Here is a 72089-nt window from a genome sequence, read left to right on the forward strand (position 1 = left end):
ACAATAACAAAAAAAAAAAGCACCAAACGAGATACATATATATAATATACATATGATATATATATATTTATACTCTGTGTGTGTGTGTGTGTGTATTTTAATTCACACAGGCTTTCCTTTCTTTAAAATGCTGCAAGAAGCTTTTTTTTCCACAGATTTCTTTTTCTTCCTTTTTTTTGATATTTCAAAGCTGGCAGTTCAGTAAATGGCTGGAACTGCCACATCTCTGTTCTTGCTAAAGAAATCAATGCTAATCCTATTACTGGCAGTTATCACCTATCCCAGAAACCACGGCTAAAAGAGAAAAAAAACCACTGAGATGTCAAAGTAGGAAAAGGGGGTGGGGGAGGGGGGAGGCGCCCTTCATTCACTTTCAAACAGTGATTGTTTTCTTATTTTTGATCATTTTTTCCTGTTAAGAGAGAAACTAAACCACCCAAAAAAAAATCTATGCTCACATAACATTAAGGGTCTGATTTAAACCCACACACAAAAAATGCAATTCAGAGCTGAGGCTGCAATTGGGTACTTAACTTACTCCATTGTGCCTAGGTATTGCAGCTGGTGTGGTATCTGTATTACACATGGAGAGCACAGCCAGCATGGCTCAGGCCTCTGCAGCACCCCCTCTGTCAGCTCTGGGCCTGATTCTCTTCTCACTTATGGAGGTGTAAATCAAGAGTAACTCCATCTGCATAGGCGAGAGCAGGATCAGCCCCTTTGTGTCTTGAACATGCTGGGGCCACACTGAAGCAGTGAATGGCCAGGGCTGCCCGTGGCCACTGGACACAGATTCAAAGATGGGGGAGATGGGGTTCCTCAGAGCCCAAGGTGACAGACTTGGGTTCACAGGGTGCACGCTTTGGCACCAAAAAGAGCTGCATAGACATTCGGGCTCAGGCTGGAGCTCAGGCACTGAAGCTTAGGGAGAGGGGTGGGCTTCAGAGCCCGAGTCCACACCCAAGCCGCAGTATTTACACAACCCTTTTCAGCACCGTAGCGCAAACCCTGCCAGCCTGAGGCTCTCAACCCCAGCTTTGAGACTCGCTGCCACGGGCTGTGTAGGCATACCCTGAGTCTGCTGGCAGCAGGAACTCACCAAGCCTGCTCTCCTTGACACCTTCCATCATGCTTTCCCATCAGAAAAACTAAAGGAGCTTTAAAATATTTCAGGGCCTCATGGTCTCCACATGGGGTATTTTCCATCTGTTCCCCCTTCGTTCTTCCATCAGAGAGCCTGGTGGGGATTGCCTTCCCATGGAGAAGGATGGAGGACCAGTGCCCTAAAACTACGGCTCCCACAATCCACTGTCTGCACACAGACCCTCTTTATCCCTGAAATGCTCCCTGAACTCCTTCACCTCTGCCTTCCTGAGGTCCTTGACAGCACAGATCCTGCTAAAGTGATCCTGCCAAGTGTTTGATCCAAAGAGCTCTTCTTTGGTTCAGACCAAAAATCTGGCTCAGCAGTTATGCTGGCAGTGGGTGTCTCTTCACTCCTCTGGTTCTGAGCAGTCCTCAGATCCTTTATTTCCCAGCACTGAGTGATTCACCAGACCCAATCTGGGCTCCTGCCTCAGGTTCTTTCTCAGTTTCAGGAATCTGAGAGTCTCCATGGGATGTTTTAGATCTTCACAGAATCTAGCTAGCTCTCAGCCATCTGTCTAGCTATATCTGATCTACCCATCCACTATTTTATCTACTCTAGCTACCCATCATCTATTCCTCCCTGTTCTCTCGCCAAAATATCAGATTCATGAAGAAACACAGTCTCTGAACCCATCTTGTTTATTAAGGCCCTGACTCTACCACCTTTATGATGCTCACATGGAGTAGTACCTTACTCCTCCAACAGGCCTAGTGAAATCAGTGGAACTATCTGTGGAAAGTTATGAGAAACTATCTATCCACATAGTTAATTCTAAGGCCTTTATCACTATAATATTAGCAATTTACACTCCTAAATAGATTTTGTCCTTATAACACTCTAGCAAGCTAGTACAGTATTATCCCAATCCACATTGAGGGAGAGGGTAGATTTAAGTGTTACATGGGGAGTCTGCAGATGCAGTGGGGATTTAAACCCAAGTCACCTGAGTTTCAGGCCTGTGCACAATCCACTGGACCATTCTCGCTACCCTACTGAAGGAGGGAATTTTAGATCTTCAGTCTGACGCTCTTTCTGCTATGTTACATCAGCCACATAGGTGCTGCGCCAAGCAAGGCAGGGTGCCAAAATAAATAAATTGCATTAGAAAATAACACAGTCAGACATCAGAATGAGCCACAAACACAGGATCATTCTGAAATCAATAAACAATTCAAGACTTTTCAGAAGACATCCCAATGATCTACCAGGCAAACAAGCCAATATAAGGGGACTGTTGTCCCCTTACTAAAAATCAGTGGGGGTGGGTTTTGATTGGCCATCTCCCAGTACCAAAAGTAAGGGGAAGGGTCAATGGGAAATCAGGACCAAGACTGACAGTCCCCAGGAACAATGGGGAGAGGCCAATGCTCCAGGTCAGCCTGAATGACAGGGCGGGCAGGCTAACGAAGGAGTCAGGAGATCAGGAGGGTCCCGTCCTCTGTGGAAGCTGGAATTGCCTGGGTCAGACAGCGTGGGGCCAAGCTAAGGAGAGAGCAGGGGCCCAAGCTGAGCTGTGGAGCAGAGCTGTGTCAGCCAGAGAGAACCAGAGAAGCAGCCCAGGAAGCAGGTCAGTGCTGGGAGCAGAGCCACAGAAGCAGTCCAGAGAGCAGTGCTGTGCTGGGAGCAGAGCTGCAGCAACCAGTGCCAGAGGGGCCAGAAAAAGCAGCCCAGGGGGCTGAAGCCAGAGCAGCAGCAGCAGTGCTAAGGCAGAGTGGAGCTGGAGCTGGGGCTGGAGCAGTCTGGAGCTGGTTGTGGTGAGCAGCTGGGGAGAGCGATGGGGGACCCTGGGCAGAGGGCCCAGTGCAGGGAGATGCCCCCAGTCAAGAGGCCTGGCAGGCCAGACTTGGAGAGGGATCGTAACCCTGATGGGGCAGAGGCGACGCTGGGAAAAAGGGTCCTGCCACTTAGAGCCTGAGAGCGTGTGGCCACTGCCAGAGCAAGTGTCCAACCTGCAGCATCCCTGCAGCACAGGGAAGCAAGCAACAATTTGATATATTTTGTCCTCCAACACCAACTGTGTATGTGAGCTGTTTCCACAAAACAATCAATATTAATCGTCTTTACTGTCTAATATATCATTGAAATCACTCCAAATTTCTCTTCACTTAAAAAGTATGTCATTTGTTCTATGCATCATCTCTTCAAAAGAAGCATGGTCCCCTATACACAAGAAACAATCTTTCGTTATTGGTGACCAGGGATTTTTCCATTGATGAAGCGCAGAATATTGATGCTGCTATCCATTTTTTCTGAGGGGTTCTCACATTAGATAGCACTGAAATCATGCAGCAGAATAAAGTTTGGATGACCTTATTATTACTGCACCTGACCTGCTTTTATTGTTATCTGAATGACATTATTCCAGAATGTCTGCATGTGTGGACAAGACAAAAATCACACACAATATTACTGTGACAGGGTGCACCCACCCCACATTAGACTAGGAAGGGTTAACTCTGTATTGTGGGCTGAGGAAGCCACACCCACCAACCCCTACTGGACATGCTCCAAATGTAGCAGTGGTATAACAGGGAGCAGCTCAGCTCAGTCTGGGCTGACAGTCGAAGATGAAAGATGCTCGCTGCAGGTTCCAGCCCAGGAAGCACCAGAGGCTCCAACAGCAGGAGCCAGGAATGCTGAGACCCAGGCGGAGACCCAGAAACCACTGGACGTTCAGGAGAACCCAGGATCGCTGGGAGCCATCAACGCCGACGAGTCTGGAGACCCTGGAGGTGTCCGGACCATGACTACAAAGGACAAGGTAGAAAGTAGCCCGGGGGACACCAGCCTTAGGGCTGGGAACAGTCAGCGTGTTGTGGTCGGATCCCTGCTGAGTAGTGGCGGAGACCCTCACCACTGACAGAGCCCTGGGCTGGGACCTGGTGGAGCAGGGAGGATCCGGGTCTGCCTACCCCAGCTGCCACCCAGCCCTAGGTGGTGCCCTGTTGTCCTTGACTCTGGCCACTAGGCCTTGTATCTCTGGGACCTAGAACAGTATGGTGAACCTATTTGTGGACTGGAAATACCCCCTTGCATGCAAGGAGGATGGGGTGCACCCACCCCACACTAGATGGGGTGCCCTCAGGCTGTCACAATCACATTTTATTTATTTTCAGCAACTGTCACCACCTTATAGTCCAGATGGTTTAGTCTACCTGGCAACCAAAGTGCACAGGGAAGAATTCTGTGTTATGTATGTTTTAATTTAGTCAGTCCAGCAGCACACCATTGCTTTCCTGGAAATGGTGCATTAATGTCCTCTTCATTTTTTGGTTGGGACAAGCCATCTTCTTTCAATACTGGTCCTTTCCTATTAGACCAAAAACCTTCCTGCACCTCTCAGATTGCTCCTCCTCAGTGCTCTTGGGATTCATACAGTACTCAAGTCCCTTAACTAACATGACCAATCCAGTCACAGGGTCATTCCAATCCCAGCAGTGTCCATCTCCTCTCTGAGACCCCCGTTGTACAGAGGGGGAACTGAGGCACAGAGAGGGCTATAAACTTGTTCATGGTCACACAGGATGTCCGTGGCAAAGCACGGAATTGAACCTGGGCCTCCTACATCCCACACCAGTGCCCCAATCACTAGCCATCCTTCCTCCCTAGATGATTTATGATCTGTGCAACATCAGCCAGAAACCCCTAGAATGCCCTGGGGTCATCAGCAGAGGAAGGAGGAGACATTGCCCATGTCAAGCATGAAGGGACATTCCTGACACCCTGCTTTTCTTTGTCTTTTTTTCCCTCAGACACAGAAACTTCATCTCACAGGTAAACTAAGCAAGGAGCCTTCTATCTTGGAAGAGACACGTTGCTCTTTGTTTCAGGGGATATTCGCAGCCAGCAAAAGACCTTGGGCTAATTTTAGTGTCTGTCCCATTAGTGGCAAAGAAGCTGGACCAGGTCTATCAGATCCCCCATAGCTCTTAGCTCCCGACCACCATATTGGGCTTCAACACCCTCTACTCCCATAGATTCCAAGTCTTTCCAGTCTCGTGGAGATTCAACAATTCATGCTGTGTGAGCAGAGCTGTGCTTTTTTATAATAGAGCTTTAAGCCTCACGTGGACGGAAGTTAAGCAGGGAGCATGTGGAGAAAACCATATCTCCTCTGTGCAACGATTTCTGCTCCTGTGGCTAGGTCCCCGTGCTGATCCTGAGCCAAACGCACCCAGACAGGATCCCAAACACACAGACAGTGGAAGATTGCCCACTGGTGACAAAGCAAGTCACCTGAAAGGAATAGAAAACAAAACCTTTATCTTATTTCCTACAGCTCTGAAGTCACTACTTTGATTCTGTTTCTTCATTGAGAAAGTCCAGGCAGCAAAGGACAAGCACTTTACTTGAACTTGTCCTGTGTGGTGCCTGTACAGGTTGAACCATGGCTGGCTCAGCACTACATGCCAGAAACTCAGATACATAGGTTTTCTGCTCTAAAGGTGAAAGTTACCCCTTGCAGAGGGCCAGCAGAAAGGCATAGGCATCACTTGAGTCCTATTTTGAAGACTTACAAGGGATTTAAGTGATGCATGGTGCTAGCTCTCCACCTGGGGGTTCATTTCACTCTGCAGGCTGCTGTGAGCTGTAACAGTTGTTCAAGCGTCACATGTCCAATTGATCAAATACTCTGCCTGGGTGCAATTCAGTGGAGTGGTTGATAAGGCTGAATATAGAAACTTTCCTAAAGCTTTTCCTCACTGGAGTCAATGTTGGAGTAATGGCCAGGTCACCCAGAATGCATAAAGCCAACAGCTGTAAAATAGAGCTGTTTTCTGTAAGTGGTAATATAGTGTGGTACTTGAGTAATGGGTATCTCTGTTAAAGGAGGAATTGTTGATCCAGATATTCCTTTAACACTGCAGCCATACAGGGGCAATATCTTCAGAATTAAAAAAGACTTATCATAGATGGGAAACAGCCCAGTGCTACCATCTGCAACACATGGTAGTAAGAGCCCTGCTCATAGTAAATATAGTTGCACATTGTATATAATTTGTACGTCATATTGCAGAGCTGATGTGAATTCTGACAGTTAGGTTCCCTCAGATGTTTGGGCATTGTCCCAGACCAAAATAGTTAAACTAAAAATCTTCTCAAGTACTTGAAAGCAGAGGCTAGAGAGAGGCATTTTAAGATTTTCACTTATTTTAGGGATTCTGGATCTGGTGTCTATTGAGATTGTCATTTTTTAACCATTTATGAGAGGCACAACTGCCGCTGCTCACAGCTCTGGAGGACTGGAGGCTTTCTGACACTATGTTGCACTCGGAAGGGTGCCTGGACTAGATGCTCTTGTAAGATCAAGTGTAGACACTGGACCATTCAAGTAGGACTGTATGTCTGTAAAGCCCAGGGAAAGCTGGCAACGTCTTTGATGGTGGATGCCCAATAGCATCTGCAACTCTCCCTAACCATTTCTATTCCTGGTTCTTCTGAAAATGTCCATTGGAAATCTCACTCATTTGTTCCAAAGAACTAGGTAATTGTTTGATAGGGCAGAACTAAGAGCATGGTCTTCAGGGATTATCCAGCAGCAGAGCTGCTAGAAATTTTGAATATTGGTTAAATTTTTGATTAAAAGAAAACTCCAGATTCTTTTGGGACATATTTTTGGAGAATTTTTGAGGGGTTTTGACCAGACATAAAAGTGAGGAAAACCTTCAATAATTAAAAAAAAAGTTATGTAAAAAAATCCAGAAAACTCCTGTGAATTTTTTACTGAATTTTCAACCAGCTCAATTCAGGAGGTAGCAGCCATATACCTATGGCTATATTTGCAGTTTCTAGCTATTCATAGCTAGCTAGTGAACAGGGGACCACAAATGGGGCATTTGAGAGGGGGAGAAGAAAATCCCCCTGCAGAACCAACAAGGTGTGAGCACTAATCTTGGGGTGAATGAGTTTGTTTGGCTGTTTGTGTTTTTCCTTTCTCTTTCAAGTTATTTGAGTTATAGGGTCAATTGGGATTTTGTGTCAGGGGATTGTTTGAGCCTTTGTTTCTTGGCTCATCTTTGACCAGCCTCAATCAGCCTTGTGATCACCCTCCCCCGTGATTAACGAGAGGATAGGGCTGACCTAGGAGAGAAGGCCTTAAAAGCCAGAGGATAAGTGACCAAGAAGAACTAGCAAACAAGGGACCACAGAGGAGTTTGAGAGGGAGATGTAATATAATCGCTATGGTTAGGAAGGGCCACATCATCAGTGCCAACGCTGCTCCTCTCTCCTCCACCTGTGCCTGTATCTAGACAGACAATCTAACCATGGATGCCTCTACCCAGATCCTGGTGTGGATTTGCAGAGACTGTGGCCTGCATTTCCCACTCACAGAAAGCCAGGCTGGGGGGACCATCCAGTATGAAAGGTGCCTGCTGGTGGAATCTCCTGTAGTTCTCCCACCTGCTTCCTGAGAGGGAGTGCCAAGGTTGTGGAGCATCCGTGCCCATGAGGAAATCCTTGAGAGTATTCATATGGAGACATCCATGGCTGAGGAAGCTTTCTTGCTACAATGGACTGCTGTCACACCATCAGGGAAGGAGGATATGGCTCTGTCAGAGGGAGGACACTGGTTGCTGGTTCCTTCTGGCAGCAGGCAGTGTTCCACCCCCTACTCCCAACCCACCCACCCGATATGCTGTCCTGGCAACGAGCAATGAGGAATCATCCCCAAAAGGTGGAGGAGGAGAAGCCACTTACCTCCAAGGCTGGGAGGATCACACCCACTCCTCCCAGCAGGAAACGTGTGGTAGTGGTGGTTGGTAACGCTCTTCTGAGGGGGTCAGAGGCACCCATCTGTCACCCTGACATGGCATCCTGGAAGGTGTGCTGCCAGCCAGGGGCCTGTCTCTAAGACGTTACAGATGTATTGTCGAGGATCATCCGCCCTCTGACTACTACCCCATGCTACTCATCCATGTGGGCACTAATGACACTGCAAGGTATAACCCTCAGCAGATCAGAAGTGACTACAGGGCTCTGGGAGTAAGGGTGAGGGACTTGGGAGTGCAGGTGGCATTCTCTTCGATCCTTCCCATCAAGGGTAGGAGCCCAGGCAGAGACAGCTGCATCCTGGAGGTGAATGCCTGGCTGCAAAGATGGTGTCACCAGGAGGGCTTTGGCTTTCTTGACCACATGATGCTGTTCCAGGAAGAAGGACTGCTAAACAGAGATGGGGTCCACCTATTGAGGAAGAGGAAGAGCATATTTGGCTACAGACTGGCTAACCTAGTGAGGAGAGATTTAAGCGGGCAAGTGACCAAAGCCCACAGGTAAGTCAAACACACGGAGACCTGGGAGAAGGGTCAGAATTTGTGGAGAGCATGGGCTGTTATAGCAGGGATAAAGGAGAGACAAGACAGAAGTGGGGGGGGGGAAATCAAATCAGTATCTTAGATGGCTGTATACCAATGTGAGAATTATGGGGAATAAGCAGGAAGAACTCAAAATGCTAGTAAATAAACACAACTATGACATAGTTGGCATCACAGATTTGGTGGGATAATGTGCATGACTGGAATATTGGTATAGAAGGGTACAGCTTGCTCAGGAAGGACAGGAAGGGAAAAAAGGGAGGAGGTGTTGCCTTATATTTTAAAAATGTATACACTTGGACTGAGGTGGAGAGAAAAATAGGAGACAGAGTTGAAAGTCTCTGGGTAAGGATCAAAGGGGTAAAAAGCAAGGGTGATGTCATGGTAGGGGTCTACTACAGACCACCTAACCAGAAAGAAGAGGTGGATTAGGTTTTTTTAAATTAACTAACAAAATCATCCAAACCACAGGACTTGGTGGTGATGGGGGACTTCAGCTACTCAGACATCTGTTGGGAAATTAACACAGCATGGCACAGATTATCCAACAAATTCTTGGAATGCATTGGAGACAATTTTTTATTTCAGAAGGTGGAGAAAGCTACTAGGGGAGAGGCTGTTCTAGATTTGATTTTGACAAATAGGGAGGAACTGGTTGAGAATTTGAAAGTGGAAGGCAGCTTGGGTGAAAGTGATAGTGAAATGGTAGAGTTCATGATTCTAAGGAATGGTAGGAGGAAGAACAGCAAAATAAAGACAATGGATTTCAAGAAGGCAGACTTTAGCAAACTCAGGGAGTTAGTAAGTAAGATCCCATGGGAAGCAAGTTTAAGGGGGAAAACAATTGAAGACAGTTGGCAATTTTTCAAAGAGACATTATTAAGGGCACAAGAGCAAACTATCCCACTGCGTAGGAAAGATAGGAAGTATGGCAAGAGACCAGCCTGGCTTAACCAGGAGATCTTAAATTATCTAAAAATCAAAAAAAAGAGTCCTACAAAAACTGGAAACTAGGTCAAATTACAAAGGATGAATATAAACAAATAACACAAGTATGTAGGGACAAAATTAGAAAGGCCAAGGCACAAAATGAGATCAAACTAGCTAGAAACATAAAGAGTAACAAGAAAACATTCTACAAATACATTAGAAGCAAGAGGAAGACCAAGGACAGGGTAGGCCTGTTACTCAATGAGGGGGGGGAAACAATAACAGAAAATATGGAAATGGCAGAGGTGCTTAATAACTTCTTTGTTTCGATTTTCACTAAGAAAGTTGGTGGTGATTGTCATCTAACATAGTGAATGCCAGTGAAAATGAGGTAGGATCAGAGGCTAAAATGGGCTGGAGAAAGAACAAGTTAAAAATTACTTGGACAAGTTAGATGTCTTCAAGTCACCAGGGCCTGATGAAATGCATACTAGAATACTCAAGGAGCTGACTGAGGAGATATCTGAGCCATTAGCAATTATCTTTGAAAAGTCATGGAAGACGGGAGAGATTCCAAAAGACTGGAAAAGGGCAAATATAGTGTCAACCTATAAAAGGGGAAATAAGAACAACCTGGGGAATTACAGACCAATCAGCTTAACTTCTGTACCCAGAAAGGTAATGGAGCAAATAATTAAGCAATATATTTGCAAACATCTAGAAGATAATAAGGTGATAAGTAAGTAACCATGGATTTGTCAAGAATAAATCATGTCAAACCAACCTGATAGCTTTCTTTGACAGGGTAACAAACCTTGTGGATGGGGGAAAGCGGTAGACTTTAGTAAAGCTTTTGATACTGTCTCGCACGACTTTCTTATAAACAAACTAGGGAAATGCATCCTAGATATAGCTACTATAAGGTGGGTGCAAAACTGGTTAGAAAACCGTTCCCAGAGAGTAGTTATCAGTGGTTCACAGTCATATTGGAAGGGCATAACAAGTGGGGTCCTGTAGGGATCAGTTCTGAGTCCAGTTCTGTTCAATATCTTTATCAATGACTTAGATAATAGCATAGAGAATATACTTATAAAGTTTGCTGATGATACCAAGCTGGGAGAGGTTGCAAATGCTTTGGAGGATAGGATTATAATTCAGAATGATCTGGACAAACTGGAGAAATGGTCTGAAGTAAATAGGATGAAATTCAGTAAGGACAAATACAGTAAGGACAAAGTACTCCACTTAGGAAAGAACAATTAGTTGCACACATACAAAATGGGAAATGACTGCCAAGGAAGGAGTACTGTGGAAAGGGATCTGAGGATTATAGTGGACCACATGCTAAATATGTATCAACAGTGTAACGCTGTTGCAAAAAAAGCAAACATCATTCTGGGATGTATTAGCAGGAGCTTTGTAAGCAAGACACAAGTAGTAATTCTTCCGCTCTACTCTTCGCTGATTAGGCTTCAGCTGGAGTATTGTGTCCAGCTGTGGGCACCACATTTCAGGAAAGATGTGGACAAATTGGAGAAAGTCCAGAGAAGAGCAACAAAAATTATTAAAGAACTAGAAAACATGACCTATGAGGAAGATTGAAAAAATTGGGTTTGTTTAGTCTGGAAAAGAGATGACTGAGAGGAGACATGATAACGGTTTTCAAGTACATAAAAGGTTGTTACAAGGAGGAGAGAGAAAAATTGTTCTTCTGAACCTCTGAGGATAGGACAAGAAGCCATGGGATTAAATTGCAGCAAGGGATGTTTTAGGTTGGACATTAGGAAAAACTTCCTAACTGTCAGGGTTGTTAAGCACTGGAATAAATTGCCTAGGGAGGTTGTGGAATCTCCATCACTGGAGATTTTTAAGAGCAGGTTAGACAAACACCTGTCAGGGATGGTCTAGATAATACTTAAACCTGTCATGAGTGCAGGGGACTGGACTAGATGACTTCTCGAGGTCCCTTCCAGTCCCATGATTCTATGTCCTTCCTGAGAAATCTGTTTTCAGACCTAGGTATAGCAATGCTATTTTTACAGAGCCATTGTAAAGAAGCATTCACCTCTTGAGCACCTCCAAGTGGCTGGGTCTTGTACCACAGTCCTCTTTTTGCCCCTGCAGGATGACCTTGATGGCTCTTCTGTAGCTTGGCTCTTTAGCCAATTCACAAAGTCCAAATGAACTTATTTCAGTGTATTACAGCGTCCAGTAAACAAAGTCTATTTGCCCTTGTTGGTGTCTTCAGCCCTAGCTCAGGACCCTTTAAATTCTTGAGGTTTATGCCACTGTGGCCAGTAGAAGAACCAGGACCCACCCATTACTCCAGTTTCCAGTCCAGGGACCCTATACACAGCAGCCAGGTACTGCTTTGTTGAATTCGGTGCTGCTTCTTCCCTGGACCTCTTCCTACGAAGCCCTTTATCTTCAGCCTTATCTCAGGGCCAGCATCTTCAGGCCCTTGTCTCTGTAACCCCAGCTGTGTAAGTTCAGTCAGCCATGAGCTCTCTCTAATGGTTGGGCTCCTTTGGCCAGGGCAAAGCGCCTCTCTTCTCTCCTCTGAGCTCAGCCACAGATTGACCTGATAAGGCCAGACAACTCCTTTTATCCAGGCCATCAGGGCCCTGATTGGCTCTTGCTATACCCTCTAGCCATTGGAGGACTAAGAGTCTGTGGTTTCCAAAATGGCCACTCCAGAAAGTCCTCTCTAGGCAAGCTTGGAGGATTCAGCATTGCAGCTCTTTTCCTCTCAGCTGGCTGCTTCTTGGGACACCATGCAGTAGGACTGTGGGGCCCCCAGTAGGAAGCAACGAAGGCCAAGGAACCCCTTCACAGGCATTTTTAGGTCAGAACATCACTTTAAGAGCCAGACTCTTGCCCATAGCACTATACCTTGAGCACTGCTCCAGAGGCACAGAGGGCTGCTCTACCAGAATAACTGGGGCCCATGCTCAAGTGGTTTCCAGGCTAGGTAAAGCTGCTATAGCTAGTTCTGTGCCTCAAGTATAAGAGGCATTCCTGGGTGAGCTGTGGTGGGAGGGGGTGGGAGCAGGAGTGGCCCGAGTGTACTATAACCCACAATGCCTGGCCAGAGGAGTAAGCCCCAGGGGACTGTTTTAGTCACTGTAATTTAAAACAGCCCTTAGGCTGCTCTATGTTAAGCCAGAGGCCAGTTTGGTCCCCAGTCAGACACAGGAACAGCAGAGTGCAATGGAGTAATAGAGTGACCTTTCCCTACACACAGTATGGGTCCTGCACTTAACACAGCTTAGCCAAAAGTTGGGATCTGGCACTACATAGAATGATAGAATCATAGAAAATTAAGGTTGGAAGAGACCTCAGGAGGTCATCTAGTCCAACCCCTGCTCAAAGCAGGACCAACACGAAATCATCCCAGCCAGAGCTTTGTAAAGCTGGGCCTTAAAAACCTCTAAGGATGGAGATTCCACCACCTGCCGAGGTAACCCATTCCAGTGCTTCACCACTCTCCTAGTGAAATAGTCTTTCCTAATATCCAACCTAGACCTTCCCCACTGCAACTTGAGACCATTGCTTTTTGCTCTGTCATCTGCCACCACTGAGAACAGCCTATCTCCATCCTCTTTGGAATCCCCCTTCAGATAGTTGAAGGCTGCTATCAAATCCCCCTTCACTCTTCTCTTCTGCAGACAAAATAACCCAGTTCCCTCAGCCTCTCCTTGTAAGTCATGTGTCCGAGCCCCCTAATCATTTTCGTTGCCCTCCGCTGGACTCTCTCCAATTTGTCCACATCCCTTCTGTAGTGGGAGGACCAAAACTTGATGCAATTCTCCAGGTGTGGCCTCACCAGTGCCAAATAGAGGGGAACAATCACTTTCCTTGATCTGCTGGCAATGCTCCTACTAATACAGCCCAATATGCTGTTGGCCTTCTTGGCAACAAAGGCACACTGCTGACTCATATCCAGCTTCTTGTCCACCGTAATCCCCAGGTCCTTTTCTGCAGAACTGCTGCTTAGCCAGTCGGTCCCCAGCCTGTAGCAGTGCATGGGATTCTTCCTTCCTAAGTGCAGGACTCTGCACTTGTCCTTGTTGAACCTCAGATTTATTTTGGCCCAATCCTCCAATTTGTTTAGATCACTCTGGACCCTATCCCTACCCTCCAGCATATCTATCTCTCCCCCCAGCTTAGTGTCATCTGCGAACTTGCTGAGGATGCAATTCATCCAGATCATTAATAAAGATGTTGCACAAAACTGGCCCCAGAACTGACCCCTGGGGTACTCTGCTTGACACCGGCTGCCAACTAGACATCAAGCTGTTGATCACTACCCGTTGAGCCTGACAATGTAGCCAGCTTTCTATCCACCTTATAGTCCATTCATCCAGCCCATACTTCTTTAACTTGTTGGCAAGAATACTGTGGGAGAACGTATCAAAAGCTTTGCTAACGTCAAGATATATCACATCCACCACTTTCCTCATATCCACAGAGCAAGTTATCTCATCATAGAAGGCAATCAGGTTGGTCAGGCATGACTTGCCCTTGGTGAATCCATGTTGATTGTTCCTGATCACCTTCCTCTCCTCCAAGTGCTTCAAAATGGATTCCTTGAGGACCTTCTCCATGATTTTGCCAGGGACTGAAGGCTGACCAATTGGTAGTTCTGCGGGCTCTCTTTCTTCCCTTTTTTAAATATGAGCATTATATTTGCCTTTTTCCAGTCAGCTGGGACCTCCCCCGATCGCAACGAATTTTCAGAGATAATGGCCAATGGCTCTGCAATTACATCAGCCAACTCCCTCAGCACCTTTGGGGGCATTAGATCTGGACCCATGGACTCGTGCATGTCCAGCTTTTTTAAATAGTCCTTAACCTGTTCTTTCACGACTGAGGGCTGCACCATCTTCACCATACATCTCCACCATTCAGAGAACTGGTAAATAAGATACTATAGAATGAAATTCTAAGTGATAAAGGAGTTCAGGAAAGCTGGCAGTTTCTCAAGGAGACAATATTAAAGGCACAACTGCAAACTATCCCGATGCAAAGGAAAGATAGGAAGAATAGTAAGTGGCCAATATGGCTGTATTAGGAGTGATTTAATGACCAGAAAATCAAAATGGAATCCTACAAAAGGGAATCCATGGACCATTTTCTAAGGATGAATATAAAAGAATAACACAAGGATGTAGGGACAAAATCAGGAAGGCTACAGTAAAAAATGAGTTACACCTAGGAAGGGACATAAAAGGCAGTAAGAAGAGGTTCTATAAATACAGTAGGAACAATAGAAAGATGATGGGAAAATGTAGGTCCACTACTAATCAGGGAAAGAATTAATAAGGGATGACATCAAACTGCTGGGCTGTTTAATGCATACTTTGCTTCACTCAACACAATTAATATTAACAAGAAGGAGGAGAGAACACATGACAAAATAGAGAAAGAACAGGTTAAAGAATGTTTAGATAAGTTAGCTTTATTCAAATCAGTAGATCCTGATGAAATTCATACTAGGGTACTTAGGGACCTAGCTGAAGCAATCTTGGAACCATTAGCCACTATCTTTGAGAACTCATGGAGGACACATGAGGACCCAGACAACTCAAGAAGGGCAAACATAGTACCTATCTTTTAAAGGAAAACAAACAGGTGCCGGGAATTATGGACCAGTCAGCCTAACTTCAATACCTAGAAAGATACTGAAACAAATTATTAAACAATCAATTTGTAAGCACCTAGACGATAATAGGGTTATAAGGAATAGCCAATATGGATTTGTCAAGAACAAACCATACCGAACCAACCTACTTTCCTTCTTTGACAGGAATACTGGCCTAGTGGATGGGGGGAAGTTGTAGACATGATATATATTAATTTTAGTAAGGCTTTTGACACTGAACAACATGAAATACACATAGGCAAACGATGAGAGAAATGTGGTCTAGATTAAATTACTAAATTTCTAAAAAGTGGGTGCACAACAGTTTGAAAGATCATACGCAAAGAGTAGTTATCTATGGTTCACTGTCAACTTAGAGGGTGTATCTAGTGGGGTTCTGTAGTGGTCAGTCGTGACTCAAGTATTCAGTAGCTTCCTTAATGTCTTGGATACAGGAGTGGAGAGTATGCTTATAAAATTTGCAGATGACATCAAGTTGGGAGGGATTGCAAGCACTTTGGAGGACAGGATTAGAATTCAAAACAACCTTGACAAATTGGAGAATTGATCTGAAATGAACATAATGAAATTAGATAAAGACAAGTGCAAATTTCTACACTTAGGAAGGAAAAAATCAAATGCACAACTACAAAGTGGGGTATAAGTGGCTAGGCAGTAATACTGCTGAAAAGGATCTGGGTGTTTTAGTGGACCATAAATTGAATGTGAGCCAACAATGTGAAGCAGTTGCAAAGAAGACTAATATCATTCTGGGGTGTATGTAACATATGGGAGGTAATTGCTTTGCTCTACTCAGTCCTGGGGAGGCCTCGGCTAGAGTGTTGTGCTCAGTTTTGGGGGCCACCCTTTTAGAAAGATGTGAACAAATTGGAGAGAGTCCTAAGAAGAGCAACAAAAATTATAAAAGGTTTAGAAAACCTGATCTATGAAGAATGGTTAAAAAAACTGGGCATGTTTAGTCTTGAAATAAGAAGTCTGAGGGGGCATCTGATAACAGTCTTCAAATATGTTCAGGGCTTCTATAAAGAGGGCAGTGACTGAATGTTCTCCCTCCACTCAAGGTAGGACAGGAAGTAATGTGATTAATCTGCAGCAAGGGAGATTTAGGTTAGATATTAGGAAAAACATTCTAACTATAAGGCCAATCAGGTACTGGAACAGGCTTCCAAGAGAGGTTTTTAAGAAAAAGTTGGTGAAAAACCTGTCAGGGATGGTCTAGGTTTACTTGGTTCTACTCAAGGAACATGAGAATGTCCACGGTGAATGAAACAGGGTGAGAAGAAATAGCCTAAGTAGCTGGAGAAGATACAAAGAGAAACATCAGGCAAGGAAGAGGATGAAAAATAGATGCTGTAGCATTAGTAAGAAAAATGTACATGGGCAAAGGTAGAAGATCCAAGAGCTAAAGGCAGTCCAATGACAAAACTTTGGTACAGATGTTGTTTGATGTGTGTGTGACACTGAAGGTGAAGGAATGGAGCTATTTCAAAGAGGCAAAGCTAGCTTGTCTGTGTGCAAGTGAAAAGGGAAGGACCAGTGTTTGTTATTCAAGAAAAGAAGTAAGTAAAAATCATTCAAGCACCCTAAAACCTATTTCTGTGTGTGCCGGCAATAGTGAGTGAGGTGGGAGTGTGCCGAGCCATTCCTGAAGGTCTTTCATCATGTCTAGAGGGAGGGATCCCAACTAAGGCAAAATAAACATCTTTTTCTTTCCTGGCAAAACTGCAGAGACACTTTCCAACTCATTAAAACCTCACAAAGGAAAAGAGCGCCATTGCCAGTAGTTTCATGCGAGGAAATCCCAAGAGAGGCCTGTTCCTTATGAAGATGTCAGTGGCAGGATAGTCATGGCCCGAAGAGTTCGGGAAAGCCCCAGTGCACTCTCCTGGCAGGGGAGGGGGAAGGTGAACATTACCCTTGTAGTGTGCATCGCTGTGTAGATAGGTATAAAAACCAAGATGAAGGAGAGAATTTTTAAAGAGTAATATTTGATGTGTTATGTTAAGTAATGAGAGTGCAAAGTAATTAGTACTGACAAGGGAAAGCAAGACAAGACTGCAGCTTTATGTAGTTTTTTTTTTAAAGAGCATGAAAAACTTGGCTGTCTTGGTTTCTTACTTGCTCATTCTCTTTTTTTTAAAAAAACAATAACATATGGCTAGCTCCTCAGCTGGCGTAGATCAGCATAGCTCCTTTGACTTCAGTGACACTATGCCTGTTTACAGCAGCTGAGGATCTAGCCCATAGTGTGGAACTTAATCATCCATATGAGTAGGAAATCAGGGCGTGTGTCATTAGGGCCATAATTCAGTAAAGTGATATCAGTTTTCTACCAGTATCAATATTTGGTAATTACCCTTAGTACTTTAGGGCTTTCATCCACTTTTGTAGTTAAATCAATAAGAATATGGCCTATCTACAAATGCTGTATTAAAAGGCCATGAAAATATCTCCATTTTAGGGCTGCCATAATTATATGAGACAGAGAATGAGAAAATGTTGTTGGAAAAAGTTTGGCCTGGGAGAGAGAAAGAGAGAGAGAGAGAGAGTGTGCGTGAAAGAACTAAGGACATTTGGTTTGTGAAGAAAAGCTGGCATCGGGTTTTAGGATGGTCTGAAAACATGATGTTGCATGGAATATTATCTAGGAATAGCCATATATAAGAGACCAGCTTGTGCCTCGGCCATGCATAGCAACAAGAGGGTACCTAGAAGTTTCCCCCAAACTTGTGGCCCCATGCAAGAGCCATGCACAACCACAGTTGCTGCATTTAGGGGAATGCAGGGTCTGCTCTATCTGGCACCCCACCTGGTGGCAAGATGGACACCTGCTGCAGGAGAAGCTCAAGTAATAGCCTGGTTGAGCATACCCACCACACTGCCTACCAGGGAGCTCTGGCAGGCACCGCATCTCCTGACATGCAATCACCTTGGAGCTTTTATTGAGGTGGTTCCTCTCTGCAGCAACCTCAACACAGGTCAGTGTCTTCAGGGCAATATCTTGCCCTTTTCCAGGGTTGCGGAGGTGAACTCATTAAGGCTGAGTTCTGATTTTTTTACTTTCCCAAAAGTACAGGACATGATCTGTGGAGAAAGACTGCATTTTCTGAGGAGTTTTAAATTAATCTGTTACTTTGTTTAACATTAATTTAAAATGGAACCTTTTAAGAAGAATTTCTTTCCATCTGTGTCTTATACTTTTTTTGGATCTCTTTTGCTAGCAAACGGCTGATTTATTATTATTCATACTTTCTAAAGAGTTAAAACTCATAGAAAACTAGTGCAGGATATACTTGAGACAAAATTAACTTGTGAGTTATTAATGACTGTTGTTGCCTATCTTTCCCATTATAGTCACAATTTGCGATTATTTGCCCTAACCCATAATGCCCACCATTTCCCACAATTTACAATGGGACTGAAGCTAACCAATAGGATTAAAATTATAATTCCTTCAGTAAAGATGGCCACCACTTCACTGTAGCCTTCCCGTTTGTTAGTGAGGCTGCCTCTAGTATATATGATTTTTTTTCAATCTTTTTCATTGTTTCCAGTGGGACTGAAGTTACAGAGAGCCTTCAGTAAAAATAGCTACCATTTCACTAAAGCCTTTCAGAAGACCTCTCATAAAGATGCCACTGCTGTAGTAACCTGTGTGGAACTTGGTGGGAGGAGCACAGGCTGAAGGAGAGAAGAGTTTGCAGAGGGCGCTAGAAACCCAGTCTGTGTGCACATGGCTAGAATGCCAGCAGCAGTTGCAGCACCTCTGTAGATAGTTCTCTTAATAAAAAGCCAGTTTAGTTTTAGAAACAGGAAGTCCTCTCATGTTGTCACCCAGCAAATCCCGGCTCTTCTTCATTGCACATCTGGTCTGCAATGCTAACAGAGGAGCGACACCCTTCTTCTGTCAATAGAGACACATTCCCCAAGCCCTTTTCTCTATCCACCCCCTTCTCTTCCTTCCAGCCAGATTCCTGTCAAATTACTAATATGTCCTGATTAAATAAGCCTTGAATTTGAATAGTGTGCAATAAAAAGAGAGAGACTCATCTGTGTCCATACAGAGTGTCCCCTGGGTAACAATCAATGACACTTCAGCAACACAGTTAGCAACTGGTACTCTGACTCCTGGCACAATTTAAAAAACAGTTGCAATGATTTGCAGTGCTCAAGGACTGAGCAAATAATTGTGTTGATTAGAGCCAAGCACAGCATGGACAAGGTTAGTGCATACTTTCCCACAAAGCACTGCCAATAGAGCTTTAGCCTAACCTGCAACCCTTCCATCCCAGGCTCTTCCTGCCTGGAATCGGTCACTAGTACTGAATTGTGCCAGACTGCTCGATGTCATACAGGGACAGGGCACAGCCATTTTACCTCATTTCAACCTTTCTGGGGCACTGGGGGCCAGATCCTCGGCAGGGGTGAGGTGGCGTGCCTCTGTTGATTCCAGATGAACAGTGTGGGTTTCCTCCAGCCGAGGATTTGAAAGTTCACCTGAAATGCAGCTGTTATTGCATCTGTGTTCCACAGAAATGATAAAGAGAGTGCAAGGGGGGAGGGCAGAGACTGAAATAAATTTGTTAAAATACAGTGAAAAAATGCAGCAGAGAACAGGCAAACAGTTACACAAAAACAGAGAGGCCACGGAAAAAGCAGTAGAGGCGGGGATTCCAATGACAGCATACACATAGAAATAATTCATAGCACCATCACCAGGCATTATTATAATTGATTATTATTACGACCATTCAGAGACAAAGCTGGTGCAGAACATGGCAGCTCATGTACTGAATAATGGAGCCTCTCGCTGGGAGCATGTAGCCCCAGTGCTCCGCAATCTGCACTGTCTGCCCAATGGTCTATAAAGCCCTAACTGGCCTGGGACCAGCCTACCTGCAGGATCACCTCTCTCCCTGTGCCACACTGCCACAGCTGTGGGCAGCAGGGGCATGCAAGCTGGATCCCCCTCATTAGAAAAGAGAGGGCAGCTGGCAGGGTGTTCCCTGTGCAGCCTCCAGGAGTCTGGAGCTTGCTCCTCCCCTGGGTTCAAGATAGCCTGAATTTGGCAACCTTCCAGGTGTGCTGCAAACATTGTGTGTTTGTTTGACTGAACTCTGGGAAAGGGCTGAGGGAATGGTTCCTGCGTGATGCAGAGGTGAAAAGGAAGCTCTGGTGGGGTCTCGCAGGCTGGGTTCATGTTGAAATGATCACTTTACTGCTTCTGGGAGTTCACTGCATTATCAATGCTGTTAGGGCTGCTAGAGTCTTGGACAGGCATCTTGATACTTTCATTAATTCTAAATAAATACATGACGTATTATTGCCTAGAGGCCACAGCAGAGTGCTGTGCTAGATAGAAAGAACGGTAGGTTCAGGAAAAGACAGCTGCCTGCTGCTCGGAAGTTGAGATGAGGAAGAAATAATAACAATAATACCCTGCTCTGATCTGGCACTTTTCATGAGCAAATCTGAATGTGCTTGACAAAGGAGGTCAGTATCACTATCCCTATTGTACAGATGGGAAAATCAGGCACAGAAAGGGGATGTGACTTGCCCAAGTCACCCAAGAAGGCCAGTGGCAGAGCCAGGAATAGAGTTCAGGTCTCCTGGTTCCCAGACTGGTGCTCTGTCCACTCAGCAACACTGATGCTGAAAGTAGGAGGTCCCAGGGTGAAGGAGCCAATAAGCCACAACAGGAATTAACAACCTCCCACAATGACTGGTCATCAGATCTGCTACAAGCCCCCTCTGGGCTGGTGCTGGCTTTGCATAGAGACCCTTGGATAAATGCACAGGAGACAGACCAAAGAAAATTGACTTTAATTAAAACACAAAATGCAAACTGTTCAAACTAAACGAAGAGGCAAAAAGCAAAATAAAATCAGCCTTCTCCAAAACAGGAAACAGACTGATGCATGAATTCACAAAGAACGAAAGAAAGAATTTCCTAACTATAAAGCCTTCACCAGAAGAAAACACCCTCCCTCCCACATGTAGAGTAAAGCTACATCGTGGCCCGCACTAGTTGTTACAACATTTAAGCCCTTCCTAAAGATTCACCCCTGCCATGCTGCATACAATGAATATAATTAGCCTGCAGTTTTAAAATCCCTATTTGTTGTTCCCTTCCCCCTCACCTCTGTTTGTCCTTTAGGCTGTGAACTCTTCAAGGCAGGGTCCAGGCCCCTAGGAATGTCTGAAAAGCATTTAGCACATTGTGGGCACCACCACAAAGAAACAATATGTGCTAATAATAACCATATTTGGGTGCCAGGGGAGATGACTGATCCTTGGAGTGCTGATGGAATTGTGTTGATATTCCTAGAAACAGTTGTTAGGGCAGGTGGCTTTGACTAGTTTACATCAGGGCTGGCCTTACCATGAGGAGAACTGAGGCGGCCACCTCAGATGCCAAACTGTGGGTGGGGGCACCACTGGGAACCAGAGTGAAGCAAATTGTGTCTGCTGCTGGTGCATATGTATTCTCTCTGCTCTAGATGCACAGAGATGGTGGAGTGCTGTGCTGGAGGAAGGAGGGCACAAGAGACATAACAGGCAGGCAGGAGAAAAGGTGAGAGGGAATAACAGAAAGCAGCAGGAGCTGCAGAGAGAGAGGAGGAGGAGCCTCTTATGTACCTCTCTAGCACCCCCAGAAGCCTGGACTGATTAACACCAGCTTCTCAGGGAGCTTCCTGTTTCCTGCTGCTTCCCTGAACCCACTTGAGGAGAACAGGCAGTCAGCTGCAGTAGTAGGAGCCAGTTAGACCCCTAAGATGCTCACTCAGGCCCTGCTACCAGCCTGCTCATTTGTCCCCTTCAATTGAGTGTTGAGAGCCACTATAGCTGGCACACAACAGCAGTCAGGAGTGAAAGAAGAAAACGCCCCTCTGGGGCAGCATTCAGAAAAAGAAAGAAAGCAAAGGAAGCTTTTCTATCTAAGCAGGAAGGAGCTCTCCTGAGATGCATAGACACAAATGTTCATGGTGAGCCTTCTGGCCCCAGTGAAGATGTGAGTGGTGAGGAGATGCCTGATCTTCCAGTTAGTCAGAGTGCAGGTGACCTGGCAGCTACTGCAGCATCCATATCTCCATCTCAAATGGATGTAACCAGGCACATTCCTGAAGAAAAGTGTAGATCAGAGAAGAGTGTGGTGGAGGCACAAGAAACAGCTGCTGCTGAGTTTAGTTCCTGAAGTCTAGATGATCCAGGACTGTGGACCCACTTGAGCAGTAGCCTGAGGGACTTCCTTGTACTGCATGGGCCACAGCAAGTGAAAAACGTTATGTTCCCCAAAGACAATGAAAATAGAAGTTTCCATCCAACACATTACTGGTGTGAAATCCCCAATGGTGACAAAGTGGAGAGGCCATGGCTTATGCACTCAAAAACCCAGAATGCTGCATATTGTTTTTGTTGCAAACTCTTCCAGTCTAATGTTCCAGCCACATTGGGTTCTATAGGAACAAAGGACTGGAAAAATCTGGCTAGAAATCTGGCATGCCATGAGAAGGCAGCAAATCACCAGAGAACATTCCATAGGTGGAAAGAGCTTGACATGAGACTAAGGTTAAAGGCCACCACAGATGATCAGCATCAAGAGAAGATTGTGTCAGAGTCTCTTTACTGGCAAAATGTTCTGAAAAAGCTCATTGCCATTGTGAGAATGCTTGCTACCCAAAACCTAGCACTGCGTGGCACTTCAGATCAGCTGTATGTGCCAAACAATGGAAACTTCCTTAAAATTGTGGAGCTGATGGCTGAGTTTGATGCTGTACTCCAGGAGCATCTAAGAAGAGTCACCACCCAAGAAATGTACACACACCACTACCTTGGAAAAATAATTCAAAATGAGATCATACAGTTACTGGCATCAAAAGTCAAACAGAAGATTGTGGCAGATCTGAAGTTAGCAAGATATTACTCTGTTATTCTAGACTGCACACCTGACATCAGCCATACGGAACAAATTACTTTAATGGTGCATTTTGGAACAACAACAGAACCTAGTGAAAATGCCCCTGAAATGGTGACTGTCAGAGAGCATTTGATGATACTGGAGCTGGTATGACAAATGTGCTTCTTAAAAAGCTGGAAGATACGGGAATTCCAATAGCTGACATGAGAGGTCAGGGCTACGATAATGATGCCAACATGAGAGGAAAGAACAGAGGAGTGCAGACACGGATCTGAGAGTTAAACCCTCGATCTGTTTTTGTCCCATGCAGTTCTCATTCATTGAACTTGGTGGTCAGTGATGCCGCATCAGCTTCTAGTGAGGCTACTGAATTTTTTAATATACTTCAAAGCATCTATGTATTTTTCTCTGCATCAACTCATTGATGGCAAATTTTGAAGCAACATCTGGGAACATCCTCACTGAAACCACTGAGTGCCTCATGATGGGAAAGTTGAGTGGAGGTGATAAAGCCTATCAAACACCAGATTGGGAAGATAGATGATGCCATAGTTGCCATTACGGAGGATAATGCTATGACAGGAACTGTTCATGGGAGAACAGTGGCAGAAGGAATTGGAATCACCAGAAACATACATAACTTCAAATTTCTGTATGGCTTAATGTTGTGGCATGACATACTGTTTGAAATAAATGGTGTAAGCAAGAGACTCCAAGGTGTTGACCTTGCTATATCTGGAGCAATGGAACAAAGCAAAGTCATACCTACAGTCTTACTGGTCAGATGAGGGATTTCAAAATGTTCTGAAGAGTGCACAGAAGTTGGCAGAGGAACTTCACACTGAAGCTATTTTTCCACCCATTCAAGCAGGCCTGGCTCCAGAGCCCAGCGGGGCAAGCACCCGCCTGGGGCGGCCCTTTCCCGGGGGGGCGGCAGGCTGGGCCGGCGGACCTGCCGCAGTCATGCCTGCGGGAGGTCCACCGGAGCCCCGGGAGCAGCGGACCTGCCGCAGGCATGACTGCGGAGGGGACGCTCGGCCGGCGGCTCCCGTGGCCCGCCCGCCGGCATGACTGCGGATGGTTCGCTGGTCCCGCGGCTCGGCTGGACCTCCCGCAGGCATGACTGCGGCAGCTCAACCGGAGCCGCTGGACCAGCGAACCGCCCGCAGCTGCGGGAGGTCCAGCCGAGCCGCGCGACCAGTCATGCCCGCGGGAGGTCCGCTGCTCCCGCGGCTCCGGGGCGCCTCCCGCGCATGACTGCTTGGGGCGGCCAAATTTGTAGAGCCGCCCCTGCATTCAAGAATACAAGAGTCACCGAAGAAGAAGACATTTTGATTACAAGGCACAGGATAATCCCATAAGAGACCCCAAACAACAATTCAAAGTTGAACTCTTTAACCAGGTGCTAGATTGTGCAATACAGTCAGTTGAAGAATGTTTCCTGCAGCTCAAGGAACACAGCAGTATATTTGGGATGTTGTATGATATTCCAAAGATCTACACCAGCAATGCAGGGCACTAGAAACAGTGTTGACACATGATGACATGCGCGATATTGATGTGAGTGATTTAGGTGATGAACTGAAAGCCCTTTCAAGATACATTTAATCAGGATCAACCCCAAAGGCTGTTCTGGAATATATGTGCACAAATAAGATGACCACCCTCTTTCCAAATGCTTTTGTTGCTTTGCACATACTTCTAACACTTCCGGTAACAGTTGCCAGTGGAGAACACAGCTTCTCCAAGCTGAAGTTAATAAAAACACATCTACGCTCCACAATGACACAGGAGAGGATGGTCGGCCTTGCAACCATCTCAATAGAGCATGAGCTGGCCCAGACTGTGGACCTTCAGGAAGCAGTTCAAATCTTTGCAACCAAGAAGGCACAGAAAGCACCACTTTGATTATTCAAACAGATAAAAATGCCAGTGTTTACTATGCAGACAAGAAAAGTTACATTTGCTGTTCAGGCATTTGAAAGTTAAGTGTTACTTACAATTTTTGAACAAGGCATTTTAAGTTGTTATTTCTCCTTTCCTGGGGTAGGTAGCAGAGCGGTACCTTGAGAGAAGTAGAACAGGAAGAAGGCAGAATTGAGACCTTTCAAAGTTTTGGCCCAAGTGAGGGGGCATGGGGCGTCATTTGAGCTCCCCACCTCAGATGCCAAAACATTGTGGGCCAGCCCTGGTTTACATATTATTACTAGTAGTCGTAATCATCTTTGTTTATTGTTGTTGTAGCACTTAGGAACCCCAATCATGGATCAGGATTCCACTGTGCTAGGCACTGCACAAACACAGTTCAAAAAGAGCTGCCAATCTAAGTAGAAGACAAGAGACAACAGAAGGATCAAACACACAGTGGTGCACAAGGTAACAAAAAGACATATCTGAACCTCACATACTATGATTTTGTAATTGTCCACTGTGGTCTTATTCTAATGTCTTTTCTCTTTTACCCCCTTGTAGGTGGCTGTGGACTGGAAGCTACTCCTGAAGTACGTGTAAATACATTTGGACAAATGTAAGTACATTTTCCACTTTGGTCTTTTTTCATAGAAATGTAGGGCTGAATGGGGCCTCGAGAATTCAGCAAGTCCAGCCCACCAAGTAAATCTAGACCATCCCTGACAGGGGTTTGTCCAACCTTTCTTAAAAACCTCCAATGACGGGGATTCCACAACCTCTCTTGGAAACCAATTCCAGAATTTAACTGCCCTTATATTCTATATATATATATATATATATAGTAAGTTTTTTCCTAATCTCTAACCTAAATTGCCCTTGCTGCAGATTAAGCTCATTACTTCTTGTGCTACCTTCAGTGGACATGGAGAACAATTGATCACAGTCCTCTTTGTAACAGCCCATAGCATATTAGAAGACTGTTATCGGGTCCCCTCCTCAGTCTTCTTTACTCACAATTAAACACTCCAGGTTTTTTAATCTTTCCTCATAGGTCAAGTTTTCTAATCTTTTATCATTTTTGTTGTTCACCTCTGGACTCTCTCCAATTTGTCCACATCTTTCCTAAGCGTGGCACCCAGAATTGGACACAATGCTCCAGCTCACCAGTGCCAAGTAGAGTGGGACAGTTTTCTTCCACATCTCACAAAACACTCTTGTTGTTAAACCAAGTGCTATTAACCTTTTTTGCAACCGCATCACACTGGTGACTCATATTCAATTTGTGATCCACTATAACCCCCAGATCCTCTTCAGCAGTACTATCACCTACCCAGTTTTTCCCCATTTTGTAGTTCTGCATTTGATTTTTCCTTCCTAAGTGAAGTACTTTGCACTTATCTTTATTGAATTTCATCTTGTTGAATTCAGACCAGTTCTCCAGTTTGTCAAGGCTTTGAATTCTAATCCTGTCCTCCAAAGTGCAAGCAACTCCTCCCATCTTGGTGTCATCTGAAAATTCGATAAGCCTGTCCTCTACTCCATTATCCAAGCCATTAATAAAACCATTGACCAGTACCAGACCTAGGACTGACCCTCTACAACCCCACTAGACATGCCCTCCCAGTTGGACAGCAAACCATTGATAACTACGCTTTGAGTATAGTCTATCAACCAGTTTTGCTCCCATCTAATAGTAATTTCATCTAGACCCGGGGTTCTCACCTTTTTCTTTCTGAGGCCCTCCTAACATGCTATAAAAACTCCACAGCCCACCAGTGCCACAATAACTGTTTTTCTGCATATAAAAGCCAGGGCTGGCGTTAGGGAGTAGCAAGCAGGTCAGTTGCCTGGGGCCCTATGACACAGGGGCCCCAATGAAGCTACATTGCTCTGACTTCAGCTTCAGCCCCAAGTGGCAGGGCTCAGGGCCCTGGGCTTCAGCCCCAAGTGGTGGTGCTTTGGCTTTTTACCCTAGGCCCCAGCGAGTCTAACGCTGGCCCTGCTTGGCAGCCACCCTGAAACCTGCTCGCAGTTCCTCCAAGGGCCCCCCCGACCCCTGGATGAGAACCACTGATCTAGACTGCATTTCCCTAATTTGGTTAAGAGAATGTCATGTGTGACTATGTCAAAGGCTTACTAAAATCAAGAGGTATCACATCTACTGCTTCCACCTATCCATTAGGCCAATAACTCTGTCAAAGAAGGAAATTAGGTTGCTTTGGCATGATTTGTTCTTGACAAATCCATATTGGCTATTCCTTATAACCCTATTATCCGCTAGGTGCTTACAAATTGATTGTTTAATAATTTGTTCCAGTATCTTTCAAGGTATTGAAGTTAGGCTGACTGGTCTATAATTCCCTAAGGTGCTCTTTGTTCCCCTTTTTAAAGATAGGTACTTTGCCCTTCTCCATTCCTCTGGGATCTCATCCATCCTCCATGAGTTCTCAAAGATAATTGCTAATGGTCCTGACATTGCTTCAGCTAATCCCATAAGTACCCTAGTGTGAATTTCATCAGGCCTTACTGACTTAAATACATCTCACTTATCTAGATATTCTGTAACCTGTTATTCCTCTATTTTGGCTTGTGGTCCTTCACCCTTGTTAATATTAATTGTGTTGAGTGTCTGGTCACCATTAACCTTTTTAGCGAGGACTGCATTAAACATCCAATCCTTCTTGATGTCATCTGTTATTAGCTCTCCTTCCCCACTAAGTAGTAGACCTACACTTTCCTTCATCTTTCTCTTGCTCCTACTGTATTTATTGAACCTTGTCTTATTGCCTTTTATGTCCCTTGCTAGGTGTAAGCCATAAGCCTTTCTGAGTTTGTCCCTACATGTCTGTGTTATTCTTTTGTACAGCAATTTATCCATGTTTCCACTTTTTGTAGGATTCCTTTTTGGTTTTCAGATCATTAAAGAGCTCCTGATGGAGCCATATTGGCCTCTTACTTTTCTTCCTATCTTTCTTTTGCATCAGAATAGTTTACAGTTGTGTGTTTAATATTGTCTGCTTGAGAAACTGCCAGCTCTCTTGAATTCCTTTTTCCCCTTAGATTTTCTTCCTATAGGACCTTACTACCAGTTCTCTGAGTTTGTTAAACTCTGCTTTTTGGAAGTTCTTTGTCCTTGTTCTGCTGCTCTCACTCCTTCCTTTGCCTAGAATCATAAAATGTATCATTTCATGATCACTTCTGCCCAAATTGCCTTCCACCTTCAGATTCACTACCAATTCCTCCCTGTTGGTAAGAATCAAGTCTAAAATGGCTGCCCCCCTGGTTATGTCCTCTACTATCTGAAACAAAAATGTGTCCCTAATACATTCCAAGAACTCACTGGAAATTTTGTGTTTCACCATATTACCCTGCCAATAGATATTTGGGCAGTTAAAGAACTCCATTATTACCAGGTATTGTATTTTGGATATATCTGTCATTTGTTCTTGAAATGTCTCCTTCACCGCCTCTTCCTAATTTGGTGTCTATAGTACCATGATGTCACCCCTATTTTTTACCCCTTTTATCTTTACCTAGAGATTTTCAACTGGTCTGTTTCTCACTTCCTTCTAGACCCCAGAACAAGTGTATATATTCTTCATGTTTAATGTAACACTTCCTCCCTTTCTATCCTTCCTGTCCCTCCTGAACAAGCTATACCCCTCTTTACTAATATTCCAGCCAGGAGTCTTATCCCACCATCTCTGAGAAGCCAAGTAAGTAATAATTTAGCTTATATGCTAATATTTCCAGTTCTTCCTGTTTATTCCCCATACTTCTTGCATTTGTGACTAGACAACTAAGGTGAGGAGCAGATCCCCATGTTGATTTCCCTCTTGTTGCTCCTAAGACCCTATTGCAACATGTCCCCTGCAATGTCTAACCCTCCGTTAAGGTCACCCTTTTTATACCCACCTCTAGACTTTTGTCACCTGCACCCTTTGAACCTAATGTAAAACTCTCCTCACTTGATTGGCGAGTTGGTGAATGAACATTCTCTCCCCCTTCTTGGTCAAGTAGACCCCATCTCTTCCCAGCAGACCTTCTTCCCAAAATGGCATTCCATGGTTAAAGAAGCCAAAGTCCTCCCATCAACACCATCTGCACAGCCATGCATTCATGTCCGGGATGCATGTGTCCCCACCTGGGTCTTACCCTCAACCAGAATGATGGATAACAACACAAATTGCACCCTTGGCTCCTTCCCCCCAGCTCCCAGAGCCCTATAGTCACTGCTGATCGGCTCAGGGTCATACTTGACACTATCATTAGCTTCCATGTGGATGAGCAGCATGGGGTAGTGATCAGAAGCATGGATTAGCCTCGGCAATCTTTCCATAACATCTCAGATATGGGCTCCAGGCAGGCAGCACACCCTCCCGGGACATCACATCAGGTTGGCATATGGTGCCTCCGTCCCCTTCAGAAGGGAGTCCCTGACCACCAGCACCTGACATCTCCTTCTATTGGGCGTTGTAGCTATGAGCCTCCCAGCCTGAGGTGCAGGTGACTCTTCAGCCACTGGGGTCTGCTCCTCATCATACTGGTTCTTCACCTCAATGAAAGGGTAGATGGTTGGGGGTGGAGCACTGTATACCACCTAAGGGAGCCAGCAGCCAGTCTCCACCCCATAAAGCAGCCGGTTCTCCTACCTCTCCTCTGGTGCTGCTGTAGTCATCCTCCATCCAGATGGTTCCATGTATGTCCTGTCGATGAAGACCTCATACACTTGGATGCTACGCAGATGAGCCATCTTCTCCTCCTTTTACCTGCTTCCTAAGGGACTCCACCACCAAGCACCTCTCACACCTGGTGTTCCCCCTGGCTGACATTCATCAGTGGGGACATGCAGGCCACATTCTCAGCAAGTCAAGACTAGGGCCTTTGTGGACACTCCAGAGTCAGGATGCCTGTCTGGCAGAAGGCCCCACAGGTACAGACACCTTTTCACTTTGTTTTCTAATAACTTTGCATTTATAGTTTTGAAATTCTCCTTCTTTCTCTCTTTCACAATGGGGACCATGAAGGCACCAAGGAGCTTTGGAAAACAAGTGGCTAGCTGGTAAAGGCTGACAAGAAGCACTGGGAAGTGTACTGGTGGAGCCTTGCAATGCCATGCCCCTTTGGGAGATGGAGATTGGCAAAGCCACACCCCTTTGGGAGGCCATTGTGCCAGATGTCCTTTCGGAAGTAATTGTGGAACCTTCCTATGAAACTGTTTCTAAATGTCATGCAATCCAACCAATTTGTGAGCTGCTTCGAACATCTCTTTCCTAAAGAAAGATTTTTTTGAAGTTTGAAGTCTGGCCAGACTCCAAGGCCAGAAGGGACCATTGTGATCATCTTGTCTGATCTTCTGTATAACATAGGCCAGAGAACTGCCCCAAAATAATGCCTAGAGCAGGTCTTTTAGAAAAACTCCGATCTTGATTTAAAAATTATCAGTGATGGAAAATCCACCATGACCCTTGGTAAATTGTTCCAGTGGTTAGTTGCTCTCATCATTAAACATAATTTCCATATCTATACCTAGAGTCTTCAGCTTTCCCTCGTGCCAGTCAATCTGGTTTCAAGCCTGAGTATGGTTTAAAAAAATGTGTTGGTTTTGTTACTCACTGATCTCCTGGTGATGGATGGAAATCAGACATTCATGGTGGTGCATTCAGCTCTGCCAGCTGCCTTTGATCCTGACAATCATAATGTACTGTTGATATGACTCTGGTCCTTGGAAGGAGTGTTTTCGCTGAGTTCCACTTGAATGGCTGAGTGTTGAATAGCTGTGTTCCTTTGCTTTAGAGCAATCCCAGGGGAAGAGCAGATGGAGGGGAGAAAACAGAGAATTGAATAAAACAATTATTTGTAGGGGCCAGGTTGTGAACCCCTTGCTCATACTGGTGAGCACTTACTCACACAAGTAATTCCAATGGAGTCATTGCAGTTGACAGGACTACTGGTACTATTTGTTTCATTAACTTCTCTCATTTCACTGAGAAGGCAGTAACAGTAAAAAAAAAAGTATTCTCTAAGGTAAAAAAAATTCATTTAGCCATGTAATAGTGCCCTCCGAGTTTGGCTTTGTACAACAATCTCAGGAATTATTTTAACATTTTTGTAGCATTGAACTGCTATTCCCCTTACCACCACTCACTACGTTTACCCAGGTTAACAACAACGAGCCATTTAATGCACAGATCATTAAATTAAACATTGTTCTTACAACAGCAACTGCAGTAGCTCAGCTGAGGGCTTGGCTACACTTGAAAGTTGCAGCGCTGGGAGTTACAGCGCTGGTCATGCAGCTGTGTAGGGACAGCGCTGGTGTGTGGCCACACTGACAGCTAACAGCGCTGCAGTGTGGCCACACTTGCAGCATTTGCAGCACTGTATTGAGAGGTGCATTGTGGGCAGCTATCCCACAGAGCACCTCGTCCCATTTTGGTGCTGTGGGTTGTGGGAAGGGGACGGAAGGGTGCGGGTCATTCCGCTTCCTGTCCCAACGCCCCCTGGTGCATCGCTTCACATCCCAGCAGTCACAGTTTTTCTGGCCACGTTTGGCACCATTGTGAGTCTCTTGCTGTGTTTTACTCTCTTTCTGTGAATTGCGATTTCTGTGGGAAATGGAGCCCGAGCTGCTGAGGACTGTGCTGATGAGTGTCACCAGCACAACACGTTTGGCAGTTGAGCTCTTCCTTCAGCTCCAAAGTGACAGTGAGGAGTCCGACGATGATATCGAGTCGCCTGCCGCGTGTGACACTACATTGCTTGTGGCATTCACGGAAATGCTCAGCACCGTGGAACGCCGCTTTTGGGCTCGGGAAACAAGCACTGAGTGGTGGGATCACATCGTCATGGAAGTCTGGGATGACGAGCAGTGGCTGCAGAACTTTCGCATGAGAAAAGCCACTTTCATGGGACTGTGTGCTGAGCTCGCCCCTACCCTGCGGCGCAAGGACACAAGATTGAGAGCTGCCCTGACGGTGGAAAAGCGGGTGGCTATTGCAATCTGGAAGCTGGCAACTCCAGACAGCTACCGGTCGGTCGGGAACCAGTTTGGAGTAGGAAAGTCGACCGTTGGAATCGTGTTGATGCAAGTTTGCAGGGCCATTAATCGCATCCTGCTAAGAAGAACCGTGACTCTGGGGAACGTGCAGGACATTGTGGATGGCTTTGCACAAATGGGTTTCCCTAACTGTGGAGGGGCGATAGATGGGACGCATATTCCTATTCTGGCACCCCCCCAGCTAGCATCCGAGTATGTTAATCGGAAGGGGTATTTCTCTATGGTTCTCCAAGTGCTTGTGGATCACCATGGGCGTTTCATTGACATTTACACAGGCTGGCCTGGAAAGGTGCATGATGCACGCATCTTTCGGAACAGTGGCCTGTTCAGGAAGATGCAGGCGGGGACTTTTTTCCCAGAGAGGAAGATCACAGTAGGGGTTGTCAAAATGCCCATTGTGATCCTTGGAGACCCCGCTTACCCGTTACTGCCTTGGCTCATGAAACCCTATACAGGGAAGCTTGACAGGAGCAAAGACCGGTTCAACTACAGGCTGAGCCGGTGCCGAATGACTGTGGAGTGTGCTTTTGGGCGTTTAAAAGCTCGCTGGAGATCTCTGTATGGGAAGCTAGACTTGGGGGAAAGCAGCATCCCCGCGGTTATATCCGCATGCTGTACCCTCCATAATATTTGTGAAGGGAAGGGTGAAACATTCAGTCAGGCATGGACCACCGAGGTTCAAGTCCTGGAAGCTGAATATGCACAGCCAGAGAGCAGGGCTAATAGAGAGGCCCAGCACAGGGCTACAAGGATTAGGGATGCCTTGAGGGAAGAATTTGAGGCTGAAAGCCAACAGTAATGTTTGCTGCCTTGCATGGGAGTGAAGTGCAGTGGTTACACTGTTAGGATTCTATTATCCCTAAAATGATTTGCAGTGCCTCTTTCTTTACTGGGCTAAGGTATCTTTCACTATCTGCAATAATAAAGACTGTTTTCAAAGCCAAGAATTCTTTTATTGAAAATAAAAAAACTTCCTTGACAGACACACAACATTTCAGGAACCTAAAAGGGCAGGGGGGTGGTTTGGTGAACTGTACAGTCACAAGTTTGCATATGTCCTGTTTGGAGTGCTGTGCAATGACTGCTGCACTTCAGGGTGCATATACTGCATGGTGATGGGGGTTGAGTGCAGAGGGTAAGGGTCGTAGTTCTCAGGGCTGGTTGGTGAACGTACAGGTGTTGGAGGCAGCTGGTGGTGGTAAGAACCTGGATGCTGGGGAAGGGGGTTTTGAGCTGACATTGGGGCACAAGGGAAAAAGCTTTGGGACAGGGGGGACGGGGGAGTAGCACGGTAGTGCTCTGCCTGCATGGCTACGAGTGACTGGATAGAGTCCGCTTGGCGCGCCAGGATACTTAGCAGCTGCTTTGTGCTTTTCCTCCTGGCCACTGCGTTTCTCTGGCGGATCCTACTTTCCCTTTCTCTCCAGTCCTGCAGGTTTTTACTCTCTCTTGCAGAGTGATCAATAACTGTTTTCAGCATGTCTTCCTTGGTTTTTTGCGGCTTCTTCCTGAGATTTTGTAGTCTCTGTGCAGTGATGGAGACGGGCAGTCCAGCAGTCAAGGTCGCTTTTGGAAAGGCAAAAATGGCAACAGTTAACAGGGGTAGCATTGTTCATTATCTCATCCAGACAGTAATTCCCACACACTGAAGGAGTTTACAGTCTTCACTTTAGCATACTTTTCCCATACCCAAACAGAGCACACATAACCCAACAGGAGCCACAAAATGGTGAGTAAGGGGGACTGATTGCTTCAGGGCTGTGCAGGGGTTTCTGTGCATTGGGGACAGCAAACAGCTACAGGGGGGATCTGCACTGAACAGTCTCCCAACATTTTCCACAGGAGTTACTCCTGGAAGATATCTCGCTGCTGCGGGTCACCAGGGAAGAGCGGGAAGGTCTTCTACAGCAATGCGGATTCCGCCCTGGCCCCTAGGCAGCTTGCCTGTGTGCAGCAATGGTCCCCCCACCCCTCGCGGCACAGTGGCGCGGACGCGTTAGCCTGACTGGGACAAGGACCACAGTGGCTCTCCCTATAAACCTGCGCAGGCACATTGCCCACGCTCTGGCTGAAACTTTTGAGGAGATTACTGCAGCTGATTACCGCGACGTGATAGACCACATCAATGGGCTATTCCACATCTAGGCATGCATGCATGCAGCCTTAACCCCCCCTCCTCTCCCGAAACATTTCCACCCTGAAAATAAAAGCCGCTTACCAGTAACCCGCTCCTCTGCTTGTCCTTCACCAAGTGCTGGCTGCTGCGATTGGCTACCTTCCTTCTGGCTTGAGAAGAGCTCCTGGCTGCATGCCTCCTGGGACTCTGGGGTGTCTTCCCCCATCCCAGTAGCTTCACTCTCGGTTTCCTCCACCCCCCGCTCCTCCTCCTCCTCCTCCTGCTCCTGTCCCCCACCCTGCTCAGAAGTGTCCATCGTGGTCGTCGGATTGGCAGTGGGGTCACCCCCAAGTATCGCGTCCATCTCCCTGTAAAAACGGCAAGTCGTGGGGCAGCGCCGGAGTGGCGGTTTCCCTCACGGGCTTTGTAATAGGCACTCCGCAGCTCCTTTACTTTACATTGCAGCACGTCCCGGTCATGGCCCCTATCCAGCATGGACTTTGATACCTGCCCAAAGGTATCATAATTCCTTCCTCCCCCCAAACACTAATGAGGTCCAGCAACTCGCCATTGCTCCATGCTGGGGCTCGTTTGCCGCGTGGAGGCATGGTCACCTGGAAAGATTAACTGATTGCACTCCACACCTGGCTGAGCAAACAGGAAGGGGATTTTTAAAATTCCCGGGGCATTTAAAGGGCGGGTCACCTGAGGCCAGAGCAGTAGAGTGCAAACTGATGAGCAGAGTGGCTGAACAGGAATTCTGGGCTATCTCCTAATACCCTGGAGGCCAATAACAGCGCTGGTGTGTGTCCACATCTGACGAGCAGCGCTGGATCACCAGCGCTGCACTCGCTACACCCCAAGCAGACCAGGTGTTCAGCCAGCACTGCAGCCAGGGAGTTGCAGCGCTGGATGTGCCTTGCAGGTGTGGACAGTTACTAAGTTGCAGCGCTGGAAAGCCTCCACCAGCACTGCAACTCTCAAGTGTAGCCAAGCCCTGAGTGTTAGAAAGACAGTCTACAGGTTAAATCCCTGGCTCCGGTAGAAGGCCAGCTTCCTTTGACAAGCGCCAACATAGAGAGGAGATCTTGGATAGCAGCAGGCTCTTTGATTTAGCGGATCAATGGCTGGAAGTTAAAGTTATAACAACTCAAACTGGAAATATGATGTAATTTTAAAAAAACCCAATGAGAGTAATTAACCATTGGGACCGCTTCCCAAGGCAAATGATACGCTCATCACCACTTGGGGGCTTTAAATCAAGACTGGATCTCTTTCTAAATACACTCTACTTCAACCACAAATTATTGAACTAGATGCAAGAATCCCTGGGTGAAATTCTCTGCCCTGTGATATAAAGGAGATCAGACTAGATGATATAATGGTCCCTCCTGGCCTTAGAATCTATGAATCTACAAAGCAGGTTGAAATGGCCTTGCTCTTATGTTGTTGCATAATTACTATATCTCTAATCTAAGCTTCAAATACTTCTTTAGGAAATGTTGTCTATTTACATTTCCAATTCTAAAAAATTTAGATGTGAAATGACTTGATGTCACATTTATACTAATTGGATATTCCGTGTTTACTGCTCATCCTGGGGGAGTGTTTAGAAAGCACATAATATACTCTATAAAAAAGGCACTTGTGCACAGTATATAATTTAGTGCATTAAATACGTAAGACCTCAAAGCTTTCGGGTAGGTTTAAACAACAGCATTTGGTCCTTTAAAGGACAGCAACTAGGGAAACATTTCCAGCACTCAGTTCTCCTGCTTTTGGAACATTTGTTTTTTATTCTGAATATTTCAGCACATCTATTTACCTGGCACTATATTTAGTACCACAGTGCCAAGATGGCATATATAAAGATTCAATTGCAATTCCCATCTGATGTCCCTTCCCTCTCCTTTTTACCCTTTTTTTTATGTCCGCACTCTGAATTCAGCACAAAGTTGGTGTGTTTAATTTAAAAAGAAGTAAAACGCTCCAGGAGACGCCTCAGACCACTGCAAATCACCTACTTTATAGAGGCAGTAAAATTGTGTATCGGATTAGAAGTGATGCTGATCTGAAATTTATGATAACTTTTAATGGCATTATAATTTTTTTTCCCGGTACGCTCCATCACTGAATCGTTTGGATGCACAGTACAACAAGATGAAATTTGTAAGGGAAGAACATTACATAGGCAAGCACAGAGAAACAGAGGTAGTGGAATAATGCAACAGTTCCTGAAAGCTGTTCCACCTGAGCACTGTGCAGGGACATCTTGGAGTGGAACAAGATTATTCAGTCCAACAACATCTGGAAGGGGTGGTCAATAAGAGAGGCTGAAGGACTACACAGAGCAAAAGGCAGTTATTTGAGAGGACCAGGATCAGAACTAGACTGGGTATGCTAGCAGGGTTGTAGCATAGTTTCTTTTCCTGACCAGCATGGATCAAGACGTATTCCCAATATTGTATAGCACCGATGGAGCAAGACTTTTGTTAGACCAATGGAAAGAGGATTCCTTGACATTCTTAGTGCAAACAAGCCCATGTGGTCTCAAATATGGATTTATATGGTTCGCATTCAGAAAATCCCTGTTGTCCTCGCTAGTGAAGCAAACAGGGCTAAAATTCTGGTAGCAGCTGATATGTTTAAATATGATTGTGGCTAGCATGGGCCTGATCCCAGTATGGTTAGGACCTAAATGTTTTCTGGATCTGTAAGAAAATACCCCAACTTGCACAATATCAATGAGTTATGATCTGAAATATGGGGTACGTCTATGCTGCAATCAGGAGGTGTGATTACAGCACATGTAGATATAGCTGAGCTAGCTAGATCAAAACTAGCTCAAGTAATAGTAGCAGTGAAGTGGCAGCAGCATGAGTGGCAGTACGGGTTTCAATACAAGCTAACACCACCTGCCCAGGAATGTGGGTACATACTCGAGTGGCCACCATGCATGCTGCTATAGTTCCATTGCTATGGTTACTCAACCTAGCTTTGATCTAGCTAGCTCAGCTACTGTAATCACACCTCTTGATTGCAGTATAGCCAGACAGACAGAAACATGTCAGTTTATATCAACTTAATCTAAAACTGAAAATTAATTGGGGGAGCTGTTTGAGAAGTCCAAGACTGGTGACTCAGGGAGCAAACATTGATTGCTATTCAGCACCACAGGTGAAAAGTAGGTCAGTAAGGCCTGGGGCCACACATTGAATGAGAAAGATAAAAAGAAATATTAAATAGCTGCTTCATGCCCTGAGCACCATCTGCCCTCTGCAGGAAAAGAGTAGCATGTGATCATGTAATTAAATACTATAGCATAATGCATTCAAACAAGGGGGCAGAGTTAAGGTTGCACAGACAAAATTCAGGCTATTTCCTAATGTTGAGTGCTAGACTTTGCAACCTAAATAACTTTCTTTTAAATATTTTAATTTGTATATATCTATAAAACATATATGTATGAATACAAAATGGACACATTCCTTATCAGTAGCCCATACATTTGAATACCACTATTTTAATTCACAAAAATAGGTCATTGTAACAGCAAATGTTCTGTCATGCTATAGCTGAGGAATCTTTAGGGGAACAGAGAGCCTACAGATATATTAAACAAAGTGAAGCCAGACTTCTGGCAAAGAAATTGTACTAGGTTTGAGGAGATTAGTTAAAGAAAGAGGTAAGAGCTAAGGAAACTAGCAGATGCTGAAGGGCAATCAGGTCATACAAAGAGATCTGCCAGAGATATGAATAACACAAGGCAACTACTTCTCCTGTAGGAGATCAGAGGACAGAAATTACAGCTGCTTTAGAGGAGGGAAAAAAATGAGCTCACAGGTATACATAATAGGATGTCAATTAAAAATCATTTAAAATAGGCATATATTGAAACCAAAATTATCTTCATATTGGTCACTTGCTATGTATAATATTGCTGGGGGGAGTGGCATTTTGGTACCAAGTTCTCTGGAATCTTGTGCCTTGGGGTATCTGAACTCCGAGGAAAGTGATAGAGGTAATTGGATGCTAGTTCAACTTGTGCTGATGGCAATTTGTAGGAAATGGGGGGTTGGGAGGACAACACTCCATTCATGTTGGAATGGGTTTAACCAGTCCTGGGATCTTGTGACTGTAAATCTGTGCTGCTATTTGCTGATAAAGCACACTGATTTGCTCACTGACTGTTGGCTCTTTTCTGAAACACTTCAGCAAAAATCTTGTAAATTGGACTGTTTTATAAAGTAATCTAATCTGGGGCAAGGTAAAATTTACCATTCTCCACCTTCTTTCTTTTATTCATTTCTTCCTTTTCCCTCTTCTTTTCTGAGCTCTGTAATATCGAACAACAATAAAATATTCGCTGCCATAACTGATATTTTTACTGTGTTAAAGTAAAAAACCTTTCAAATTGTATTTTGCATTGAGCCTACCTTTGAATCGGTGCATTTTATCATTCACATAATTACAAACAAATAAACAAACCCAGTACTGACCTGTTTCTCTTATCAGGCTGTTATACACTGGCATAACTCCATAAACTTCCGTGGAATTAATCTTGATATACACTGTTGTGAGAGCAAAATAAGGCCTTGTAAATGTCTATATCCCAATGCAAAAGGCTTAAAAGTGAAAGCATTTGAGCTAGAAGGCTTGAGAACAGATGAGAATGTAGGTATAAAAGACATTTTTGGGGGAAACAGTGGATGGTATTAATCAGTGGGCTAATGTAATACCTGTGTACAGACAGGACGGAAGTTTAGGAGCTAATGATACTGATCTCCTTTGTAGAGCACTTTGAGATCTACTGATGCAAAGCAGAATGGAAGAGCTAGGTATTATTATTATTATTTTATTATGGTGCCAGCCTAAGGAGCAGGAAGGTGATAGTGATCCAGAGTTTGATACCCTGCACAGTACCTTATTTTATAAGTAGTCCTCCTCAAATCGCTGAAGTCAATCTGACTATTTATGAAGTGAGATGCTACTCAGTCTGATGAAAGTGTATCAGAATCTGGCCCAGTGAATTTACTATGGGGCAATCAGATTAGCCACAAAATATATTTAAACAGTAACTGAGACTTCAGTTTACAGAAGCAATTCTGCAATTGATGGAAACAACTTGTTGTAGAGCACATGAGACGAGAAACTACTCTTCATTCAGTTCTAAGTAACACAGGGTACGTCTACACTTACCTGCCGGTTCGACGCGGAGAGTTCGACTTTTCGGAGTTCGAACTATCGCGTCTGATCTAGACGCGATAGTTCGAACTCCAGAAGCGCTGCGGTCAACTCCGGTACTCCACCTCGGCAAAAGGAGTTGGCGGAGTCGACGGGGGAGCCGCGGAGTTCGACCCCGCCGCGTCTGGACGGGTGAGTTGTTCGAATTAGGGTACTTCGAATTCAGCTACGCTATTCACGTAGCTGAATTTGCGTACCCTAATTCGACCCCCGCCCTTAGTGTAGACCTGCCCACACACTTATTTTTCAGGAAGTAACTGTTCTTGAGCCACTGACAGCCAGGTTGGGGAGCACAAAGGTGATGTAGAGTGAGGATCTGGTCTGGATATTGTACTCTATGGAGCACAGGTCCTATTGAGAGTATCAGTTCCTGTGTTCCGGAATTCCTGTGATTAGAGACACTTCTACCATATCTGACTGGGCAGGACTCTCCTGAACAAAGACGATCTCATGCAAATCTTCAGAAATTCGTGGCATATGCAGTTTTCCAGTCTGTTGTGTAGGAATGTTCCGATACCATTCTTGGCACTGCAGCCTCACACAGAGGCTGAAAGTCAACAAGAGAAGAGGAAGATGCACTAGGTCCTTGTAATCGGATGCACAATTATATACATGACACCAACATAGGATGGCTATGCTACACAGATATGATCACTACTGGCACACATTTGTCTTCACCAAATAAAATACATTAATTGTTCTTTGGGGCAGATTCAAGAGCTGTGGAAATCTCTTGACAAGGTTCACAGCAGACCATTGGATTTCGATTTGGAGGCTCAAGGAGGATCAATGGAGAGGATAAAGCCTTGCTCTGGAAACCTTCATGTGCATGAATGTTGTCACTCAGCTGCATACTTCTGAAATATGGTTCATGCCCTGCAGATTTCAGACTCCATCAAATGGCTTTCTAACTCATACTTGCCCATGAACTGTGGGCCACTCATAAGGAATGAAGCATCATAGGCTCGATAAATTGACATTATATTCAACAGGTTTTCCACTCACACAGAATGACTCGAGTATAGCAGTACAACATGAGTGGACAGCCACGTCTGTGTGGACAGCCCCATAAGTTGAGGCTTATGCTTTTCCATTGAAACAGCCTGTCCTCAATCCCTTGAGAAAATCCAATGAAATAATGGACTTTGGTTACTGAAGCTTCTTGACAAGACCTTCACAGTGGACAAAAGGATTTGGGCTTCCAGTGCATAAAAACCTGATGATCAATGGGTTTCTTTCCATTGACTTCTGTGGGCTTTGGAGTAGGTCCTCTTTGTTAAAATGCTGAACTAATTCTGCAAACACACAATCTTGCAGCACTGTCAGAGGCTGAGCGATCAGATCCTTTGACACATAGCCAACCATGCCAAGTGATCACTACATTACATACATGTTCCAATTCTTCCTTTCTTCTTGGTTCACTGAACTACCCACGAGCAGCTTTAATGGTGTCTTCCATGGTCGGAGATGAGTTCTTCTGCTTGATGAGACATCAAATCTGGTTGACGTGTCATGGGATGTTGTGCTTCTGTAGAATGCTTTCTCTCTCACTGCAGCACCCATCCTTCCTGAAAGCTGGGCCCGGGCATGCCATTTGAAATGAAACTGGTGAGTTTTCTCATGGGTTACTTCTTGGATGTAAAGAAAACCTTAACCTCATTAGTAATAGTCATTGCTATGCATTGCCTTTTGATCCCTGGCAAACACTGTTCTGTGTTGTAATTAGCAGTTTCTCAGTGTCTGTATACCTGTGGTATACGATTAATCACTTTCATCACCTTTGTCCATACTTTCATCTAACACAGGGAAAAAGAATAAATATTGTCCGTATATCACTGCACTCTCGTTCTTGTGTCAGCAATTTGTATTTCTAGCTAATGTTTTTGTACCAGAAATAGAAAGAGATTGGTCCAGTTTAACCTTGCCTACACATTTTGGAGAACTAGCAGGAATTTTTACAAAGTTAACATTCAGTAACATACTCATAAAATTCTATCTACAAAATATTTAGGAGTAGTCCATCTTTATTAATTAACAATTAATTGGGGTGAAATAAACCCAGTGTACCTATATTGTGAATCCACTGAAAAACTGGGGGTTCAGACATTCAAACCATACTTGAATGTTATCAGGTTCACGTTCTAATTAGGAGACACTCTGGGAAAGCAAGAAAAGAGGAAATCCAGTGCAATATTATGGTGAAAAACTGAGCCCAATATTGCAATTGTATTCTCACAGCAAGCAACTGCACTCACACAATAGCTCAGTGGAATCAATAATTTGTTGATGAGAGTTTATAAACGAGTGGAGAGAGGGAGAGAAATTCAAAAGAAAAAAATAAAATGCAGTATTATCTGTACATGGACTCTTCCTAGCCTTTGGGATTGTTGTTCTATCCTCTGTACACAACCTAGCTCAGAGTGCATTTACAATATATTGGTCAGAATGGTGTTCACTTGCATAGCAAGGAAGAATAACTCCCTCTAGTGCTGGAATTTCTGGGTACAATTCTTAGGCCTGTGTTACACAGGAGGTCAGACTAGATGATCCCAGCTGTCCTCTCTGGCCTTTGAATCAATTAAACTAAGTTTGCAGACGCAAAACTTTATGGGGTAAATTCTCCATAGTTAAGTTGCAACTAGGTTACGCTACCATATTTCCAGTAGTAGCCCTATTTTAGTCTTCCCTAACTGTGACTTGGAGAATTGGTTTGAGGTAAACACAGCCAGGTTTACTCTGAATGCAAAGAAGAATATTTCTGCAAAGTCTGAAGAGAAGTCATCAAATGGTTTTTTAATTACTGATCATTACAAAGTTACCCTGATTTTAAATTGTGAATGTGTCAATGTTTCTTGGTCTCCCTCTAGTTCCAAAATGACTTGCTACTAATCCATTCAGACTCCCCGTATAGTTAATTCTTCTTGAAAACAAAAGAAAAGTTTGCAATTTAAAAAGTTACTGATGATTTGGTAGTGTTAAGGCCATTCTTGTTCCCTCTGGCCATGACTGCATGAGAAAAGGGTGTGATTTTCACTGAGTAAGCATAACTCTATTGAACCACCCTTCCCTCTCCCCCTCCCCCCAACACACATATAGTTATATTTAAACACCTTTTTTGCCCATGTAGACATGGCCACCAAGTTAAATGGCAATTATGGGCCAAGTCCTGTTCCTGTTGATGTCAATGGAAGTTTTTTTGGTCTTGACGTCCGTAGCAGCAAGATTGGGCACTATGACCAGAATTCTTACAAGTGCCATATGTTTTTGATGGCCTCCGTTGTACAGTGACCAACTTGGGATGCCTAGGCCCTGATTTTCAGAAGTGTTGGGCACAACAATTCCCAGGGAAGCCAATGGGAGCTGTGAGTGCTTCGGCACCTCTGCAAATCAGATCATAATGTTTTCACACATCCATATGTAATGCAGCCTCCTGTATGATTTATTACAGCCAAATGACTTGTAAACTGAGGGCTTCGTAAATGCCATTTGCGAATATAGGAAATGAGACTTTTCTGCATTTAATTAGAGTTCCCAAGTGTGGCAATTTAATTGCCTCCTTTTTATTTTTATTAACACTTTTCCTCAGGAATATGAACACCGTTCTTTCCATGGAGAGAATGGGAATGCAGAGCACCACTTGGAAATCTTTTCTCAACTGTGGTTAGCAGATTAACCAATTGACTTTACTATTCAGGCCATTCCTTTTTTAACTCATTTACTCAGAAAGATGGGAGAACACTGATAACAAGATACCATTTAATTTTTCTCTGGGATAGCACTATTAATTTTCACTGAGATTCTGAAGTGTTTTGTTAAGGATCAGTTAGTTAAGATGTAGGGGGAAATGTTTTGGAAACTGAAGAATATAATGGAGTGGGCTGGGCATACCACGAAAGAGAAATTTAATATTTTACCTACCTGCTGCTACAAGAGTTACACCCACTGTGCTGCAGTTGCTGCAGTCAATAACATTCAACTTGGAAAATGGTTCTCTTCTACATCAGGTGAACAATTAAACTGGGAGATGCGGTAAAATTTTCACAGGTGTTTAATGCTCACATCCCCAAAGGTGCCTAATTCCCATGGGGACCTGAGCCTAAGTGAAAATTCTACCCTTAGAAATAAACACAACCACCACTAACTTCCTCTGTGGGCAGTTAACTCCATAAATGACCACAGTGGGGTTCATGGAGGTTCTTCTGAAGCATCTGGTAGGCTTCTTGAGCTCTTTGATGATAATACCAGTGCTAGGGGTGGGGTGTATCGCAAACCCGACATAACTTTGTAATTAGATTCAGCAGAAAAAGAATGCAATGCAGTTCAGGGCATCCCATCTGCCTGGAACTAATGTTTAGCACAAAGACCACTCCATGAAGGCCTCACTCAGCCTGCAGTTTCTCCCTTTCCACTCTGATGCCCTCTCCGCCCTGAGCCCTGCTGCTTTGCCCAACTAGCTCCTGGTTATCCCCGGGGTTATCAGAGCTAGATGAAGTATATTTCCCTCACAGCTTCTTTCCTTTGCTTCCCCTACTCATTTCTCTGCCCCAGCTGACCATTTCCCCTCCTCTTTTTTGCATTCCTTAACAGGGTAAGCGATGCTGCTGCACACACCCAGTTCTATCTTTCATCCATCTCTCCCTAGTCCCCAAAACTCCTCAAGCTCTGTTACTTCTGTCATGCAGACACAGACTAAGGGCAGGTCTACACTACGGGGGAAAATCGATATAAGATACGCATTTCAGCTACGTGAATAACGTAGCTGAAGTCGAAGTATCTTATATCGAATTACCTACCGTCCTCACGGCGCGGGATCGATGTCCGAGGCTCTCCATGTCGACTCCGCTACCGCCGTTCGGGTTGGTGGAATTACGGAGTCGACAGGAGCGCGTTCGAGGATCGATATATCGCGTCTAGATGAGATCCCCGAGAATCGATTGCTACCCGCCGATACGGTGGGTAGTGAAGACGTACCTTGAGCTAACTGGGAGCATTGGCTTGGTAACACTGCTTCTATCCCAAATAGCTGCTACAAGCAGGCACCAGATGCTGCAACCCAGCTGCCACTGATGCAAGCAATTCCATAGCTATTAATGGGACTAACTGGGGGAGTAAGTGCTAGTCAATGTGAGGAAGGGTTATAAACTCCCTTTAGTTCCGAGTCCCCCTGCTGTGAGAGGCAAACCGGTCTGGACCAAGCAAAAACATGTTAACTGCATTCCAGGAAAACATTGCTGACTAGGTCTTTCTTGGGCTGGTGTCAGTCAGCGTGACTCCATGGAAGTCAATGGATCTGTACTGATTTGCACCCACTGAAAAACTGGCCTCTAGTCTTTGCAAATGGAATTAATACTAACATGCTGTAACAGAGTCCTCGGCAGGCTCAGTGGCCTAGTGGGTAGAGTGGCCAGTGCCACCTCCCAGCGGGAAGGTCTTTCAGTCCGGTCTCTCTTCTTACCAGAGTGAGGTGGGCATGAGGCTTATGTGCCTCCAGCAGCAGGGGCAGGTGGTAGGGGAGCCCAGGCCCTCCGGGTTGGAGTCTTAAGAGGGTCGACAGTGTCCAGCACACTAAAATGCCCTCCGAGTTGTTTCCCCCGGGTCACTTCCTACCAGCTGCTTCTCTCCCCCAGCTCCATGTCTGACAAAAGGTAAAAAGAAAAAGAAAAAGAAAAGATAACTAAACACAGCACATAGTCTGATTCCTCTAGGGGAGGCTTCTCTCTTCTCCAGGAGCCCTCAGGGTTGGTCTGTCTTCCTCCTCCTCAGTCTTCCCCAATTTGAGCCAGGTTGCTCCATTTTCAACTTCTTCTCCAGTTGGAGCATGTTCTGCAGGACTGGTGGGGCGGGGCTACCTGGGCCCAGTATTGTCCTTTAACCCCTTCAGGCCCAGTGTGAGGTTTTACAAACTCCTCACACATGCTTTTGTTTATTCTGTGCTGACCAAGCATGACATTAGACAGATGGGCTAGGATGGATACTTTTTTAATAAATAGTCGAATGAACATGTTTTTTGATAGCGTCCAAAAGGCAATCAGTAGGGTCTATCACCACAGTGTGGTCAGTAACATGCAATTGATTCATTGCAGGTTCAGCAATCAGTAATCCTAATGGATTAGCTTTCCAGGTATCTTTCTTTCTCCAGACCTGAAGCGGAGCTCTGTGTCATTTGAAAGCTTGTCCCTCCCACCAACAGAAGTTGGTCCAATAAAAGACATTATCTCACCTGCCTTATCTCTCTCTCAAAGTACCTTTAGCAAGTTACAGAGGAAGGATAGTCTTGTGGTTAAGGCTCCAGTCCAGGAGTGGGATCTTAATTCATGGACTCCCTGCATCACCCTGAGCTAGTCTCTTAATCTCTGTATGCTTCAATCCCTTGTCTGTGCAATGGGGTCAATAATATGCTGTTTGTCCCACTTTTGTCTATTTAGATTCTAAGCTCTTCATAGTAAGGATGGTTTCTTGCTATACATATGTTCAGTATCTAGCGCAGTGGGGCCTCAATCTCATTTGGGCCTCCAGGTGCTACCGTAATATCAGTAATAACAATCATAGGCCCTGTTATGAAAGGGCACAGCTGTCACTGTATTAAAAATAGCCGTGCTTGCCTGGTACAGCATGGCCATAAACACACCATTGTTAGTACCCTCCTCCACAGCAGGAAGATCAGAGGATGGCTAAGTAGAAGCCTAGGCTTTATTCATTTGCTATTATCAATCTTCATAACAAAGAGAAAACAACCCAATTATCTCTTGGGAAATAAATCAAATCCATTTTCTTGATCCAGGTTTGCCTGTGTTCTCATCTCTGCGAGAATTACTCCTATTGATAAGGCCCAGGTGAAAAGTTCCAGAAGCAATTAAAGCAAGTGCTGTACCACTGGACGTACCTTGCTACTATTTCTTTTCTCCTCTTTTCAGTGTGTCTTTATCAAGCCCCGGCATCAAAACTAGGTGCATTTGAGATGGTGCTTCATAAAGGAAAGCTGCACTTCATACTGAGAAAGCCTTCATTCATCTGCACTTCAATTAGCAGAGTGCAGGTCCCAGGGCCTCCTGGACAAGCTGCAGCTGTGCAGATTAAGACAGAGGGATACCTCGGAGCAAGGAAAGAGGATCCAACATGTTTTTGTTTAGTTATTTTCTATTTTTAACTGTTCCTCTCCCCACATTTTCCATTTTTGTTGTTTTTTCCTCTCCCCTGCAAGACCACTGGGCCATGCATATCGTCTTAAGATACCCATCGCCAGCCCCTGAATAATACATTCAGTGGACCTGACCAATCAAATGTGTCAGAGCAGGCGTTGGTTCTTCGATCAGTGTGATTTGAGGCTTAACCTCATTCAAGTGTTTTCACCACAAAGGTCAAAACTTATCTGGATGCGGAGCCCCCCCCCACACACACACACACCTTGATGTCTGAAAAAACTACTCTACTTTTCATTAATTCATTAAAATGAAACCTGCACAAATGTCAGTGCAAAAAATTAGACACTCATTGATTATTGACTTTAAAAAATGGTTAATGGTTCTATTCTGGGAAAGAATATGCCAGGCTGGTCTTGAAAGCGATAGACACACACTCAGTACTTGACTTCTCCTTTAGGCTCCACATTTAATACTTTAAATGTAACAATATGTTGGGCTATTGTTCTCTATTCTACACCTCTGTTATTTTTCTTTCTATTCAAAACTATTATAAATGGCTAGATACAGCTCGATACCATGCAATATACATTGATTTCTTCAGGCTTCAGATCAGGTCTACAATCTCTCAACTGTCTTAAATGGGCCTTCATCTGGCATTGTGAGAATACTTACTCTAAACCATCATTGTACACACACATATACACATACACACCATAAGGCTAAGGTCTAGTTTCATTCTTCTGTATTATATTCTTATCACTGAATATTCTTATTGGATGAATAGATTATAGTATGTAACTTATTACCATATGTTCTGTGATTAAAGCTAAGTATGGGATCGATCCTGCTCCCATGCAAGTCAGTGAGAAAAACCCCATTAATTTGAATGCTGCAGGCTCCAGCTCTGGATTAGTATGTCCTGAGGCCCGAAGTCACTGGGACTAGTCACACTGTGTAAAGTTCATCATGTGCGATGTCTTGGCAGGATTCCCAATCAGTGTTTTCAGTGGGAGTTAGGTGCCCTAAATACTGTGATAGACCCAGGCCAGTTGGGTACAGCAGAATAGCAGAAGGCAGATATACTGGCCACTGGATTAACAGTTTTCTGTTCCCTGACTGACCAGAGCAGGGGCTGCTCCAGGCTAATGAGAACACCTGACTCTAATTAACCTGCAAAGAGTCAGGTGAGGCCATTAAGTTAATGTGACCACCTGACTCTAATTAAGGCCCCGCTGATACTATAAAAAGGGCTCACTCCAGTCAGGCAGAGGAGAGCCAGGGAGCCAGAGGAGAGGAAGTGCGGCTGAAAGGCTGGTTAATGAAGACACCCTCAAACCATTGTTAAGGGAGCCCTAAGGTAAGGGTGAAGAAGGGAGAAGCAGGAGATCTGTGGGGAAGTGGCCCAGGGAAATGTAGCAACTCTGGCAGTGAAAGGTTGGCTGCCAACAGCTGCTACCATTAGGGTCCCTGGGCCGGAACCCAGAGTAGAGGGCGGGCCCGGGTTCCCCCCAACCCACCACTACAGGAACATCTCCTGGGAGGGGAAGTCAGGCCCCTATCAGGACAGGAGGCTAAACTGTTCTGAAATAAGCTCCCAGGGACAACAGAGACTGTGGGAGTTCTCTCACCAACCTCCTTGCTGGCCTATGATGAAAAGGGCTCAGTAGACTGTAACCCTGGCCCTAGAGAAAGAAGGGCTATGTCGAGGGTCAGAGTGAGCCACTGAGGCTAGCATAAACCGCCTAGTAGCGCAGGACACATGGGAGCAAGGTCAGAGCTCTGCCACAATACCTTTGAGGATCTGGGCCTAAGTCACTATTTCAACTTCGGCCCGGTCACTAATGACCAAAGGTTATGGCCATCTTATGGCTGGTTAGTAGCCTATGTGAAATGATTGTGAGATTTCCAAAATGCTGAGGCCAGTTATCTGCATTAACAACCAGTCAGGTGGGTTTAGTTAAATAAAAACCCATCCAACCGTTCACCCAAAGCCTCAAGTGTATCATAGAATCACAGGACTGGAAGGGACCTCAAGAGGCCTTCTAGTCCAATCTCCTGAACTCAAGGCAGTACTAAGTATTATCTTGACCATCCCTGACAGGTGTTTGTCTAACCTGCTCTTAAAAACCTCCAATGATGGTGTGACGATGCGGTTCTGGCGGGACCCAACTGAGAGTGCCAATTCAGGACCAATTGCTCAAACAAGGCAGTTACAGCCCTAGGCTGGGGTTTTTCCACCTCTAAGATAAACCAAACCAGCCAGACAAAAAGGACTTCGGTTTCACCCCACTGGCTAACCATAAGTCACATAAGCAATTTCCTTAGACACTCCAGTCTCCCAGTATCACCACCAGTGCCACTCATCCTGGGGATGAATGGTTATGAAAACCAACACCCCAATAAAAGAAAACGGTTCTCTCAATTCCAGAGAATCAAGCCCCAGACCCAGGTCAATAGACACATCAGATCTTACCCACAAATCATGCTGTTGCCAATCCTCTAAAATCTAAAATCTAAAGGTTTATTCATAAAGGGAAAAAGGTAGAGATGAGAGCTAGAATTGGTTAAATGGAATCAATTACATACAGTAATGGCAAAGTTCTTGGTTCAGGCTTGTAGCAGTGATGGAGTAAACTGCAGGTTTAAATCAAGTCTCTGGAACATCCCCCACTGGGATGGGTCATCAGTCCTTTGTTCAGAGCTTCAGTTTGTAGAAAAGTCCCACCAGAGTTAAGAAGCAGGATTGAAGACCCGATGGAGATGAGGCATTAGCCTTATATAGGCTCTTCCAGGTGTAAGAACACTTCTTTTTTCTTACTGTGGAAAATTACAGCAAAATGGAGTCTGGAGTCACATGGGCAAGTTCCTGCATACCCTGCTGAGTTACAAGGCTTATCTGCCTCCTCTCAATGGGTCAATTGTGTAGCTGATGGTCCTTAATGGGCCATCAAGCAGGCTAGGCAGACCTAACACCAACTTGTCTGGGATGTTTCCCAGAAACACAGCTCAAATTTGACATACAGACAGTATAGAGCCAATACTCATAACTTCAACTACAAAATGATAGACATACAGACAGCATAATCATAACCAGCAACCCATAACCTGGTCTTAGACACCTTATATGACCCCCTTTACATAAGATTTGATGCCACTACATGACCTTGGTTGCAAACCATGTTCTATATGGTCCCAGTTTATATCAATAACGTCACAGATGGAGAGTTCACAACTTCCCTAGGCAATTTATTCCAGTGTTTAACCACTCTGACAATTAGGAAGTTTTTCCTAATGTCCAACTTGAACCTTCCTTGCTGCCATTTAAGCCCATTGCTTCTTGTCCTATCCTCAGAGGTTAAGGAGAACAATTTTTCTCCCTCCTCCTTGTAATAATTTTTTATGTACTTGAAAACTGTTATCATGAAGCCAGACTAGATACTCCTGGTGCGTGGAAACTTTCTGGTCATTATTTCCCTGTTCTTGTTTTTTGGGAGTTTCTGCACTTCCTTGTTCAAGAAGAGGCCAAAATACTCCAAAATAATATTGTCTGTATTATCTGTGATAGGACACCAGAGGGAAAGTGTCTAGTCTAGTCTGGTCTACCCAGACTCTTATATTGTGCCCATCAGTAAAGTATATGAAAAGGTTAGCTATTAATTTTTTTTAATTAACTACTCAGCTGTATTAGCCAATGCAAGATAGAGGTAGGGCCAGGGCCCATCCCACCTCACCCTGGTTAGTTTTAGCCTGATCACAAGGACTGCAACCGGGCTGTGTTCTGGTGCAGGTGGAAAAGGTGTGTTGGGAGGGAGGACTTTTGCACCCTTTCCCCTATTCCTTGCACTCCTGTACTAGGCAAGGGCAAAATTTGGCCCAAAGCCTTAGATTTCTACAGAACTACAGAAATGACAAAGACTCTGGCTCAGGGAAGCTTCCTTATTCAGGATGGACACTTAAGACTTAAAAATGTCCTTAAAGTTTAGCTCATGCTTAAGTTCTTTCCTGAACAGAGATGGACCAGCACATCCTTAAGTGATATGGATTTGGGGCCATGATCTGAAGAGAAATCTCTGATCACCCAGGAAGGAAAGACAGAATCACCTGGTGTGGAGGTTTCATTCTAGGAAGAGTGTTTCACTAAAAATAGGCAGAGTCGCCAGTGAGCAGGAAACTAAATTGAAAAATGAGCTGTGGTTGAAATAAGGGAGCTGCATATGGGAAAGTCTGCAGAAATTACAACACAAGGATCCATTTTGCAAAAATATGCAAACAAGTGTTTGCACTCAATCACTGAAATTCAAAATTCAAGAACAGTGCAAGGCGAACAGTATCCCATTCCCATGTCAGTGATGATGACTACGAAGAACAGCAACTAATGTTGAAACTGAATGATACATGGTCACTGTTAAACTTGGTGCAGTCCAATGGGGTTCAGGAACCATTTAGACAGGAATCAAATATGAGATTAAAATAAAAGGCAAAAGCAGCAACATCTAATGAATAGAAAATACTGACAATGGGGTAACAGTTGTGGGATGTATGTTTAAAAGCAATATGAGGTCATAGTGAGTTACTGATTGAAGTTGTATAAACTCATTTTGGATTGGGGATTAAAGCTCAGGAAGAAATAAAAGAGACTTAACCTATTAATCAAAGCCTTAAGTGACCTCAATGAATATAACGTACTCATATAATTTACTGGGGTGCTGGATGAATTTAGTTGCAGTAAGGAAATATACTGCATTTTCTTATACATCAAGGTAACCACAATTATTACTCTTCCCATGGAAAATCCATTTCTCCTGACAAAGTGGGTTTTAGACGTGCTCTGAACAGGAATGGAGAATTTTAAAATGCAAAGTATTTTAGCGAAACAATTCATTAGGGTCCCAATTTAGCAAAGAGTTTATGCACGTGCTTAGGTAGGGATGGCCTGTTGAATTGGGACATCGGTATGTTCAGTGGTAGAGGGGAAAAAGTCTCCAGGATTATTATTTATATTGCAGTAGTGCCTCAAAGCCCCAACCAAGAATAGAGAACATTGTGCTAAGCACCGTATAGAGCCAGAGATGGTCCCTGCCTTGATGAGCTTACATCTAAACAGACAAGACAGAGAAAAGGGTGGTGGAGGACACAGAGGCTCAGAGATGGGGATTGATTTGTCCACCACTGACTTTCCCACGGTCACATAACAGGTAGAACCAGGACTGGCATCGCCAAAGTCCCATGACAGCGTGCTGGCCAGTAGAGAATACTACCTCTCAGGAGGACACTCTTTCATTCAAAGGAACTTGATAAAGCTGTGGAGCCCTTTCACTCAACAGGTCAGCATTTGCCTCTGGGTGAAGTAAGTTCCGTCACTGGAGGTTTTTTAAGAACAGGTTGGACAAACACCTGTCAGGGATGGTCTAGTTATTACTTAGTCCTGCCTTGAGTGCAGGGGATTGGACTAGATGACCTCTCGAGGTCTACACTTCTATGGGTCTATTCTATGATTTACCCAACAATTAGGAATTAAGATTGGACCTTCACCTGGGGCAAATTACCCCAGATTTGCTTGCTGGAGGGGTTTCCTGCTCCTTCCTCTGGTGCTGGCTGCTATTGGAGACAGGAGACTGAACTGGATGGACAGTGGGACCTATCCAGTCTTGCAGTTCTTATGTTTGTATGCACCATGCCATTTGGGACACACTGTGCTATGTCCCATGGTCTCCTTTTGGTATCTCACTTATTTTTTACATATAATATATCAATAACATGTTTTAAGACACAATCTAAAAAGCTCCCTTCACAGTTTCACATCCAAAAAAGATGGCATTACACAATCTAGCCTAACAATAGAAAAACTCAAAACAAATCCAAGGATAAAAAGGAAATACCATCGCTATATGATGAAACATATGCTTTATGACTCAGTTTAAAAAAGAAAAAAAGACCACATTCAATGGCAGAAAAAATTGATTTAAACACAGAAAATATTACAAGCAAAAATTAGAGGTTAAAAGTAACTGAATCAATAGATTTGAAATGCAAATCATTACCTCCATTATCCAAAACAGGCTATTTATTTACAGTTGGAAATTGTAGAAATGACTTGGCTTAATCATAATTAAAACCTTTTGTATCTTTAGAGCACCAGAAGTGTTCTGCAAGAAGGTAGCAGGGATGTTAGAAGGAATAGCGTGTGCTGCCACTTATATTGAAGATGTGTTGGTCTGAGAGGGAAGAAAAAAACAAAATATAGAGGAACATGATGTTTGACAAAGAAAAGAGGGTTTGAAATTGAGTTTGAAAAAGGCCATACTGCAAAACTAGAGCTAAATGGTTTGCAACGTAGATTAACCAAAAGAGGCATTGCATATTAAAAGGATTCTCTATCGGTGAAGGCATGGAACTGGAACTCAGGATATCTGAGTTCAATGACTGGCTTTACCACAGTAGGAATTATTTATAAAATTCCCTAGTGTAGACCCAACCATAAAGTACATCTGGGTATGGAATTATGCCATAGAGGAGCAGGGACAATCCTTCACTGCACTGATATGTGCATGCAGATTGCCAATAGGGCTTTGACATGTTCTGCGGGTCAGACAACATGCAGGTTCATTTCAGACATTTATGGAACATTAAAGCCCAAGGACTCAAACTACTTGCACAATATCCCTTTCCAACAAGCTTTCAATCTGTGGGTGAGTGAGTGAGAGAGAGAGAATGTCTGCCAAAATAAGACGATTTGTAGCTACACTAACACTGACTGCAGCCATTCTACTGAGTGCTTCTCCCAGGGAGTGTCTATATAGGAGAGGAAAGGATGCCCAGAATCTTCTATTGTTCTTTCATAGTAACCCTGATGAATAAACAAGAAAGAACTTGTGGAGGAGAATTTACTGGATAAATCCCTGTACCCCACACACATACTCAGAACAGATTCCAAGCACACTACTTATAACACAGTGGCCCAATGGCAATGCCAGGGCAAAGCACCTGCATGCACGCAGTTCACCAAAGTGGAGTCTTAGCTAAAACTCAGTCATCCTTCCATGGCCAAACCAACCAGGAACAACACAAGGAGAACAAGACAAAAGAGCCAGCACTACACAGAGGCCCATAGACTCCAATTAGTGGTGGCCTCTCTCATTGTCAGGCCCCAAACACCAAACAAAGACACAGTGCACTATTCCCAGTGTGCTGTCCACCAGTGTTACACTGTCTGAAGATCCACTTCTGCAGAGCTCCATGGGACCTAGGAATCAAGCCAGAGTCTGGCAGTGCTTCTGAACTCCACAATGCTGATCTCCTCTGTGGCCTGGTCTACGCTACAAGACAGGCTGATGTAAATCACCGTGCGCTGATCACTTTGTGCATGCGTCTACACTCAAATTTGTCTCCAGACAATGTAAACATCCTGTTATGGCAACACAGTAATACCACCTCCCTTAATGGCATAGAGCCATGGTCGACCCACTGAAGTCAACACAATGCAAGTGTAGACACTGCATGACCTTTGCCAACCCTAACAGTCCTCCACCACCTGTCCCACAATGCCACATTCCCTGCAACAGTGACCTCTATAGTCGCAACTGTGAACTCCACAGCCCAGGGGAAATGGAGTCTGGAAACCTGCTCCCTCCCTTCCCACTTAAAAAAAAACACATGTATTTTCTTAAACACCCTTTCCTGACTGCCCACCTTGGCAAGCACACTCAGCAGCTCTTCTTTGTTGTGTGCAACTGCCCAACCAACTGTGCCAGGTGCACACACCAGACATGCTCCTGCCCACAGTAGACAGGAGCCATTAGATCTCCTGGGCCTATGGAAAGAAGAGGCTGTGCAGATCCCAGCAGCAGCCCACAAGGTTACCATAGAGGAGCCCAAGACAGAGACCCCTGTGAGAACTGCAAGGAGGAGAAGGAAGAGAAGGAGGAGGAGTGGGGGGCGGTGTCCAGCTATCCAACAAGCCAGGACCTTTCTGAAACTACACCACCATCTAGTCAGTCCAACCAGCCGAGCACAGACAAGCCCAATGAAGAGGAAGGAATCATGGGTCAGTGTGTGCATGCATTTTCCCTTACTCCATTTCCACTGAATGATAGTCAATGTCCCATCCCTACGTTAACAAGACACAGGTATCCACTTTTCAATGTTTTACTTGGATGAGAAGAGATAACGGCACAACAAACAGAGGTAGACTTGGTATCTGCTTTTCGTTCCCCTGTTGGGTTAGGCAGGAGGCAGCATGCAGAGCAGTTTGTTTACGTACCAGGGATGTCCCTTGTATTCTCCTGAGAGATCATGATAAAACTGTCTTGGCACTCCACAATGAGTTCAGCTGGCAGCACTGCAGTACACTGCAGTAGTGGCATACTGGCCTGAGTGGCTCCGGGACACCAGTAGCAGTTGTGCTCTTTGTGACCCTCAGGAGTGAGGTACCAGCTGAAACCACCACTGCTGGTGGAAAATAGGGCTGATACCCAGTTCCATAGCCCTGGGCTTGTGCCCATGGAAATAGGGACTGAAACTTTATTGTGTCATGCAACTGAAATTCCTTCCCCCTCCCTCATCCCTAGTGGGGATGGGGAGCGGTACTGTGCATAGGCGCTCCAAAGCAACATGTCAGCAAGTATGTCTTATTCCAAGTTTTTATTGCAATACGGGAAGCGGGGATTGAAACTTACCTTTCACTTTCTGTTGGGACTGTAAATCCACTGCTACATCTGCTGGTTTTAGTAGTAGCTCCTGCCATTCTGGCCTTGAGGGGTGCCCCCTCCACACTCATGGAATGCCTGACCCTGAGGAGGAGGAGGAGGAGAAAGAAGAGGAAGGACATGTTCCCCGAGATCCTGCATGCCAGTACTGCATCAGCCCCTGAACAGAGAGCCTGGAGAGCCAACATGGAAGATATCTGGAGAAGGACAGAGTGGACAGGAGAATGACCCAGGAATCCCAGGGGGAAAAGGAGAGGGAGATGTACCAGAACATAATGGGGCATCTCAGACAGCAAACAAAGATGCTGCAGACCCTGGTTGACCTACAGGTCTAACAATCCCAGACTCCCCACCCTTTGCAGCCAATGGAAAACTCCATTTCAGCAGCTCTCTACAACATTCCACATGGCATCAGGGGCTACATCCCTACCCATCCCGCTCCATGACGGAGGACAGCACGGAACACCACAGCACATACACTGACCCGTGAGAGCCACAAGAAAGTAGACTACGTTTGCACATTGTTTTGCTGCACTGTTTTTGTCATTCAATAAACTTCTATTTTTTAAAATAAAATGATCTGTATGTGTTCACAACACATACTGCAGAATACATAGCAGTACTCAAAGTACCCAGAACTTGTAAATGTACAGCACCACAGAACTCAGAGGTTCCAGAAAACCACCAGCAGGCACTGCATAATTTATAGCTTCAGTAAAACACACAGCGATAGTTATAAATGTACAGCAAGTGTTATACAATTCCTAGCAGCACCCAAAGCTTCTGGGCCAGAGCACACTCCAGCACTGCCTGTTAATGTAGCTGACCATTAAAGTGCTCTTTCAAAGCCTCCCTTAACTGCATAGTTCTTCACTGAGCTCTTGTAATGGCCCTTGTGACTGGCTGTTCAAACTACAGTTGCCCCACCTCCCTCTTCACCCTTTGCCTCACAAATATGATGCAGGACATAACAGGCAACTCTAACCATTGGGATATTTTTCTTACTGAGATCCACTGGGCTACAAAGGTGATAAGAACATAAGAACGGCCATACTGGTTCAGATCAATAGTTCATCCAGCCCAGTATCCTGTCTCTAATAGTAGCCAGTGCCAGATGCTTCAAAGGGAATGAACAAAACAGGGCAATTATCAAGTGATCCATCCCATCATCCAGTCCCAGTATCTGGTAGTCAGAGGCCTAGGGACACCCAGAGCATGGGGTTGAATCCCTGACCATCTTGGCTAATAGCCATTGATGGACTTATCCTCCAGGAACTTATATAATTCTTTTTTGACCCTGTTATAGTCTTGGCCTTCACAACATCCCCCAGCAATGACTTCCACAGGTTGACTGAATTGTATGAAGGTATTTCCATTTGTTTGTTTTAAACCTGATGCCTATTAAATTTCATTGGTGACCCCCAATTCTTGGGTAAATAGCACTTCCTTATTCACTTTCACCACACCATTCAAGATTTTACAGACCTCCATATCCCTCCTTAGTCATCTCTTTTCCAAGCTGAATAGTCCCAGTCTCTTTAATCTCCTCTCTCACTTCTGATGTTGTCCAATAACTTGGGCTTGGTACCAGGGTTACAGAGACTTGGATCCTACTCCTCATTTTGCCAGTTGGTAACTGTGTTTCTTTGAACAAGTCTCTTTCACTGTCTACTTAGATTGCAAGCTCTTTGGGGTAGAATTTATCTCTTGCTACGTCTGTACTGTGGCTAGCACAACGGAGTCCCGATCTCAGTCACTACTGTAATACAAATAATCATGATATGCCCTTGACTAGCTATACTGCTTACACTGTTCCAAAGCAGCTGTGTGTTCTCTTTGCCCTGGTGAGTATCATCTCAAGACTCTCCAGCCCTGGTATTGTTGATAGCAAGACATCAGTGAAGCGCATCATCAGGCAGGTTGCCTCTGCGCGTTAAACCAAGAATAAAGCTTCAACCAGTTCTATATCCAGTTCCTTGGCACATCAAGGCTGGAAAAGGATACACTGATGGCTTTCTCACTAACCCACTCTGTCCCTGCCAGAGAGCTATGCCAGGAGCCATCAAGAGAGAAAGCTGCAAAATGAAAGCATGATATGCTGCAGTAATTATACGTGCTTGGTTTTATTTTTTTAACAAGTGTTCTCTTTTTGCTAAATATTCTTTTAGTATCAATGTGGTCCTATTTCAGTGCTGTAGTAATATACATAATCAGCTAATCCCGATTAACTCTATCCTCACAACAAATGGCAAAAACCTAGTCTGGTGTGATATTGTTGGAAATCCTGCTGTTTGGGGGAACCAAAAATATAACCTGGAAATGGATCTGGGGTGCATTTAATGACTTCTATCAATATTTAGTGTCAATTATTAGGTTATGCAACAGTTGCTAGCATGTCTCCTACCTTATATCCCTGAAACACTTACAAAGTGATTTTGGTTATTCTGAGGGTACGTTTACACTTACCGGGACGGTCGACGCGGCGAGTTCGACTGCTCGGAGTTCGAACTATCGCGTCTGATCTAGACGCGATAGTTCGAACCCCGGAAGCGCTAGTTCGAACTCCGGTACTCCACCGCGGCAGGAGGAGTTGCCGGAGTCGACCCTGGAGCCGCGGAGTTCGCTTCCGCGGCGTCTGGACGGTAAGTAAGTCGAACTAGGGTAGTTCGAATTCAGCTACGTTATTCACGTAGCTGAATTCGCGTACCCTAGTTCGACCCCCGAGCTTAGTGTAGACCAGGGCTGAGAGGCATTTAAGTTTGGCACAAGTGTCCTGCATAACAGCAGTGCAGTGTCTCGTCAATCTGGACTCAAAAGGATTCATGTTTGAACAAGAAGTGCAGCCACAAGCTAACTGGGCCTGACTCTGCACTCTGTTACTGCAGTTTGGTACCATGGTGTCACTGTGCCTCTGTGGGTCACAACTGAGAATACCAAATTCAGGACAAACTGCTGAGAAATAGGGCAGATACACCCCAAAACTGGTGGTTATTCTTCCATAAGATATACCAAAACAGCAAAAAAAGTAAACTTCTGTTTCACCACACTGGCTAACAAGAAGTCAGAAAAGCAGTTTCCTGAGGCATTACAGTCCTGAATTCAACAGCCAGACACTAGACTTAAATCCTTTAGTATCTAAAATCTAAAGATTTATTGAAAGAAAAGAAAAAGAAAGAGAGAAAGAGAGAAAGAAAGAAAGAAAGGTGAGAGTTAAAATTGGTTAAAGGAATCAAATACATACAATAATTGCAAAGTTCTTGGTTCAAGCTTGTAGCAGTGATGGAATAAACTGCTGGCTTAAATCAAGTCTCTGGTTGCCTCCAAATCATTGGAAGGTCCTCAATCCCTTGGTTATAATGCTTCCATTAGTATAAATCCATAATCCAGAGGTTTGAGCAGGAAAGAGGCAAAATGGAGATGTTTCCAGTGCCTTTTATAGCTTCTGCCATGTGGAAGGATATCCATTGTTTCAAACAAAGCCCTCAGCACAGCTAGTGGAAAATCACAGATGACAAGATGGTGTTTGGAGTCACATGGGCAAGTCACATGTTCATGCATGATTTTGCTAAGTCACAGCAGCAGCCATTACCTGTACGTCAGATAGAACATTCACAGGAAAGTTCATTCAGTGTAGATGGGTGTCTCCCATGATCCATTGTGAGTTAAGTGTTCCTTGATGAGCCACTTAATTTGAATAGTCCCTTCAAGCTGTGCACGCTAAATACCATGTAGGCGTTACCTAGATTTCAAATGTTTGCTCCTAGGGTATAGCGCCAATACTCATAACTTCAAATACAAAAATGATGCATGCATACAAATAGCACAGTCATATTCAGCGAGTCATAACGTTTCCATACGTTCACATCTACATGCCACATTTTGTACAAAATTTGTTGAAATTATATAACAGTGGTAGCAACAATGATCTACATGGTCATATTTTAATCAGATAACGTCACACATGGTAACTCTACTGACATCAGTCGGCCTATACCAGCAAAGAACTATAGTAACACAGTGGTCATACCTTTATTACCTCGGACAGCATTTTCAAATGTTTTCTCCCACTGAAGTCAATAGTAAAACCTTTTTTTACTTCAGTGGAAGCAGAGTCTAGCTAACACTGATTAATTTTGAATATCCCACCCCTCATGATCAAGAAAAGTAGGTTGATCAGCTTCCCCAAACAGCAATTTTACTGCACTCAACATATGGGCATCACAATTTAATACACATGCTGGAACCATTGAAAGAGACTTCCCCGAAACAATAATAGCTCTGTCCTCTTTGCAAGACATAAATATACGCAACAATTTGCCAGACACACATAGGCAGCATGAAGAATTGGTAAAAGGACAATAAATATCAAACAGCAGGAAAAATAAGCATTAAATTATTCAGACTGGAAATAAGGTGTACATTTTTAACAGTGAAGGTAATTAACCATTGGAACAATTTACCAAGAGGTGGCATGGATTCTCCATCACTTTAAATCAAGATTGGATGTTTTTCTAAAAGATCTGCTCTAGGGTTTATTAATGGGTAAGTTCTTTGGCCTGTGTTTTACAGGAAGTGAGACCAGATGATCACAATGATCCCTTCTGGCCTTGGAGTCTAGGAATTAGACGGCACAGGTCATATATTCACATTGTGCTAAGTAGTTAATGCTGTTTTCCAGTTTATGAAGTGTTTGCAACATGAGTACCTATTTAATAAATAAGGGTAAATAGGTCTGATACTCTTTATTATAATTTGAATTGTATTTCCCACTAGTGGTATTTAATGGAGGGACTTACCACAATACATCTTAGACTCTGGTTTCAGCACCATGGAATTCCAAGTTCTGTGGAGTTCCAAAGCTCCTTAAAAGCAGAACGTTCTGCAGCTCCTCTCCCTACTGGGCAGAGCTCAGCAGACACTGGGGTTCACCAGTGCAAAGTTTAGAAGCTCCATAGCACCAACAGTTTGATGGAAAATTCCTGCAGAGCTCGGAGGCTCTTTTGGACCTATGGAATCCCCCTGAATGGATTTAGGGATAGCTCCGTGGTTTGAGCATGGGCCTGCAAAAACCCAGGATTGTGAGTTCAATCCTTGTGGGGGCCAGCTAAGGAACTGGAGTAAAAATCTGTCTGGGGAGTGGCCCTGCTTTGAGCAGGGGGTTGGACTAGATGACCTCTTGAGGTCCCTTCCAACCCTGATATTCTATGAAATAATTGCAGTCAAATGTTTATAATGAAAATACAAATGTCAGAATGTTGATAGTGTTGCAATTTATCACAAAAGGGGCCCTTGGTACCTTCATGTTGTTAACATAGATGCAAAGATCTTGTTATTGCTGAGTAGTGGTTTGACAGACTTGGGCTAGCGGGACTGGCACTTGCACTTTAAAAATGGCTGTACAGCCAGCGCTTGGAAGTTGCAGATTGGACTGGAGCTCAGGCCCTGAAGTCCACAACCCCTCCTCAGCCACAGCTTCAAAGCACACTCTATACAGCTATTTTTTAGCATTATCCTGTGCCCCGCTAACCTGAGTCTGTCAGCCCAGGCTGGGAGACTCACTCAGCTGTCGGGGGTAGCTTTGCTCCTTCTAACTATATGTTTTGTGGCTGTTATATACCTAGCTACTTATCTCTGATGTAGCACTTTTAATCTCTGGGTCTTATATAGATATATCCTAAGGATACACACACAAACAAACTCTTTGTTCTACGAATGATTATAGGTTGCAAGGTCAGGCACTGAAAAGTTAGAAAAAGACAGAATTAATGTTGCCCGGGCCGTTGTGCGTATGCATTGTGATACAGTCTTTTATATGTGATCATATACTATCTTTTCCACCAGACCCTGCCTGTCTTATTCAGTGCACAGAATGCATGGAGTTGTGTGTGGCCTTCCGTTGATGTAGGTGATGTAACTGTATTTTTTGCAATTCACTGGACATGTAGGAGCTCTTTCACTCCAGCCACCAGACTGCTCCCTGTAGCTGTTGGGTCTCTGCAAAGAGCAAGGCATGCTCTGAATCTGGGATTGGGTCTGGAATTAGATGTCGGATACATGGAAATTACATCTTTGCTATGGATAACTGTCTGCTTTGGTCTGAGGTCAGAGCACATTGTCTTATTGGGAGGAGGGAGCTGCTTTGATGGCCCAGTGAGTTTCTAGGCTGGCCTAAGAGAGAGGTAGGAGCCTATAAAGACATCTGATCCTCACAGGTCCCTCTGGTAGCTCCTCTCTACCTTCTCCTGCAGTTACATTGATGTCATATTCTGGGGTGGAATCCAGAAAGAGTCAGTAGCCAGCAGCTTGCCACATTAACTGGAGTTAACAATCACTTCAATTCAAACACAACACTGGGCTGGTTTACATTAAAATAAAACAAGCTTCTTCACAACAGGACCTAGGTTAAGTGATGCCAAGTGAAAGAAATAAAGGTAGAGATGGCTACAAGCAAATAAAAGTGAGGGACATGCATCTAAAAGTCTCAAACTTCATCTAGCCAGGTGCAGCCTTTGTTTGAGACAGTTTCTCTCACCCATCACTCTTTGCATCATTCTCAGTCATGACCTTCCACCTGAAGCCCAGGATGCTGGTTCCCTTTGTCTTCCTAGGAGAAAGATCACTGGGGGTTCTTTGCCCCTCTCTTCTGTAGCCAAGTGAACCTCGGAAATGGAGTCTTTTGAAGGTTATCCCCAAAATAAAGTTCATTCCAGCTGTGAGGAAGGAGACATGGAGTCTGGTTGGGAAGGAAATTCAATGCTGTTTTTTCAACAGCTGGTGTTTGATAAATGCAAATTGATATGCTCCTGCCCTCTCCGATGCAAATTAATGGCCACTTGATATGTAATATCAGCTCTGATGACACTTGGCTGGAGGCATTGGCTTGTCCTTTGTCTGGAAGCAACCTATTTACCCATGCCCCAGAATGGTCTGGTAAACACATCTGAGTTCCACATTTCCTTCATAGAATCGTAAGACTGGGAGAGACCTCAAGAGGTCATCTAGTCCAATCCCCTACACTCAAGGCAGGAGTCTTTTTTATTGGTCACATTAGTATGGTTCCTTGGGCATTTACTGTACATACACCATGCAAGAATATTAATGATCAGCATGTTATTAGCTTTCCAATAATACTTTACATGACACATCTCAGGTACAGTTTAGGACATTAATGAATTGGGGTACACTAAACTGGTCAGGCCAGCTGACATGCACTAACAGATACCAGTGCACCCCTCACCCTCTAGCATTGGGTTGCTGTTAGAATCACAAGTCCCACACAGTAAACAGGTGACGTGGTGTGTGAAGTCAGAGGAGAGGATGCTGGAGCAGTGGTGGCAGAAATGTCATGCACAGCCCAAATTACTGTGCATGAAGAGTTTTTGAAGTCTTGTGCCATGACTGTGAAGAAGATGCAGGAAGAAGTCTTTGCCTCCTGCACAGCACCCACCAAGTCCTGCCCAGCAGAACTATTCTGAGTGACCGATGGCTTGTCCACACAGCCTTCCCTAACTCCTAGTGCTAGATCCTGATTGCCAGCTGGGACACACCAAGGGCTGGGAAGCTGGCCCATAGGGTTGAGCTTTCCTTGCTGTGAAGGGTTTTCATGTTACTTCACGGAGTTTGGGTTGAACCCGTCTTCTATTGTGGGGACAACAGTGTCATGAAAGGAATCATGTGGAGAACTATCTTGCTGCTGAAGTTCTGGAAATGCTATGGGTGCCTCAGGCCACAAACTGGAGTTGGATCCATGTCCTCCCCAGACAGTGAAGGCCAACAGGGAAGTTCTGGGGACACTACTGGATGAAACTGTTAGCATCTCCCTGTCCACTGTCCTGGAAGGATCCCCTGCCTAAGACACCATCCCTTAACACTAGCAGCCCTTCCAACTAAGGACCTGTTTCTACTCCCATTTTGGGGACAGGTCATTACGAAAGCTGTGGCCGGACTACTAGCAGTTTCTCACCTGCTCAGATTCCCTTATCAACGCTGACTCTCTTAGCTCTGTGCCCTGCATTTGATACCATTGACACAGGGATATTTTGGCATGGTTGCTGTTGCTAATAGCAGGAGTAATTCCCATTATCCCCATCACCTGGCAGGTGGGGTGAGCAGGGAAGGCATCCACTGACAACGCTGGCCCTGATACACCACACTCTTTGGCTGACTGATGGGGGGAGGCTATCCCAGCCATGGCACATTCAGATCTCTCTATCATGCCGTCTCTTACTCACTGTGTCACTAAACAAAAAAAAATCATATTTTCAATCTCTGCATACATGGCAGTATTTCCAGGTGTCTTCTTATTTCTATGGCCTGTCTTTGGCCCTCCTTTACTTTTGCTGTCTCTCTTTTGAGATGATATAGCCAGAATGGAGCACCTTATTCCGACGGAGGGAGCATCATTGATTGATATCATGGCAATACAGATTTTTCAAATCATTGTGTGCCATCCTTTAGTCATCATAACGTTTTTCTTTGTTTTTTTTTTTACCTCAGTTGCTTTTATGGATGTTGAAATACACAGTGATTTTAAGGTCTTTTTCCTAGGTGGTCACAGCTAATGCTGAACCCGACAAAACGTGAATTATCCCTGCCAATGTGTATTATCTTGCATCTGTTAATAATTAATTTCATCCACCATCTCATTGCCCAGTTGGCTAGTGTTTTCAGGTCCCTTTGAAGTTCAATGTTCTTTAGTTTTGACTATCCTAAATAATTAGATGTCATTTGCAAATTAATATACTGAACAACAAAAGTCTTACATTAGATTCTTGGAGCATGCTACTATTAAACATCTGACATATTGAAAATCAACCATTTATTCCTACTCTGAGCCAGTTTTTAATCCATGATATTACTTTAGTTCTCACTCCATGACTACTTAGTTTCCTTAACAGACTCTTGTGAGGGACTCTGTACAGGTAAATTATATTAACCCATTCTCCTTTATTTATTATTTTAATATACTTAAAAATTATTATGGATTTGGGTAGTATCATTTTACATTACAGACTCTGGTACTGATTGGTTCCTGCCATATCATGTTTAAATAGGTGTTTTATGTATCTCTGTCTTTAGTTATGGTTTCAGCCAACTGACTGGCATTGAAGTAAGGCTTATTGGACAGCCTTACATTCCCAGGATAATCCCTGTGCTTTTTTTAAAGAGAGGGTCAACATTTGCAACCTGTCAGTAGAAAAATGAGAATACTGGATTTTTAGGTTCACTGGGCAATTCAAAAATATTAAAGAAAATATTCATTTTGGATTGTCCCAAAACTGAAGTATTTTGAAATTTTTAATGAATTTAAAAGTCTGAAAAAAATCATTTGGGGTCACACAAAATGTTTCATTTTGATTTTGAACTATTTTTTCCTTTTTAAAAAATAAAAGTACAGGTAATTTCAAAACAAAAATTCATTTTGAATTGAAAAGCCAAAATCTTTCATTTCAAAAATGTCTAAATGAAATATTTTGACTTTTTGAGAATTTATTTGTTGTTTTTTCAAACCAAAACAATTAGCTGAAATCGACATAAATTTACAAAATGTTTCAGTCAACCCAAATCTGCATTTTCTGATGAAAAAAGTTTTGGTTAAAACATTTCTCCCAGCTCTTCCTGAGAGTACTTTGGTATAGCAGCCAGATTTAATAAGGGACTTCATATTTTCCTTAGCAGCTCAGTCACTTCATACATAAGTCCCTTCGGAAGTTCTGGATGAACACCTGGTGACTTGTTCCTCTTTGATTTACAAATTTGTTCCAGCTCCTCTTCATTTGACACCTCAGTTGTCCATATAATTCCAATAAGGAATTCAATCTATTTAGATTATCAAAAGAGAAAGATAAGAGGTGACTTGATCATGGTCTATAAAGTGCCTGCACAGGGATAATGGACATTAGGGGACCCTTTTAGCAGACAAAGGCATTTCAAGATACAGTGGCTAGAAGTTACAGTTGGAAAAATTCAAATTGGAAATAAGATGCAGCAAAGGTAATAAACCATTATAACAGCTTCTCAGGGGAAGTAGGTCAGACTAGATGATAACTGTGATCTCTTAAAATCTGTGGGGTAGATCTTCAGATGGTATAAATTGACATAGCTTTGAAGATAATTGGGCTAGTCCAAATTGTCCCGGCTGAGGTTCTGGCTCAGTGAATCTATGAGTTTCTGCTGGTCCCTCATCTTTATTTTCTGCAAAGAGAAGGTATGGGATTGAATTTCTGAAGGATATGGATTTGGCTTGAAAGTCTCTTGAACCTTGCCATTTAACCATATCTATGTATATAGTCTTCCTGCTTTCTTTTCTCTTAAGGGTAAGCATGCTTTCTGCGACTCCAGTTGATATGTTTCAGTAGACTGTATGCTGAGCCCAGTGATTTTATTTTCCCCATTTCTGATGTTAGGACTTTTTGACTAGTTGAACTTGTGAAAGTTCAGTGTCATGCTGCTACTTTTGATACAATTCCTTCCATGAAATGCTGAGTTTAATTATATCATGATTGCTATTACTTATGGGTCAACTACAGTTACTTCTTTTGTGTTACTTAGGCCTGGTCTACACTACGGGGGGGGGGTCGAATTAAGGTACGCGACTTCAGCTACGCGAATAGCGTAGCTGAAGTCGAACTACCTTAGTTCGACTGACTTACCTGTCCAGACGCGGCGGGGTCGAACTCCGCAGCTCCAAGGTCGACTCCGCCACCGCCGTTCGCGGTGGTGGAGTTCCGGAGTCGACCGGAGCGCGTGGGGAGTTCGAACTATCGCGTCTTGATTAGACGCGATAGTTCGAACTCCGAGAAGTCGAACTCACCACGTCAACCCGCGCGGTAAGTATGGACCTACCCTTTGACATTTCCCACACTACTTCAATATTTCTATCCAACCTCGAATGGATCAGTCATGAATTCTAAGGGCCCCCTAAGTACCATCTCTTAAATGACCCCTTTCATTGAGGATCTTCATTACTACAACCATCCTTTGGGATAATGAGGACCAGAAGTGACTCCCTCGAGGGTCTGTCAAAGCAGTTTCCTACTTATCCAGAGGGGTCGCTGTTCAATGAGTGAAGCAAGGCCGTTCTTCTAGACTAATGCATTCTTCCTGCAGTGCTGGAAGCCTTTGCCAGCCTTGAGAAATGAGAGACTGGGACTGAAAAGACGTAATCTTTTAAATGGCCCAGCTGATTTATTTCCAAATATGCAACAACAACAAAAATTGCTGCTGGGCAGGGACCTTGTTTGCCAAGTTTCAGCACAGAGCAAATGTTTACAGCAGAGTAATAAACACTTTAAATACGGATATCAGTTTAGAATGGAAATGCTGGCAGACTGTTAGCTATAACTGCTCTGCTGAGTGGGGCTATAACACAGGACATATAGAGATTTATACTGCATATGTGATAAATTGCAGATCCACATGAGAAATTGCATCGGTCATGTACCTTGGACCACCTCCCCTGCATTCTAGCCAACTTCAAATACTCTGCCCTCCCCCCCCAAAATTTCTCAGTTCTTTGAGTAGCTTTAAAGAATGACCATTTTTTAAGATCAGCCTATCAGAGGAATATTTCCTTCTTTCCCCCCAAATGTGACATTTGCTTCCAAAAAGTTACATGGGTGCAGGATTAGCAACATTGCTGGACTGATAACAGGTTTAAGATCTGCTGTCTTGTTTGGGCTAGAAATGGGAAGTGCACACCACTGCAAAGAAGAGATTCCCCATTTTTCTTCGGGAAACATACCACTTGATTCTAGCAGTGTAAGGTCTGGATGCACTGGATATTAAAGTCATGATATTGTTAATCATGGAGAAGCTATTTCAGCGCCTTTTAGAGGTTTGAAAAAAATATATCCATTATAATTTTCCTCTTCCTGTGCATCCTGAGCAGTTAGACTCATCATGAGCCAGATTTTCAAAAGTGAGTAATGATTCTGGATGCCTCCGTTTTTGGATGCCCAACTTGAAATATGTCTAAGGAACCTAATTTTCAAAGGGCAGGTGTTCAGCATTTCCTAAAAGACCCTTTTAAGGTGTCTCAAGTTGCAAATTCAGAAATTAAAGTACCAAAACCCACTAGTCATTTTTGAAACTTCTGACCTTGGTAACGAACATTTACAGGGCATGAGGCATGGCAAACAATACCAACAATATTTCTCCTAAAGTGTCTTCAGGCATTTCTAACATAATTTTGCTATTACATGTGTGGTATATACCGAATACAAGATGGCCGACTTCACCATGTGTGAATGTTGTGCCCATCCCAAACTCGTGCCAATAAAACCTATCATCTCAAATAATCATGCATTTTCCATACAGCATCACTGTAGCTGGGAGCGTGTTCTGTGGATAGGTCAGGTGGGCTTTGCTACATTGCCAGAGCGACAATGTTGATTCGGGAGCAATTGGATGGTATCAAACTAATTAATTTAAATATATTACCCAGCTTCCTGTTATTTTATTTTATTTTGTGGGCTGGAAACACCAAAGCTAGAAGCTTTAGGGCCCCCAGCAATCAGTCAGCTCTACCAGCCATGTGTGATGAAATCCAAATGACCATAGAAGTTCTTACCTCCCTAGCATTCCTTCTGTACTACCCTCTCTTGAGGTGAAATCCTGGAGCTATTGAAGTCCATGGCAAAGCTTCCATTGACTTCAGCAAAGCCAGGATTTCACTCTGGAGTCCTGAATATTTCCACTATAGTTTCCTTTACTCTTCCCTGCCTTCTTCAAAGCTCACAATGTGAGCTTCCAATTGCTGAAGGTTTCAAAACATGGCTCCCTTGTGGCCCATCATGCCTACTAAGGAAAGTCACAATAAGGGGTTGTGGCCTAGCAGCCATGTGGTCGTTCCTTCCCTCCCAGGACTGAGTATGCTGCAGTGTTCCCATCCCAAGTAGCACAGTGTTGTGCATACGTTTCAGAGTTGGCTGCATGTTGAGCATCCATTAGGTCACCAGATTGTCACACCCTGGAAGTTCACAGGGAGTCTGGGGAAAAAACTGCCTAAAACCCCAGGCTTGGTTTGCAATCATTTCTGTTCTGAACTCTCATTGCTCTCATAAGGGAGGAGAGAGAGAGAGAGAGAGAGAGAGCGCTCATTCGAGTGGAAATGGTTGGAGTGCACTTGGCGGAATTTAGCCAAAAGGAAAAGGATAGATGATGGTGGCTTTTTTTAATTTTTTTTTATTCCCTCCAAAAAAAAATCTTCCAGAACTTAAAACTGTTTTAATCAGCTGAAAAACATACGTGGGCTTTACAGCTCTGAGACAGCTTGCACAGGCTCCGATAAATGCCTATCGCTCATTTGCATACGCTAACAGCTACACTTTAATCAGCCTCCTAATCCCTGATGGTATTAATGAATTTTTTTTATGCTCTCTCTCTCCCTCTCTCTCTTTCCCCCCCCCACTTTTTTTTTTTTAGTATCATGTTTGCTAATTCAAAAACGATCAGCGGCTTCTGTGTGCCTTTTTTTATGCAGGAAATAATGGGTGAGCTCCGTACTCCTGTTATCCCACTCTCACAAATAATTAAGACTACAAAGGGTACAAATCAGTCTGAATGCACCGCACAAAGGCTGAAGCTATGCAAAGGCCTTTCTCTCTCCACTCTCTCTCTCGCTCTCTCTTTTCATTTATTCTCTTCTTCTGGCAAGAGGTGGCTTAGAAAGATACTTAGCAAAGCAATGAACTGGTCACTCCCAAATATCAAAAATTACCAAGCTATTTTAAATGCTTATGATACAGCACTGGACATCTTTTTTTTTTCTTTTAACCACTTGCTCATTTTGTTATTGGGTAACAATTTCTTTTGGAGACATAGGCTGCCAGTTGGGCAAACCTTCTGCTGCAGTACTTAACCTTTGTTCTAGCCGCTGTTTTTTTCTCTTAGCAAGGGCTTGTCACTGAAGAATGTCATGGATGTAGGGAGAGGGGGATCTGGGAGAGGAGGCAAGCCCATGCGGAAAAATAAACAAGGGACTTGTCTAATCCCTCCTGTGGGAAAACAGCTGCTGCACGGACCCAAAGGGAGAGAGATTCAGCCAGGTTCCTCTTGGTCACAGTCTAGACAAAGTTCTTTACTGCCAGATCCAGTCTGGAGAATAAACAAGACCACACACTGAGTTTCTGACCCACGCTGCCTCATCCCTTGCTCTGGCTCTGGTTACCTGGCCTTGCCTTCCCCCACCCTGAGCCTTGACCCTTTCCTGTCTGGTCCCTGAATCCTGCCCATAGGCTTCCGAAAGAGAGTTGGGTTTGGGTCAGATTCTTCCCAGGTGGTATCAGCCCTGGAGTCTGGAGTGCTCCCAATGAGTTCCCAGTAGATAGTTCATCAGGCCAATTCATAGGGGCCTTGACACTTTGCCAAGAGTTTGCTCTCCAAACTGGGCAAGAACATGTCACCCCCATCATCACCATTACCACTTCCCCTCATGCTCCACATTTGCCATCCCCCAGCCCTGGATCTGAGCCCCCCCCCCCCCGAGTGCTCTCCAAGGGACCTGGGGTGGGGGGACACATTGCTACAGAAGCAGCTGCAAACAAGTAGGGTAGTCCTCCCAGGAAAGGTTTCCTTCACATGCCGCTCTCATGGGTAGAGGGCTAAATCAGGTCCAGGGGAACTTATAGTGGTAGCCTCCTGAGCTAGTGGCTCCTGATCCCTGTCATATTACAGGCATATTCAACTTTTGTAGTCCTGAACCATGTCAAGTGACTGAGGCCAATTAACAAAGTTCACTCTCCTGCCAATGCTCCTGGGTGTCAGGCCCTTATGATATATCATCAGAAGAACTAGTCCATAGTTCAGTACTATGTTTCTCACCTTGTGGGTCGTGAGCTTCAGGGGGCCCATAAAAGGCAATCAGTGGGGTTCTGAGGTGTTGAAACTTTTTTTTGCAATCTAAAGCAAAGAAAATCTGGTTCCTCCAGTCCATACACTCCCTTAGCCTTCCAGGTCAAGTATTATCTGTCAACCTCTCAAAACACACACACACCATTACATTACACGGGCTGACCATTGCTATCATTGATACATTTTTTACTCTCCATTTTATAGTAAATATAAGGGGAGTTGTGAAAATGTTTTGACTTTGAATAGGGAGTTACCAACCTGGAAAGGTTGAGAAACACATCAAGCAAAAGACTTCCAGGATATCTTCTCTTCTCAGCAGTAGTAACCCATAAACTCACACTGAATCCAGGTATAGAAATAACAACACTTCCAAATTTTCCTAGAGGCAGGTGTTTTTACAGAAGAGCTCAGATAGTGAAACCTTCCACACTGTAATGTGTGGCATACCCAAGGCACTGAAGGTTTGCAATACATTCCAGTAGGAGCATGAAGGCAAATGCACCCTCCTAGACAAAGTCACGCAAGACCACTGTGATCACTGCAGGCCACATTTTGTTACAAGAAACAGATGGGCCAGAGGAGGCCACTGACCATAAAGCTGTGTTGAAGAAAAGTCTGCACATGCAGATGATCAAATGTACGTGTAACTTGTCTATAGAATATAATAAAAGAACATCTTAAGGAATTTGTTGATGTGTTGAATGGACTGGGATGAGTTAAATATATTGTACATCACATTACTATAGATCGGGGTAGGCAACCTATGGCACGCATGCCAAAGGCAGCACGCGAGCTGATTTTCAGTGGCACTCACGCTGCCCGGGTCCTGGCTCTGCATTTTAATTTAATTTTAAATTAAGCTTCTTAAACATTTTAAAAACCTTATTTACTTTACATACCACAATAGTTCAGTTATATATTATAGACTTATAGAAAGAGACCTTTTAAAAACGTTAAAATGTATGACTGGCACGCAAAATCTTAAATTAGAGTGAATAAATGAAGACTCGGCACACCACTTCTGAAAGGTTGCCAACACCTGCTATAGATTAACAAAAATATATGCAATGGTACATGAAGTCCCATTAGCACTGAAAGATAAAATAAGAGCTGAATGTGATTAGATGATAAAATTAGATGTTATTGAGTACACTGATTGGATTAATAGAATGGTCACCATCATACTAAAATCAAACAAGATAAGGATTTCTATAGGTCAAAAAGATTTGAATGAGAACATCAAATGTAAACCTATAAGAACAGTTGAAACTTTTGTGTCCAGACTTCAGAATTCAAGGGTATTATCACTTTTGGATACAGGACAAGGTTTCTGCCAGGCCTGAATTGACAGAGAAAGTGAGACTGTTTGTACATTCAATTTCTCTTTTTGCAGACACAAACAACTTCCCTTTGGGATTGCCTCATCACCAAATTATCATGGCCCAGATTATTGGAGATATAGATGTGGTGGAAGTAATTGTTGATGATCTGCTGCTTTAGAATGAATGTGATCAATGACAGCATGAAAATGCACAAGTTCTTCAACAGGCCAATGAAAACAGCTGTAAATTAAGCCGTATCAGGCTGAATGAGATGTGTCATGTAGGACACATGCAAATCCAAGAAATGCGGCACATTTATGCAAATAGAACACTCCAAACAAGGAGGCCTCACAGAAATTCATGGGAATATTAAAGTTGTTGTTGATGATGACGACAACAACAAAATTTGCATTGTAAGAGTAAGAGTCCAAATCATGGTCCAGGATCCCATTGCGCTAAGCATTGTACAAAACACAGAAAAAAAGTGACAGCCCCTGCCCTTATATGTCTAAGTAAATTAATCTCTAGTTTGTCACAATTACATTTCCCACTCAAGATGTTCCTGGAGGACAGTGCAGAATGGCTCTAGAAAGACTGGCAGGAGATAAGTTTTTGGAAGTTAAAAGCAGTTGTTACAGAAACACCAGTACCAAAAGATTTTCAGACTAGCCTGAGATCTCAGTCAGTTTCAACTCAGAGGAGTGGCTGACTTGTAACATGATACCTTGCCAGTGGCCTATGTTTCCAAAGCATTGACTAA

At 44.2% G+C, this 72089-nt stretch overlaps 1 long non-coding RNA gene across 4 annotated transcripts; it reads left to right on the plus strand.

Moving 5' to 3' along the window:
* Positions 1-3009: 3009 nt before the first annotated feature.
* Positions 3010-39141, plus strand: LOC123376978. 4 transcript variants are annotated; one of them, XR_006582011.1, is made up of 5 exons: positions 3010-3911; positions 25221-25352; positions 25449-25503; positions 29562-29820; positions 36215-39141. It is a non-coding gene; the product is annotated as an uncharacterized LOC123376978 (long non-coding RNA). The 4 variants fall into 4 exon arrangements; XR_006582013.1 differs by lacking the exon at positions 36215-39141 and adding an exon at positions 29915-31226; XR_006582014.1 differs by lacking the exon at positions 3010-3911 and adding an exon at positions 8369-8421.
* Positions 39142-72089: the final 32948 nt, after the last annotated feature.

Source organism: Mauremys mutica, chromosome 9 (genome assembly GCF_020497125.1).
Source record: "Mauremys mutica isolate MM-2020 ecotype Southern chromosome 9, ASM2049712v1, whole genome shotgun sequence".
NCBI classification, from domain to species: Eukaryota; Metazoa; Chordata; order Testudines; family Geoemydidae; genus Mauremys; species Mauremys mutica.